This window comes from Passer montanus, unplaced genomic scaffold (genome assembly GCF_014805655.1).
Source record: "Passer montanus isolate IOZ18808 unplaced genomic scaffold, ASM1480565v1 scaffold45, whole genome shotgun sequence".
NCBI lineage: Eukaryota > Metazoa > Chordata > Aves > Passeriformes > Passeridae > Passer > Passer montanus.
The window spans coordinates 7,125,831-7,194,098 of record NW_024369373.1 but is presented as its reverse complement, the minus strand read 5'-3'; the positions used below and the strand labels follow the sequence as shown (position 1 = coordinate 7,194,098).

General features: G+C 40.0%; 1 protein-coding gene across 1 annotated transcript; it reads left to right on the top strand.

Annotated features, from left to right (window-relative positions):
- Positions 1-11,657: 11,657 nt before the first annotated feature.
- On the top strand, positions 11,658-65,963 carry SLC6A2 (solute carrier family 6 member 2). Its single transcript, XM_039721353.1, has 15 exons — positions 11,658-11,756; positions 13,834-14,134; positions 35,092-35,223; positions 38,914-39,151; positions 46,696-46,834; positions 47,560-47,694; positions 49,009-49,112; positions 49,815-49,939; positions 50,665-50,777; positions 53,308-53,436; positions 56,157-56,256; positions 59,591-59,691; positions 61,695-61,862; positions 63,562-63,633; positions 65,207-65,963. The coding sequence occupies exons 1-15, from the start codon at positions 11,727-11,729 to the stop codon at positions 65,228-65,230; spliced, it is 1,911 nt and encodes a 636-aa protein (XP_039577287.1). The 5' UTR covers positions 11,658-11,726; the 3' UTR covers positions 65,231-65,963.
- Positions 65,964-68,268: the final 2,305 nt, after the last annotated feature.

Sequence of the window (68,268 nt, the reverse complement as noted above, 5' to 3'; positions counted from 1 at the left end):
AGTGTGTCCCACCATCTCCTAAATGAGGAAATACAAAATAACTTCATGATATTGTTAGCCATCTACCATGCTCACCATGTTCTCCATAACAAATGATACTGATACTGCAAAACTGAACCCAATTTATTTTGGTGACACTTCCTAATTAAGAACAGCAGTACAGAAACCACCTTGGCAATTGTTTCAGATGCAACCTTAGCTATAAAAAAGCTAGGATTATAAGGTGCTCTTTAAAAGGGCATTTTGCAATCAGGTCACCCAAAATCTAAGGAATAAAACATACAAATATGGAGTCTTCAGTTAAAAGAACTTCATAGCTGTAGTCTTTACTGGTGTAGTAGACCATCAAAAGAAAATATTTACATTCGTCTTGGAAGTTTGTCATTACACAGGTGCCTGTAACCCACTGGTGCCATCCACTTTCAGACAGTGGGGAATGATTAAAAAAAATCAAGAGCTCTTCTTTATTTTTCAGAAGTAGCTACTTCAGAGAAAGTGTCTCAGATAGGTAAAAATTTACCTTGATCTCTAGATAAATGCTGTGTGGAAGTATTCAGAGACAGAAGGTCATTTTGTTTAAAGGGCAAAGGTGCCCCTGTGCCTAATGTACCATATTACAAAAGCTACCTACAGCTCAGAGGACCAAGTATCAATAAAATACATTTTCAGTCTGTTTCTTCAGAAAACACAGCCCAGGGCACAAAGATGATGTGATAAAAGAGAAGAAAATCCCTATTAAATCCATTTTAATTGTGAAAATAAGCTCTCTGGAGGACCTAAGCACAGGGCTGGTAAGAAAGCACAAACCTCTCTTCCTCCACTGCTTTCCTAGGGCAAACAAAGACTGATGAGAAGCCAGGCATCCTTCACAGCCCTGGTGGAAGAACAACTTCCATCCTGGTAATTAGGCAAGCAGAGGCACAGCAGAACAGCACAAGACAGACCTGTGGGCTCACAGGAGTAAGCCAGGGAGTTTCCAGGCTGCCCTGCAGTGGGGGCAATGCAAGGGGTTTGCCCCCAGTGCCAGGAGCCCTGAGCACCTTCTGTGCTGAGATCCTCGCCTCTGCTGGAGGAGCTCGTCTCATTTGTATGGCACAGTCCCACACTGAGCTGCATTTTGCTGCTGAGGGTCAGGGCTGGCTCACAAGGCTGTGTGTGTTGGCTCTTCTCCATCAATGGCAACTTCTGTTCATCCTTTCCTTATTCAGGTCTGGCTGAGGGAGCCACCGTGCCACTGCCACCGTGCCGGCTCTTCTCCATCAATGGCAACTTCTGTTCATCCTTTCCTTATTCAGGCCTGGCTGAGGGAGCACTGACACCGTGCTGTATTTTGCTGTGACCTCCTCTTGCTTCTACTGTAACTAGACAATGTTCATCACCACACTCATCTTCGGGTTCTCATTAATTAATAAATGCTTCAAAAGCCAGGGCTGCTGATCCCTGAATCCACTCATCACGAGAGAACATCTAATGAAGAACTTTAATGGAGCACGTTCAGCCCTGGGTTACACCACAGACTGTCTTCCACAGCTCAAGCCTTACTCACCAGTCTTGCCACATAGCTGCAATCACATATTGTTTCCCCTACTCTTTGACTGAATAAAAATACTTTTAAAGATCCCACACCTTCCCCCTCCAACCCAAAAAAAGAGGAAATACTAATCACTAACCTAAACCACAGCCTTCCAGGAAATATTAATGCTGTTCCAGCAATATTAATGCTAAAATCATGGTAACTTTTGTTGGATAATTATTTCACTCAATGTCTGACCACTAGCAATCTGAGGGTTTCTCAGAAACAGATGAAATAAGATCTCCTCACTACAGGGAAAGGTATCCCTCATTTGTTTGTTTTAGATATCATTCAACTCAAACTCAACTGCATCCCTTTAGAGAAAAGTTAAAGGTGATTTTTTGTACATATTACAGGCAAATGCTCACCATTACAAACATGTGGGTTTTTCCTAAGAAACTCTAAATAAAATCATACATTAATTATGTTATCAGGATCCTTTCCTTACTGCCATTCAATAAAGATAACATAGGAAATTTTAACAAATTCAGCAAACTGCAAGGAAGATTCAAAGAATGGCTGCTTCATTCCTGCAAAAGGAACAAATTAAAAACCCAGCACTAAAAGGAATTTTGAATGTATTGCTCTTGAATGAAACAATGTTTGAAGAAGGAAATGAATTTGTTTATGAGACACATTGTTGGCTTTGCTGAGTTTTACTACCACAGTTTTCCTCCAAGAGGAAATACATTATTAAACAAGAAAGAAGAAAGCCCCTATCAATCCCAGTAAAGCAGCCTAGTGCTAATGTCAGCAATGACATGGCAGGGTTCTACAGAGTTTTATTTGGTATTCTAAATTATAAATCCTCCAGAGCTTCCAAAATCAATTTTACATCCAAATTCCTGCCAAAAGGTTGGGATTTTGATGTGAGCTTATTGCATGTTCTTACCTGATTATTTTTTTAACTTGAATTCTTTATAGTTTGGACTGGCCTTTATTTTGGGCATTTTACAGACCCTATAACAACAGGGGCCAAACCCCACTAAAATACAAATATTAATTTATTCAGCACAGAAACCTGACCTTTTCATGTACATTTTTGGAAGCTGCATTATCAGGTAGATCTGCCAAGAAACAGAACCCAGAAAATAGGTCCTACAAACTGTATACCAGAATCAGAAAATTACATTGTATGATAATGAACTAGCACAGTTAAGGAAGCATCAGTACTGCTTTAGTGGTTCCTAAAAGTAAAAAAACTGAATTAGTGTGCCATCAGAGCTGTGCTGTTATACCACAGAAAGACAGCACAAAGCTTCCAGCACCCCTCTGTTCCTGGCCTCAGACTTGTTCCAGTAAGAAGACTGTGCCCTGCTGCTGCCTCTGTAGCTCTGACCCATTTTCTCCTTCTCCCTGTAGGGTCTGGAACAAAGTTTTGCTGAGATCAATGCAGAAGAGGGAAGAAAGAATGAGGATAAGAGAAAATAAGGAAAAGTATAAGATAAATACTGTAGGACTCATTGGTGGTCAATGTTAATTATTAATTGATTGAGAAAGAGAATACTGAAGTGCTGTCACTGCATTAAACCCTGTTTGTGCCTCCTTGCAGACACACAGATCAAGAGCTGCAGGGATGAAGCCCATAGGAAAGAGGAATGCTGAAGACAACTGCAGCAATTCTGTACCAAAAAAAACAAAGCAGACAACCTAGTTACTGACCTAGATGTTGTAAAATATGGATAGCTTGGCTTTCAGTAGCCCTCTCCCTGATGAAGTTTTGACTCACACCAACTTCCTTTGGTTCTATCTTATTTTTTCTCTTCTAGTCTTGCTAAATCAGCATATACTGGCATAATAACTATGTGAACAGTAGAGTTCACACAGTAGATGTTCTTCAATGTAGAGTTTTCCTTCCAATTTTGACCTAGGGTCTCCTAGAGCACAGCTCTGATGAAGAAAAAAAGTATGTAAGAAGAAGTTTGCAACTCTCAAACAACTCATCCTCCCATCCTCAAACTCCACCATGATCTTCTCCTGACTTGTTAAGTTATTGAAAGGGCTCCTGTGCTAACTGGAGCTCAGAGTCCAGCAAACACACCTTCTTCCAGACTAGATAAACAAGTCAGCTCTTAGCTGCCAGCACACAGTCCTAACAAGGCAGTGCCTACCCCTATCTTCTTTCTTTCCTTTTTTTACTCTCTGATGAAGAAAAACAAGACAAGAAAACAGGAGAAGCCATGTTTCCCAACTTCCTCTGGAAGTTTTGGGTCTAGCTCTGCTCACTTGCATCAGACTGCCTGAGCTCAGAGCCCCTCCTTCTGCAGTGTGTATGGAAGCTCAAGGCTGATCCTCACCCAAACTAATATTTAACAACAACCTGCCATTAATCTAAAAGCTTCTTTGAAGGATTAGGAGTGAGGATGTACAACTTACTGTTCTGTGATAATTTTGGACCTTGACCACAAGGAGTTATACATTTGGACACCAAGAGATTGCAGCATGAAAATCTTCAGAAAGTGAGAGATATTTTTCTATGTTGGCGTAAATCTGAATGTTCCATTTTTCCTTCAGAATATAATGTCTCACAAAGAATGTCTCAGGGTGATTAATCTTCTGGTATCACTACTATTTCAGAACATAAACTTAAGGTTTAGCTGGCCAAAGCAACATCATATTTTTAATTACATAATTTTATGTTTAGACATTTCTATGGTTATGGTTGCTGAGATGCAAGAAAATTACTTTGATTAAGAGCAGCTTGAAAACTAAATAATCACAGCAAGGAAGAATGACTGCATGTTTACCTGCTGGTTACATCTCAGCTCATTTATTTGAAAGGAAGTAAGAAAAAACTGATTCTTCTAATCTATGTCTAGCTTCAAAATCAAAATTTTCATTTCCCTTTCTTTTGCATCAAAGATTCCTCCCTACTGAGGACAAGACACAACCAGACAAAATTTCTTACTGGCTTCAGCAGATCTGCATGGATTTAGTAGGTCACTAAAGTTTTAGTTCCTGAAAGTGGCAGAGACAGAAGATGTCTGGTGTGCGAGAGGGTGGCTGTCAGAGCAATGTCACAGGCAGAAGCATGTTCTAATATCAGTTCTTCTATTAATTAGTGCCACAGCAAGTCTTAACTAAAACATTATCTCAACATTTCCTAAACTTTGACTGCTTGACTTTGCACCCAGAACTGACCTGTAGCATAGCTATCCACAGGTCTCAGCTATCTGCTTTAAATCAGCATATTTGCTGCACCATTAGGGAAGTTTGCTCTTCCTCATTTTCAAAGGTGGTGTCTTTAATTTCTGTGGGAATCGACTGAGCCTTTTCAGGGTCTGCAGTGCCTGCCTGAGCAGAGCCCAGCCCCGGCAGCAGCAGCTGGGCGCGGATCGCCCCGCTCCCTGCGGGCTGCAGGGAAGCACATCCAGCAGATGGAGCTTCAGGGCAGCCCAAAAGCCGCTCTCCGCCTCTCCTGCCGCGGATCCTCGGAGCGCTGCGCCCACCGCATCCATCCCCGCATCCATCCCCGCATCCATCCCCGCATCCACCCCCGCATCCATCTCCGCATCCATCCCCGCATCCATCCCCGCGGCAGCAGCCGGGCGGAGCGCTCCGAGCCCAGCGCGAGTTTCCCTTTCAGCAGCCCAGCAAAGCCGGTCTGGAGAAGCCCGAGCCCTGCCCAGGACTCTGCTCTGCTCCCCGGTGCCGCTGCCATGCGGGACACAGGGAACACACCCGGGTGCAGCCGGGGCCAAGCGGCCCCTGCCCGGCTGCAGGAGCCGTGCGAGCGCCCGCCCCATTTAATACACGCACACCCAAAGCTCCAGGCTGGAGAGCTTGAGCTCGCTTTGCTAGAGGGGCCCTGAAGCACTGATTCAATTTTTTAATGTATCTTTTTTCGTCCTTTGCAAAACAAGGTAAATTCCTAATGAAACTATTTGTGCATAGTCTGGAAATGGAGAAATGGAATTAGGAGTTGAGTAATAACAGGGAGATCCTGTCTTCTACTACCCTGCAGTATTTCCAGCTACATTAAATGCATACACAAGTTTGTTTGAAGTTGCTCGCAACTTGTAAAGTTTTCCTCTGACTTTTAAAAAAACACTTTTAACTAGAAAAGTATGTTGTTCTTCATTTCACAGCCTTCTCCAGTACCTCTGCATTTGCTAATGCTCAGGCACTGGGTGTCTCCAGAAGGAATTTACTGTCTCCTACATCACTGGCCAACATTTTGGGTTTCCCTGCTTCTTTTAACACACATGCACACACACACTGCACTCCAAAAACCTCATCTGCTCGTGAAATGTGGTTGTTACAATGCAGCCTTTCCTTTGAATCCTTGAGGTGAACAGCAGAGATAGATACAGGTACATGTGAGGCAGCCCTGTGGGTCACCTGTGGTTTTCAGTGATAAATTACTGTAGATGCACAAATTAACACAGAGGTGGCTAATTGTAATTTTCTGCTTCTCACATAGAAAATGCAACCCCTCCTTCACATCCCCCAACACCCCCCAGGGCTCTGCTGATTTGGAAATTCATAGCCACTGCACCTAAGGAAATCAAGTGTCCATAGTCCCTACCATATTTAGGACATAAAAGTTAACTTGTTTTACTTAGAGTTGCTTTTTTGCAAGTCCACCTTCCTTCAATTCAGCTTCTTGCTTCTAACCTTTCAGCTTATCAGCATTGATTTATTTAATATAAAGTAGTGAGGTTACCTTAGATCAATTATACCTTTTTTCTGTGCAATTTCCAATGCTTAATACATCTGTTACTGCTCAGCCGCAGGGACAACTTGTCCAGCTGGATCCTAAATTATTTCAATCCTTAATTCAATTGTATTTTTGCCACAGCCCAGCCAATGAGCATAATTCTTTTATGGCTAAGAAGCCTCTTTAGAAATAATCCAATAGCCCATATTAAAATATAGGTCATTGTGAAAACTGCCAAGTGCCCGACTTGTCATAACTTTGAGGATAGGCTCTGAGTCTCCTTTGGCATTGCTGATTCTTTCAGTGCTTGGAGGCTTAATTTTAAAACAATCAGCTCAACAAAAACAATTTACTTAGAACTGTCCAAACTACTCAATGTTAGCTGGAAAGCTAAATTGCTACTTGGTGTTGCACTTGGATAAATGCTACAACTAAGGGCAACTGGAGGTTTCCAAGTACTAAATCAGTTCACAGCTTGTGCCTGTTGCTATAGACCTGCAAAGGTTTTGGACATTAAAAGCAAGTAAAACCCACTCAAACCTATACAAGAGGTGAAGATACCTGTAAGATGAATGTGTAAACCTTCATAAGGCAAAACATACAAAAAGTTCTTAAGCTCTGGGGAGAAACTGTTTTTTGCTCTTCAGCTAATACCCATTATGACACTTGAATCCTTTCAAAAGTTTATATTTTAGAGATTCCTTTTCTCCTAAGAGAAATAAATAATTGGTCTTTTCAGTGTTTTAGAGGAGAGTATTTTTAATTAGCTACTGGATTTTTGTTTTTCTGTCTCAAAGACATAGAATCACAGTATCAAAAGGTTAAGGAAATCAGTTGCCTTAGGACCACTAACAGCCACAATGGTCTTTTTCTCAAGTAACAGCAATGGAAATCTCACTGCTTCTAGGCAGATTAGGTGAATCTAACTTTTTTTTGTCCTTGTGGATGTCCAGCACCCAACTGTCATGTGAACCTCTGCTTGCACACATTCTCTTAGTGAAAAATCAACTTTATTTAGCATAATTTGAATGTTTCTGAGCACTCTTAGGAAATGAGAATTCTCAAAAATGAGAAACAGAACTTAGGTAGGTGAGGCTTTTATTTCTACATATCATTCTCACTGACCACAGAGAGTTCTGTTTCTGTACCAAAGGAAGAAATTTGATCCCAAATATTTGGCCCAGTAGAAAGCACAAATGACTAATAATTTAAATGTTTTAACTCTTTCTTTGGACTTTATTGTTATCAGTGAAATCAGCTACTTTGCATTTGGAAAAAGAATTCATCCTATTGTGCCTTCAGATACAGGTGCATGATCCCTCTTAAGCTGAATGAGGCTACATAAAGATTGACTTTGAATGTTCAGTGATCAGGATAGTATACAATAAACTTAACATCAGTGGCCTGTATTAAGGTACTTATTTTTAGTTAAGCAAGATATCAAGCTCATTCTCAGTCTTTTTTTGCAGCCTGCACAATTGGACACATTTTATTTGCTGTACAAGCAGCGATATCAGCAAGAGACTGGCAGCAAAAGAAAGGACAGGTCCTCCCAGCAAGTAAGAACAGATTGCTCCTGGCTTTTTGTTTAGTCTTTTCAACAGGAGGAAAATAACACCCAGCACCTTGCCATCACCAGTGCAGTTAAAAATCACCTTAGAAACATACGAAATTCAGCAATATCATTGGATATTTTGAGTCTTCTTCCAGTCTAGCTTTGGACATCAAGCGATGGGTCTTGTTCAGGGTCTGCAGATGACAGAAATTATTAAGTATCTTAGAAAAACTTTGATTTAGGCAGATGCAAATAATGCTATGACCACATGGAGCTCCCAAGTTAAAACAATTTTCACAAATTCTACCCACAAGTGTATAAGCACAGAAAACTCCTACATGCAAAACCTGCTTCCCAAAGGAAGACAGATTAATCTGGTACCTTTTTCTCATAACTGCCTTTTATAAAAGCAAGGAAAATGGGGTAGATATTAATCTATCACGACTTTACAAAAGTAGCTGTTACAATGACATTTGTAATTGTTAGTCTGAGCAGAAGACATGGAGATAAATAGAATTGTTAAGACAGGAAAGGAACTGACTAAAGAGGATATAATACTATGTTGTACTGTAAGGATAATTACAGGCTTAGAGTGAGATTACCCATCTTGAAAGATCTGTTAGTGGGAATGATTTTATTAAATATTTGCATTAATAATATGCACCCAAAAGTTTGTGTTTGCTAATGAAATTTGGAGATGATGAAGTTGGCAGGCAACATTTAATCAGTGAAGAATGGGACTCACAGAGGGAAAAAAAGGAAACCTAGCATAACAGAGATGGGATGGAAGCAAACAGAATAAAATGGTAAACCTGGTCTTGAAGAATTAGGGAAGTGACAGAGGAGAGTGACTTGGGTGTTTATAGCCTGTTTGTGGACAGATGTGGAAAAGGCAAGTGAGGACTCCTTCTCATTAAAATCTTGGCTGATAATCTTGGGAATTATTACTATTTCACTAAAGGTTGGTAAGACTTCATCTAAAATCTAGGCCATTTTTGCTCAAGAAACGTTTATTCCAACCAGAAAAGAGAAAGATTACACTGATATATAACCTGGTGAACCCAGAGGAAGGACTGCAGCAGAGCCAACTGTACTGGTTCTCCGACAGTTCAAAGCAGAGATGAGGTCAGTGTGTGCCCTTGCTCCCTTTTGGACCCTTGCTCCCTTTTGGACCCTGGCACCCTTTGGACCCTGCACCCACTTCTCTTCTATTGCACAAGCCAAGATAAGGGAGGAGTGCTCCTCATGCACAGTCAGACTGAAACTGGGAGTGCTCCCAGTTCCACCCCACTTACATGCAGCTTTGCAAGTCTCTCTCATACAGCTATCTCTGAGAGAAAGCCTGGTGCTAGAGCAGCAGCAGGACCCAGTGATCCAAAACAGGTAGCAAGAAATAATATGCTGAAGCTGAAACTCAGCTACTGTGTGAAATGTTCCAAAGTAGATTTAAATCTTTAAAAGACACTAAGTGCTAGTAAACTGGAAAGGGGTCAAAGGGAAGTGAAAAAGTCATGCCTATAGAGAAGGGTGAGTGGTGTAATTATCAGGGTTAAAAACTGCTGGACTTCAGTGTCCTCCTCTCCACACACACGTATTCTATACATTAGAAAATTATAAAGATGCCATGGGACAGCTTCCTTGGGTGACACTGGTGGTCTCATGAAGGTCATCTGGCGCCAGAGGCAGCAGATCCCAGGTAAGAGGTAATTTGCAGGTATGTATTTGTGACAATCTCAAGCAATTGGATAGAGAAGTTACAAAAGCTATTATCCTGAGAAACAGGGAGAAGCTTTGCCTTCCCCTAGAAGTTGGCATTCTTGCATGAACAGAATACCAAAATACCATGAAGGTTTTCTGTAATATTTATTTTCAGTCTGAAGACAGTTTGTAACATGACAGACACTGTCAAAATGCAGGGTAGGACCAAACCAAACAAGCTCTTCTCAGTGCAGAGATGCATTTCTTTAGCTCTAGGGAAGAGATACTATGACAGCAGCCAGCTAACAATAAAACACGGAAGTTTTAAATACTAAATAAACATTACATTTGGAATGACATTGTGATTTTAGAGACACTGTGAAGCAAACCTGCCCAACCCACTCTTAGAAGTCCAGGAAGCTGGGGCTGATATATCTACTGTCATTAAAAGATTCCCAGCACAGTCCATGGCATGGCATCCATTACCTGCTAACCTAGAAAGATGGGCACCCCTGCCAATGCCATGTTCCTATCACTGTGAAATCCTTTTACCATTGATTTAGTCAGAAGGCTTTGTTCCCTGTTCCGGCAGCAACTGGCTATTCCTCAAGTTTCTTCTATTAGAGAATAACCAAACCTAACTTCTTTCAACTTATGCACTTTGTTTGAAAAACACTTAATCTTTTTAGTGCTGGTGAGCCTCAAAGCCAGAATGAGTTTCTGTGGATGTACCAGGACATGACATTAAATACTTGATGTATATGTCCATTGCCTCTTTTACTTTTTTCACTGTATCTTGGATTATAATCAGAAACTGATGCCCCAAGACTTCAAGTCCAAACCAACTTTGTCATTCAAACCTACTCATAAAAAAATATCCTAAACCCCAAGTCTTTAGTTCACATTGCATTCACTGATTTGATAGCTAGAACTCTTTTCATTTTCCCACTAAATTTATTGTGATTCCTTTGGTTTAAATAATGGTGGGGTTTTTTCTCAGTGACATTTACCTCAATTTACTTACAAAACAATTATATCCTCTCTCAGTTGCTGTTTTGCTTGGCTCAACTGCCAAGCTCTTGCACTGAGTGTATCAGGCGCTTCATGAAGCAAGACTCTTACAGATGCCCCACAGTAAAGTGCGAGTTCCAGCATATTTGAGCACTGTTTGTTTGGTACCACCCTTCTCAGAAGATGTTCCTTGGTTCATAGGAAGGGCTGTGGGCAGCTCCTGTAGTTCTGTAGGGTCAGTGGCAGAGGGCTGTGCTGCCAGCACTGGAGAATTCAAGCCCTGCTGCCAACGAGCACAGTGAGCCTTCACACCACCAGCAAATGGAGCTCTGAAAGCACATGCAGAATTTTTGTTCATTGGGGGTTTTTTTTTGTTGCTAGACACTAATGTGTGAGTGACAGCCTCAGTTTACTGTTACAGCACACAGTATATTCTCCCATACATGGCAAGGAATGACAGACAAGAATTTGAATAATTGATGACTAACCTAGCAATACCTGACTGTTTTCTGAAGTAAATTACAACCTGTTTCCCAGCCAACAGAGGCATATCACTAACACCCTGCCATCTTGCCTGGCCCCACTGAGGCTTCTAAATACAGAATTGGCTTCCCTGACTTCAACTCTACCCACTGTCAGGCTACATTAGGCATAACAAGATCCAGACAGATTCAAGATTAAGCAACTTTTTCATAAAATCCAATTGAGGACTTTCTTACCTTGAGGGTGCAGCGGATATTACATTAACCAGATTGTGCACACTTTCCATGCAAGAACTAAAGGCATATATATATATGTATATATATATGTGTGTGTGTCTGTGTGTGTGTATATATATATATATTTAAAAAAAAATATATAAGTGTATATATATATATGAAGAGTGACTTAATTCTCTTAGGAAATAAGCGGGGGCTTTCTAGATTCCTCCCACCACAGACATCATGATCAAGCTCAGCTAATTGAGACCTTGCGGGGAAAAGGGTGTTCCTTAGCAAGGCCCTATTTTTCCAGAAGCAATACAGGAGTGCTGCTGCCTAGCGTAGGAAGTCTGTGCAGATCATTAAGGCAGTAATAGTCACGTGGAGAGAGGGGAACCAGATTTTAAAAGCTCCTTAGTGGCTGGGATACTTCTTCAGCTCCCAGAGAGACTGCAGTCCCTGAGTGGTGGAACCAAGAAGGAGCAATCCCTCTTCAGTCATCTTCCCCCTCTCCATAGGTACCAGGGAATGGGACAGAGACACCCCCAGTGCTTTCTGGTGAGTTTGTCTACAAGATGCCTTCAGGGCTGTGCAGCTGAGAGCAGAGGCTGCCTTGATGTCTGAAACAGAGTGTGTCCTTTATTTGCGGTGGGAGAATGGGGGTGCAGACTCAAACTCAGGTGAGCTGGGCATATCTGGGGGAGGTGCATGGCACAGGGTCTGTATTTGGTGTGTTTGGTGCATGTGGTGGAGTGACTGATGGGTAGTGAAAAGAGGAGGTAGCTGCGCACGAGCTCGATCCCGTGGGCTGCACTGCACAGGAAAACAGCAACTGCTCAGAGGGCACCATGGGATAGCCATAAAGACTTACAGTACATATGGCATGGAGCACCAAAAAGCAGAGAAAAGTCTTGTGTGGTGTATTGGAAAGAGATGAGGACAGGAAATCACAGAGTAACCAAAAGAGAACGTATGAGCTGTGTGGTTTAAGCACCTAAGTGCCCTGGAACAGGATAGCCACTGCTCAAATACTTCACCCAAATGAAAGCTTTAGGATTCAAGCCAGAGTTTGGATGTTGGAGCTTGAACCAAGTCTTTTATGTGAAAGAATAAAATCTGTATATTGTAGCTGTCTTGCTAGCCTCTTTTTAGTCTGTGGCCTAAAGAGAATTGGGGAAGATGCCAATATGTGAACTTTAACTCTGAGGGGATATTCTTTTTCACATTCCAAGTTTGCAGACAAATCTGGTGTTCTTCATGAACTCTAACTAGCGCCTCTTTATGTATTACAATATATGTAATAGTGTTATATCAGCCCTAGCAGAATAAATAAGTGTGGTAGGCTGTTAACACCTTCGAGAATCCTCTGTGACTTGACCTGCTCTCACTGATGCCAGGCAGAAGGGAAACTATTTAATACTGGGGAGGGAAAGCTGGTTTCTGTCTTTTGTGGACAAATTTTATTCCCTTAACTGACATGGAATGTAGAGTTAGTATTCACAGCTGTAACAAGAAGAGTCCCTGAAAACCCCTTTCTGCAGCTGTATTTAGCCAACTTCTGGCACCAATCACTGTTCTGCCAGATAATTCTTTGTCCATTGTACATGCAAAAGACTCGGGTTCCATCTGGAATAGCAGCAAACAGCTAATGTCCCACAAATGCCTCAACCTGACAACTGAATTCTACCAGCCTCATACTTGCCATGAAAGAAGAAGCTGGGCATCCATCAGCCCTGGCACAGGAGCATTAGCAGTGTGCAGCTCTGCCATGCAGCCTGCATCCCACCGGGCTCTGATGTCAAAAGCCAAAAATTCTGTTGTTTAACTGAGGCCACACTAGCGGACAGGGGAGATCAACCGAGAAAGAAGGGAAGTGGGCAATACAAGCAGGCTCTACCTGTTGCCTGCTAACCGCAATTTCAGCTGCCTGGACTAGGGATGCGTGTTTTGCCTGGCGGGGAGCAGCAGCTCCGGGCGCGCCGTAGTCTGCGGCAGGACGGAGCCGACCTGAGCAACTCGGCGGGGAACCAGGGGCGGTGCGGGCTATGGGCAGTGCGGGCTCCGGGCAGTGTGGGCTCCGGGCAGTGCGGGCTCCGGGCAGTGCCGGGCACTTGTCGGTGCGGGCTATGGGCACTGCGGGGCTCCGGGCTGTGCGGGGCTCCGGGCAGCGCGGACTCCGGGCAGTGCGGGGCTCCGGGTTGTGCTCTGGGCAGTGCGGGCTCCGGGCAGTGTGGAGCTCCGGGCAGTGCCGGGCACTTGTCGGTGCGGGCTCCGGGCAGTGCGGGCTCCGGGCAGTGCGGGCTCCGGGCAGTGCGGAGCTCCGGGCAGTGCCGGGCACTTGTCGGTGCGGGCTCCGGGCGGTGCGGGCTCCGGGCGGTGCGGGGCGCGGGTCGGAGCCGGGCGGCCCCAGGTGCGGCCGCTCCCCGCGGAAGAAGGCGCGGGCAGCCCCGCTCCCCGGGGGCGCCCCGGTCCCCCCTCTCCCGCCTCATTTGCATGGCTCTTATTACGGCCGTGCCTCGCTCCCGCCGCGCTGACACCGCCGGGCTGAGCGCGGAGTCGCCTCCAGCGGGAAGCGCACTTCCGTTATCTGCGCGCCCGCGCCCCCTCCTCAGCTCGCTCTCTCTGGATGTTTAAGGCGAGGATGAACAAACAGGTCCAGCCCGAGCGCAAAGTGTCGGTGGTGGCCCCCTTGCCGGACCGCGCGGGGCCGCCGCCGCCGCCGAAGAAGGACGTGGAGCTGATCCTGGTGAAGGAGCACAACGGGGTGCAGTACACCAGCAGCAGCCTCCTGCCCGCCGCCCCCGCGCCGCGCTACGGCACCCAGGACAGGGAGACCTGGGGCAAGAAGATCGACTTCCTCCTCTCCGTCATCGGCTTCGCCGTGGACCTGGCCAACGTCTGGCGATTCCCATACCTCTGCTACAAAAATGGAGGGGGTAAGAGAACCGCTTGCGAGGTCTTTTTTCCCCGGCCCCACACGCCCCGAGCCGCACGGCCGCCAGAGCGGCATCCCGCTGGTGTTGGCGGAGTTTGTGGGAAAGCCGGGAGCCGCGGCTCGCCCCGGTGCCAAGGCAGGAGCGGCCGCAGCGCTCCCCAGCGCTCCCCGCTCCTCCCGGGCAGCGGGACCCGCCGCGGCCCCCGGGCACCGCTCAGCCCCTTCCCCGGAGCGACTGCTCGCACACTCCTCGAAGTTTAACTTAGTTTTTCAGTACAGGCGTATTTGCCTTCTGCTGCCACTCCAGGCTGCTTAACGCTTTTTTTTCGTTCGCAAAAAATAGCACCAAGAGGAGGGGGGGAAGAAAGGCCAAACCAAAAATGCTCGAGCAGAAAAACAGCATCTAGAAGAGTTAGCGCCAGACCACTGAAAGGTTTTGTGGGGGCAGTTTTAATGTAGGATTGTGATTTCTGCCCTTGGTTCTGCAGTGTGGGGGTTCTCCCCTCCTCCAAAGTAGGTAGGAGACTTGTTACAAACAAAACCTCACCTCCTGCACAGTTTGGCAATGAGAGAAACAAAAAATTACACACAGTAACTATAGCTGGCTCAGATTGTCTGGCATGTCTTCAGTGAGACCTTAACTCCATCATCCTCTTTCATCTCCCTGAAGTACACTGTGTGTTGTCAGCGATGACTCCAGACTGTGATGGAGTAACACCATCTGCAAGCCGGGCAGGTGCCTGGGGTGCTCTCAAATCACACACAGAAAGAACAGACCCTGCCTGGCAGATGGAGAACTGTGTGTGAACGGTGAGCCACACGGATAGAACCGACAGAGAGAAAGCACATTCTGAAAGATATTTATGTATGTATATAGTGATAGTGTGGTTGCCTGGTGATAAAGGCTAATAGGTCACACTTGTAGCATAAAAAAATTGCTTCCTGTGAAAACAGGAATGCAAAATGAATGGGAAAATTGCTATCAAATAACATGGAATTATACCTGTCCTTGGAACTTAATAGGATATTGGTGCTAATGAAACACTCGGTTGAGCTTGGTAGCTCCAAAACTTCTGAGAGGAGTCAGAAAATCTCTCTGCTCACCACCCAGACAGACTGAAGAAAGTAGTTAGTGCTGACAAATAACCTCCATCCTTATTTCGTTATGTCCAAAAATAGTCCTAGCCACTCACACTAGAGCAGCACAACGCACCAGGAGCCCAGCAGGCTCCTGCTGGGTCAGGTGCAGGTGGGGCAGCATCATTCACACCACTCAGAACAGATGCACCACTGCCACATCGCCACATCATCTGGCAATTTTCAGGAAAAGACATTATTCTCCTGTCTTACATTGCACAAGGTGACACCCAGAGTGCCTGAACTCTTTTCTGTTGTAATTTGGGTCACTTAATTTCCTAACCTGCTTCCTTCATAATTCACTGCCAGCTCAGGCACAGAAGGTAACAGTCTGCAACTCTTGCATTTTGTTTAGCCACCATGTATTATCTCATGTCAGTTCAGCTAGAAAAAACTGGGTCTTCATTAGCATCTTCTGATTCAAATATTTCCAAATGGCAGCAAAGGAAAAGCCAACAGCACAAGAGGCACATTTCAGTGAAAAGTTTGCAGTAATTCTTCCATATCATCAAAGGTAGAGAGGCCCTTTGCTACCAAAGTCTACAGAAGGGCCAAGAACTGTTTACTGATACAGAGACCAAACACTCTGGTGTCTTAAATTTTTTCCATACATTACCTCTTATGTTGGACATTCATATCAGTTTTAGTTAGTAGAAACCCATGTAAGAGTTTCAGGCTCTAGAAGTACTTTACTGAGTTTCAAGCCAAACTCAGTCCCTTCTTTCTTTCAAACTGTGTTTGGGAGATTGTTTGCTTTATGCATAAATTTTCCTACAGGACCAAAAAACATAAGGCAACAGGCAGAACTGTGGGATGTTGTTGGATTTTGTTGAGATCTTTCAAGTCATAATTCATGGATATTCTTAAATATCTCCCCCCTGCCCCCACTGCTATTTCATGGGAGAACCTTTCCAGCACTAATTTAACTTTTGCTGCCTCTAAAGGATAGCACAATGGGTTTCATATAGTTGCTGTGCATCCCCATGCAAAAGTTTGATATATGTGGATACAGACATGGGGAAAACTTAATTTCACTATTTTAGTAGTTTTTCTGGACTGCTGAGGAAATTAAAGGGACGAAATCAGAAGTTGTTTTATATACTTGACTAGACTTAACCTATAAAAAATTTACAGGATGCTCACACCAGGATTACAGTTTACCTTTTGATATTTATAAGGAACTACTAGGTAAAGAAGAAACCAACAGAACAGATTAAACTTGAATTGGATGGTATGCATAAAGTAAAGCAGTGGAAGGTAAAAGGTTTTCTTTCCTCTTCCTCCTGCAGTTTTTCTTTTATTCTGAAAGCCTTACCAATTACCCAGTGAGTAGAGCTCAACTAGAGCTGGCTTTGGTCGGTCAAAGGTGTGGGTTATGAACACATTATCAGACAATTGATACAAAATAATCAGTGAACAGAAGCACAAGCAGCTTCCAATGCCCTAAGTCCTGGCTCAGCATAGCTTGTGCCACCTAACAAAAAGAAATTCTGCTATCCTACCAGAAGGTACACCACAAAGGTTCTACAAATCTTCTTAGAATTTGAACAAAAACATCAAGGACATGGAAGTGGTAGAAAATGGCATCTTTCCTTACATTAAAAAAAAAAAAGTTAGCTGGTTGACATATGGACTATGTCCTAAAGCTAACTATGATTAATTCAAGATGCCTGCAGACAAACTAAGGGCCTTTACATGTTTGTAAAAGTAGGTGGCTCTCAAGAAAGCATGGAAACTTGCAAGAATTGAGAAGGAAAATATAAACACACACTGTATTCCCCCATTCAAAGCTGAATTTTACGAGGACATGGATGTATATACAACCCCTTCTTTTTACTAGCCAAGTCCTGCAGTTTCTTTCTTTGATAAACTCCAGGGAAATTTTCTAGAAAAAAAAAAAAAAAACAGACATGGAGGCTTTTGGGTTAGATCTGGAAGTTCCACTTATACAAAACTCTGATAGTTTACTTTAGTGAGTTTTACTTACACCACCAAGTGGCAGCTATACAAACTTTTTTTGTTAGGTGCACTGGTGGTGGTAACAAAAAGAAACATTTGTATTTTAACAAGCTCCCAGTAACAAAAAACTAGAGAGTAAGAAGCATCCAGCAGAACTAAAACACTGAATGAATAGCCAGAAACATCTGTGTTTTGGGAGTGGCCTGCTGAGAGACCCCAATGGGACTTCTGCACAAAGACAGATGGCAGAATGTAACCCTTCTGTAAACAACTGTAATTTTTGGAATCATTCTTCTGCTATTAAAAAAATCCCTGGTCTTTAGTAAGATCTAAAAATCTAGAGCATTTATTTTTCAATATCAGTTACCTACTTTCATAGGATTTGCCTGCCTTACAAGGGCAGAGACAGATCCAGTGGCTGTATTGTAATGAAATGTACCACAGAAAGCTTACAGGACAGTTTAGTATAACCAGACTGGGGGAGTTCTTGCCCTCACTGACTTCTTGGAAGCAGGATATGTCCACTGTGTGCTCTAAAGTATTTATCAGGTGATAGGGTAGACTCTGAACAGATGGGGGAAATCTGCAAGCTCCCACTAAGTAGATATGGCAACACTCCAAAAGGGGGAATTCTCAAACATCACCTTGTCAGTCCAGCTGATCAAAAAAGATCACAACTTACATGTGTTTGACTGCTGCTTGCAGCACAGAGGAAAAGCACTGTTTGCAGCAGATGGAATACTTTTTGTGCAGTGCATTTGTCAGAGCTGCAAAGGAGCAGGACTTGCCACTGGAGAAATGAACTATGGCCATTTCTACTGGTTAATCTTACAAGAGCTATATCCTCGTTATAACCTTTCTGGCAAGAGCACTTTTATAAAAAAATATTTTTAAGGAAAAGATTCCCTAGCTGTTTAATCTCCCTGTAAGTGATCAACATCATGTAGTCCAAAGAATTCTTTATAACACAACCATTTTAATTGCTCCCCAGGTCTACAAGAGGCTATGGTAAATTAAAGAAGAAGACTACTATTAAAATTATACTCTCATCAAATTAAGGAAAGATTTACCCTGATATTTGGATTACATCTGAAATTTTACTGATGCCAAATGAAGTTGAGTAATGCCTACTATGATTAACTGATGTGCTTACAGTGGGGGAGGATGATGCTCAGTCTTAGTTAACAAGCTATTGTAGTTTTTGTGCAAGACACTTTCAGTATTAACGTTCATTTTTGTTTCCTGTTCCCGCATAGTCATAGGCAGAATTAATATTTCCCACTGAAATTTGGAGAAAAGGAATTTACCAACATAAAGTACTTCTTTTGTGAGCCAAAGTATTTGCAAGGTCAGTCATGTTCAGACTACTCATTAGGAAGCATGTAATTGTCGGATTAGTCACTGGAGACTTACTGTATCATAAGAATCAGATTAAGTTTTTAATGAATTTAAGAATAGCCGCAGATAAATATTTTAACATTACTCTAGCCATCATCATGCACACTTTAATCTCCCCTGCAGCATTATTTTAAAGTGTTTTTAGACACAGTGTTTCCCGAAGAAATTGTTTGCTTCAACAAACAGTTTGCCAGCAATCAATACACTTCAGAAGTATCTTACAATTTATCCTATCCCTGTCCTAGTCAGAGTTCCATAAGCTGTAATGCAGGACTGAGCAATGCACAGCACAGGCACCAAAGGCAGCAGAAACCACATCCAAGTGTCCCTGAGCAGGCCCAGCACAAAGTCAGGAGCCCCGAGCTGTCACGGTGAAGCTGTCACCTCCCACAGAGCTGGGAGCCTGGCCACCACACACTCCACTGAGAGCAAACTCTGCTGCTGACAGCACCACCTTGTCTTTCTACTACACTCTGCCTCCTCAGTTTTGCAAAGCGTCTGCCACCAAATTTAATCACTATTTTGGGAAAGAATATAATCTGGCACTTTACAGTTCAAAGGTGGATGACCTTTGCCTTACAATATCAGAGTTAATACTTCAAAATAGCATTGATGATGATAATAATAAATCAACTTTGAAGTAATCTCACTGCAAAGCCTACGCCAAGAGTTTGACTCATCAGTCAATCAAAGCTCAGATGCAAATCCAGTGATTTTGGTTTCCTAAAAAGGGTTTTTCAACTCCCATTAGCACATCAAACCACTGACCCCAGATAGGTTAAACTGTTATGCTGATCTCTTCACTACGGCCATGAGCTCTGGGTTCTCAGCCATAGTGTGACATTAGGGACAATGCTCAGCTGTGTGGGGCGGCAGTACCTCCTTTCCCAGATCCAGAGTCAGTGTCCAGCTCACAGATGCTCTCTTCCCTTTCCCACTCCATCTATTTTCTTTCCCTTCCTTGTTCACCCACTAAACCTGGTGCATGCAGGGCATGGATTCACCCAGGCTCTTCAGCACTGGAGCTCACATGCCAGTTGCCAGCTGCTTCTCTGAAACTCCCTTCTCTGCTCTGCATATCTTGTTGGCTCCACTATATAAATCTTCAGAACAGGAATATCTGCAGGGTTACAAGGAATTTCTGCAGGGTTATGTGTAGCTTATACATCTACTACACATGAAGTATTAAGAATGGCTGAGAGAGAAGGACTGAATCTCTCATCCAAATCTTTAATCAATTGTAAACTACTTGTTTCTGACTCTGAGGTATGATACCATGAAATAGTGTATAATTGTCACACTACAGAGACTCATCTAAATGCTTACCTGTGCAGAGATGTTATTTGTTCCTGAACAATTCTAGAAACTCCTAGCTTGACAAACTTACAAAGGTCTAGAGATACACTAGCATAGAAAGATTCTAGATGAGATCCATGATGTTTAGCTTGATGTTACAGATTAAGAGGACCATCCTGTAGCTGATGCATGGCAAGTATTGAGAGCTGACCTAAAGGGTGCTCCAACCAATTACCAAAACTGATTTTCCAGCTTTACTGGCAATAAAAGAGCTGGTGTGGACCAGCTGACAAATGCAAAGATACATCTTTCCAGCTACAGTGGATGCACATTTTGATTACCACCTGAAGAAATTTATTCTAAACTAAGAGGCAGAAAAGTCTTCAAGAACTAAGCTTAGTTCTGTTTTTAAAAATTTAAAATCTCTGCTTAAGATCTTCCCATGCCCTGCCTCCCCCCCCAAGCCCTCTTCTTTCCTGTACACCCTTCTCAATTCTGCCAAGGAATGAAGTATTGAAATATCCCTAGTAAACCATTTCTGCACAAGGAAATTCTGCAAGGGAGCCTGCAAAGCTCATATTAACTCCTACTGAAACAAATACAGGATTTTCTTACAATTTGACATAAAGACCTGGGTTTGGATATTCATTCAAACTGAAATAGCAGGTATCTGAGCTGCTGAGTGTGTCTGCTTTCTCACTCACATCATCCTAACCTCTGGCAGTAATGGAAAAGAGAAAGGCCAGCTTAGGAGTGTAGCAGCCAACAACCCTTCTTTACTGAAGAAACCAAAATATCTCTACAGAAACTGAGACATGGTCTATATGGTTTGGGGGCAGAATTTCATTTTCATTTTAGGCAAAATACCACAAACCTGTCTGTCAGTTCAGTGAATATGTGAATGCAGCTCCAGCATACAAAGATATTCTTTCCAGGCAGATACTTCTTCCCCATGCTTAAACCAATATGAAACAGAATGTTAATACAACTACTTACACATAAGATCAGGAGGAACATACATCTTTAGTGAGAGTTTAGATATGCTGTGAGGAGAATGATGGATTAAAATCAGTCCATAAATTACTGAACCTCTTGCCATGTATTAAAACAGAAATGAATGGCTTAAAGAATTTTGAGAACTTCTGAGAAGCAACATCAAATAGCCCATGTCTTCATTTTTGCTATGTCTGATTGTAAGCACATTAGCAACTCCCAATTGTAAAGACTGTCCCAGTTTAACCAATTGATTAAACATTTAAGAACTGTAGTGTGGTCCTCAGATATCAGAGTGCACTGTAAACTCCATGGCATTTGCATACATTGCAGTTATTACATGTAGTTTTTAGACATTGTTTTGCCTAACTGCTCTTAATATTATTACACAATAGTAAACCACAACCAAATAATTCTACACTTGGAGATACAGTTATACTAAAGTATTAAAATTTAGAAATCAAGACACAAATTTAAATGATGCATCTTTGTAAAACAGTTCTGGATATTTCACTACTACCTTGCTCTTAGTATTTTCCATTTTCTTTGTACATGTAGAATCATAGAATTATTTGGGTTGGAAGGGACCTAAAGGATTTTCCAACCCTCCTGGAATCTTGCATCTGACTCTCAACTTCTTGACGGGAAATTTGGCAACAAGAAATAAAGCATTATTATTGTTGTTCCTATTATTATCATCATCATCATAATTATTAAAGTTGAAATAAATTATATTAAGGATAAATCCACTGTCCCAATCCATTTTCAGTGAAGAGTATGTAAGGAATCCAGGAATATCACACTGCTTATAAACCCTGAGTTTTCCTTCCTCAAGGCCTTTGGAAACAAAGAATTCATGTTAGCAGCCATGTCCTGACAACCTGGGATTTCCTCTTCCAACTACAGCTCCTTAATCACCTTGTTTCCTTCTCCTACCTTCATCTTGAACCTTTGATGGAAAGGTTTCAACCTAATTGTGCAGATCTTACATACTGGTGCCAGGTCAGAATAGTTTCAAATGCAAGTCTTTATTGACATTCAAAACTTGATTTCCTACAGATGGATATCGGAGTCCTTCAGGAAATCAGCACCAAGTGTCTAGATCCCCAGTACTGCTGAGTAATACCTGTTCTCATGGAAATTCTGGGTAACTGTGGTATAATTCAGCATCTTAATTTCTGTATAGATTCAATATACTTAATTTTAGCCACAGAGCTTTTGAAACCATTAATCCATAAAGAAGGGAAAAGGAGGTGAGAGGCATGGAAGGAAAACAGTTGATTTCCTTGCCTTGTGACATATTCTTCAACAAAACCATAGGAAAGAACCTCTAAACCACTTATGAAAACTATCCTTTGTTTTATTTTCATTCCTCCTTTCCCCTATTCTCTATTCAAACAAGTTTTGCAATCTTTCCTGAAGCATGACAAAGGTGACAGCACAGAGCAGCACTTTGGGAACCAGGGTTTACCATTCAGAAGCAGAAACTGTCAGCAGGGAGGTCTGGCTGTGTAAGCCACATCCTTCTCTACACTCATATTCATCTAAAGCACACTGCCAACTTTCCAGTGAGCAGAATTCTGTGATAACACATTACCAAGCAAAATTCAGGCAGGATTGGGCAGGCAGCTGTCTGTTGCCAGTCCATAAATGTTTTTTTTATGACGAACATTCTGACTGCTGGTATGTAGCAAGACAAGCTGCCCTTATTATACAATAAGTCTTTTTATAGAAGATGGTAATTTCTCCAGTGCTCCTACTCCTGAAGGCTTTATGAACACAACCACTCACTTCCAAAAGCACAAGTGATTGCAGAAGCTGTGTTTTTAGGTATTAACTGATTGCTACAGTTTGGCTGTTATAATTGTCTAAGAATATATGCTAGGTGTCCAAAATAGGATCCAACCCTCCCAGACTGGTGGTGTTAGACCACACAGACATAAAGTCTTCTTAGAATTGCTTTGTTATACGCTGCTTCCCTAGAACAAACCCAGCATCAGAAGAGCAGTACTGGTTTGATCCTGCCCCACTGAACTACACAGGAATTGTGATTTCAACAGCAATGAATATTACTCCTTTGCAGTCTTTATTTCAGAGCTGGAGAAAGTTAATGCATGATTTCCAAGCCCTGGGTGTCCTGTCTTGCTACAGCACTCTTGCTGAGAGTCTGAGAAACAGCTTTTGTGGCATTGATGTAGGGGAAGGATTGTGGCTGGGCCATTGCACAGCATCCATCTTTACTGGAGCCTGCAGGACTGTGGGAATGAGCTGATTTTCTGGCCCAACAGCAGCACTGGAGAATGAACCCTCTGCAACTCACTGACCATCCAAACCACTGTTTCCTTGGGCCCAGTGTATGTACTGAAAAAAGCATCTGAGTATTGTGCATCTTGGGTTTTGCCAGTTATTTTTAATTTATTATGCACCTCCTGACCTACGTGGGTATGTGTGTACAGCACGTTTCTCTTCACTGATATTTTGATTTCTATTTTTCTCTTCTGTAATGAAAGATCTCATGCAATGTCTATCCTGAAGCATGCCAAAGGTGACAGCACGTTACTTGCCCTTAAGATCCATGTCTCGAGGGAAAGTATGATACTGATTCCAGTCAAATTCCAGTTAAATAAAAAAGAGGAAGAGGCTGGACTTTTCCTGGCACAGCACTCTGTAGAGTAATAGGAAGCGTTTTTCAGACCACAAGGTGGAGCAGTAGATCCTTACAGGTCCTGGGAAATCCCAACCTGATAATTAATGTCACAACATTTATAGGAAAAAATAATTTCATGGTGGCTCATTACTTCTAAATACAGAGATGACCAGTAATAACAATCAGTGGACCATTCTTGGATTTCCCACTTTATTTTATTTATTAGGATATTATAGGAATGGCAACATTTAGTGGTGCCTAATTCACTGACCTCGTTTGTCAGCAGGGCCACAATAACAGTAAGGACACTATCCATTGATAACAAGAGGTTAGCCCTGAACACACCTTTTTTTAAGAGAGTGCAACAATAAAACAATTACAGTCTCTTTTCCCCAAGGATTGGTACAGGAGGAAACAATTTCTCAAATCCTATATTTAGAAGGTGCTCCAAATACCCTCAAAAGATTCGCCTTTGGGAAAAAAAAATAAGCTCCACACAGACTTTCACAGATACATTCTAAAACTGAAAGATTTCTTTTTTCTTCTTCAATGTTAATGTAACCCACATTTCAGGAGGTCTCAGCATCTTTCCTTCTTGGCAGCGGAATCCTTATTTCACAACACAGTAATTTCACAATTAAGTATATTGTACTTACTATGATATTAGAGAGTTCAAGGCCAAATGTTACCAAAACATCAAGTTACAGCTCAGAAGGCACTCTCAGAAGTGGCTTGACTCTTCATCAGCATGCAGGGCTGTATCTGCCTACTGATGTGCAGTAAGACTGATGCTTGAAGAAAGCTCCCAAGCTCCTGCCCTCTAACTGAGGGTGGATTAGAGCTGTACAAGGCAGCTTAGATCTACAATTTATCCCAAAACTAAGGAAGAGGTTGTGCTGTGCACTGCTTTGTCTCCTTTCAGAAGAGAAATTCAGACATGTAAATGAGATTATGAGGCAGGTGTTGGTGAGAACAACAGTCCAGGACTTTGTTTTGGGGAAGAGTTTGATCAACTTGCTTCTTTTCTACAGTTTGTTTCTCATGTATGTACGGCTGTACAGCCCTAGTTAAAATCAATAGATTCGTAAACCACATGGGAGGAATCCTGACCCGGCTGAAGTCAATGGGTGATTTTTTTCCATTGACGTCACCAGAGCCAGGATTTAAACCCAAATAACAGACGTCTCTCTCTTAAGGACTCCTAAGTAGACAGAATTTCCAGACTAAGAATTACATGAGAAGGAAAACACAGTAAAGTAATAAAAAACTCTTCAGACTAAACTGATACACAAGACTTCCACTGAGTAGTAACTGATCTTCACTCACTACAACAACTTGGTACTTTACCTAAAAAGCAAAGTGTCAGGATTACATAGATGATGGTGATTATTACACAAAATAGATTTACTCTGTGAGAGTTAGACTATGACCTCAGCATTCTCCTATGCTGGGCTCAAGCAATAAAAAAAGTTCTATTTTAAGAAGTGCCTTTTACTCTCACAGTTTCATAGGGACAAATGATTTAGGCAAGAATCTCTTTCTAGCTTTCAAGGCTGAAAGAAAAGTTGGGAAAGTACAAAGTAAATTCAAAACTAAAAGCAAGCAGGCAAATAAAAGGATTGTAGAAGAAGATAATGTTTTTTAAGTGTTCTGGGGCCTACTTAATGTTTTTTGAACTTTTGAAATTGGTGGCTATAAAAATAAAGTTACTCTGTGGCCTAAGTTACTGTCTTGACTCTACCCTAACAGAAAGAGCCAGAAACCAGCCACCAGGGTCTTCCCAAACAGCCAGTTAATCCTCCGCTGACTCATACAGAAGCTGATGACAAAATCACTGTGTTTGACCATAAATTATGAGATTTTGAGATCTTCAAGATCACCTATATGTTTCTTACTAAATACTGTTTTACAGTCGTGATGTATTACGTGTTTAAAGCTGCTTAGAAATACAAAAATAAAAAATCACTGTGTGACAAGTTGAAAACACCAGACTCAGCCACAATGATTTATCATAAGGTCTGAGTAATCAGTGAACAAAACTGCCCTGCAATCTGCCCAAGCAAAAGTTTGCACTGTGATGAAACAAGAAGGATTTTGCTTCAAACTGTTAAAAGGCCTCTGGTTCATCTCGGCAGAGAGCTATGATGGGCCCTGGGGTAATTTTCACATTCTTCCATGGCACATCAAGCTAGGAGGCCCTGTGCAGAATGGCAGTGACAAAGCATGTACTGGACAGCTTGGACTGAGGGGAAAATTACATTGCTTGAAGCCTGTTAGGAAAACAGCCCACTAAGAACAAACATAAGGCTCAAGCTGCAAACTTAAAGAAAAACTTTTGTCTTAATTAATTCCCACAGAAGAAGTTGAGTAGTCTAAATAAGACTCAGTTTACCCCTTCAAGCAAATTGATGTCAAGAGAATTTCTTACAGTCCTCCTGCTGCAGGAGGCATGACACTGAGAGGTTCCACTGTGTGTTCACAATGGCCAAATTCTCAGAGACTCCACCTAATGGCTGGCACGCAGAAAATTACCAGCACTACCCTGTGCCAAATTCAGATTTTTCCCAAAAGGAAAAGTTTTCTGTGAAGAACTTGGTGGCAGTTTTTATGAAATTCCTGTGTTCAGTGCTAACAAAATAAAGAAGCCACACCCACTTGGAAATTACCATTGCCCAGGCCTTCCAAAATATTAGCACAATCCAACAGTAACTATAATCTTTGATAAGAGTACAACATTTTCAATTTTACTAGGCAATTGTGCAAATAGTAGCCATGACTGTAATGGTAAATTTGCCAATGTCATTGTCAACAGCACCACACACAACCATTAAAGTTTGCAAATAAATTTAAATGGTGCAGCATTTGTCTCCTCCAAGAAAATATTCTTTATGGTTAGATAACATACAATTAGAAACACACTATTCATTTCAAATACATCTGATATATATACTTCATCATCCAGAAAACATGTCTAAGAAATATTGGAAAACTGCAGATAGTGGGTTTTAAGAAAACACAGAGAATGGCTTTATAGGGTATGTTACTTTTTGCCTTCTGCTTTAAAGCCCTGTTTAAGCCTGCATTATATGTAATTTACAATACAGTTACTCTGCTACCTTTAGTAGAGTCAGAAAGAACATTCATCCTGAAGGCTTCATTTCTAATGACTGAGAGCAAAAGTTAGATTTAGTGGAATTCTTATAGATAGGAGTGTTAACTGTCTCACACTTCTGTAGTGGAAATAATCCTTTACTGAGAGGAACAATTTAGGGGATTCTGTTAGGCAAGAGTTTGTAAAGATTAAGATAGTACAGAAAGTATAACACTAATAAAAATAAATCTCTAATGAAGACTGGAAGGAAAAGGAGTGTTTGGCTTTAGTCTTTGAGTCCAAACATTGAAGTTGCTGCTTAGAATTGGATTAATCACTAAATGGTGTAAGGCAGGTTTTTAAGAGTATCACAGACTGTTGTGCTCGATTCTTCTTCTGCAGAATGTCAAGGCATTTTCCTCCTATTGGGTTGTACATTAATCCTCTTGAAAGCTGCTTGGCACTTGTCTGGAGCTGATTTAAGATGTCTTGGGCATTTTGTTTTACCCTGGCACAGTTATGAATCTCATGCTGCCTAAAATGGGTACCGCATCCTCCCCAGAGGGTGCTTAACTTGGAGGCTGCTGGCTGGTTTTTATTTTGACAACGTGCAAAAGAAAAGCAGTCTTTAAGAGCAACACCCTCCATCCCAGATTGCTGAGAACCAGGAATTGCCCTGCTACATGCACAGCACAAAGCACATTTCACACAGGGGCAATCCTGAGAATGTTAGAGAGAGTAGAAAGCAAGGAGCAACCAATGCCTAAATGAGGGGCTCAACTTCAGAGGACTCATACCAGGCTCTTATTTATTAAGGTGGAAAAACATTTCAGGGATATAAATGTGGCATTCCTGATGCTGAGCTGTTAAAAGAACAGCTCAGAAAGCAGGTATCATAACTTAATGTAGGTACCAAAAGTGTCTGCACAGCTCTTCAACCTGCTAATGCATGAACACACTACACCAAAAAGTACCTGTGGGGTGGCAATTTCAGATAGAAAAGCAGATTTCACTATTGCACTGTAATTAATTAGTTTAGTTCACTCAGTCTCTGTCCATTATAAAAAGGCCAACACTTAAATTGAAACTGAAACACAAACAAACAAAAATCCCCAAAGCAAAACGATACTAAAAGAATGCCTCCAAAACAAAACAACCAAATAGCAAAGGATCTGTGTAGTATCTTCCAATCAGCTTTGTAGCTTTTTCTGTATGCAACTCTGGTCTATGCAGCAAGTTAGATCAAAGTATCTCACAAGCCATTCTGGCATCAAATTCGGATTAATCCACGAATTTTGAAGATATTCATTTTAGTTTACAGCTGACTGAGGAAAAGAAAACACAACACAAATGAACATGCAAGTTCTCTGAGAAGATGAGAAAGCTATGACTAACAGTCTATATCTGAACCAAAGTAGAACTGTAGTTGCCAAAATCTCCCTGGCACCAACTCTCCCTACATTTAAAAGACAGCTAAGCTGATGAAGTAGTATTTCCTTTTGTGTACATGATGATGTTCCACATATCACAGAATATATCTTTTCAGTACTTAACAGTTCAAGGAAAACTTATCACATGAGGTTATGGATCTAGTGTTGGAATCTAGGAAAAACTGCTTATCTTGATCCACAAGCTCACAGAAAATACCTTCTGATAACTTAATTCAAAGGTATTTTTAGCCATGGATGTTCTGCCACCAATAAATCAGGGTACATTTTGACAGGCAGCTTGCTCTGGTACATCTGAAGTACAGCCTACACCTCACCTGGGTGGTTTTGTTGATATGCAATTGCAGGTGAATATATCCTTTTGTGACCCCTAATAGCTGCAAGGTTGGAGAAAAAAGCACGAATAGAACATTTCTATTAATTAAGTGCTAGAATAGTATTTTTCACTGTTAATTTAATATCTCTTAAGTTTCCAGTCATGTCTGTTGTGTTCTCCAGGGAGGCATCTGCATCTGCATGCTGACCCAGTAGTACATCTCCCCTGACTTTTTGAAGAGTTTATGAACTATAAAGTGTGCTGGTTTGTTCCCAACAGTGTTATCTGTCCAGGAAAGGATACTTCCACTCCTACAATCGCTGTTTTATTGAGCATTAGCAATAGGGATGGCATAAATAACAGAAAAATCTACAAGCTGGCTCCACAGTCCAGCTCACTCTCTCATTTCTTGTTTAAGCCAGCCAGGTAGTTAAAAGACAAAAAGGCGCAAAATCAAGATGGTGGATTTGGGCAGGAATGTGAGTAGCTAGGCTTTCATGTTGTTACAAACTCCAAGTGTTTACTTACCAAACTACAGATAAAACTCACTTTATTGGCTTGATCTAGAAACAAAAGATCTAGCTCCAATAATACCTTTGCTATAGAGCCACAATGTTAAAAGCTATCATTGTAACCCATGAAGAAGATCTTTGGACTTTCTATGGTCACACTCATGGCAAATGATGGGAATTGCTCTTTTCCTAAGCCAGCCACAGTGAGTGTTGTGAAGGTCAGCAGCAGGAAGCCCCTGCAAATTTCTAGAGCTCCCACTGCCACATTGTCCAGCTTGGATCAACCTGATTTATATTCTCTCATACCCACCATGTCTCTTCATTGATTCCCTAATTTCCTACCAAAAAACACAGGGCAGAGTCCTGTTCTTGTATGTGCCTGCAATTATCTTTAAACTACGCATTGTTGTAAATGTGAACGTTTCATTAATTTATGTAAATAGGACCTTGGCCAATGACTTGGCTGTTATTTATGAATGAATCATGCTGCTCTGAGTGGCTGGATATATTTAGCTCTCATTAATTTGTTCAAAATAGCTACTAATGGGTTTCTTTAGCTCATGACTCTTGTAACAAAAGGCAAAAGGATGATTGGATTTGCGTGGGGAGGGCCTAGGTAACCCTTTCTGTTACTGATCAGTGACCACCTTCTAAATACGCTGCACTTCAAGTTACTTCAAGTGATTTTGAGGCAGTAGCAGGTTAACAGCTCAAGACAAAAAATGCAGGCTTCAGCTGGCCTCAGCCAACTGCAGTGAACCATTTCTGGAAACTATTTGTTTTCACTTTCTTTTGAGTGAAAGGAATGATGTTAAAATTGAAATTCGGAAAAAAATGAAGGCTCAGAGCCCAAATTGAGAGTAGCAATATAAATAAGCTCAAATCTAGCAAAAAATTTGTTAGAGGGAGTAGCTAAATGTAAAGGTTTCAAGAGAATCATGTCACTGACCATGGTATAGATCCACTTGTTTTATGATTTAGAAATACTTTCCATTTAAAAAGGTTGCATACTTGGAAGATTTTATTGTATACTTGGAGAATTTTACATGTGTAAAGTGCTACTGAGGTTTTTATGGTATGTCATGCGATCTGTTTTGCAGAAAGATGTTATTTTTTACAACTGGAATCTCTTGCTAGCTGCTGTCAACATCATCATACAGCTGCTGTTATCATCATGCTGTTGTCTTTGACCTGAGGTTCCCTCATGCTCCTTTGCAGCTCTGACATCTCTTTGCTGTACCACACAGACCCTCATTGCTTTTAATCTCAGGTCAGAAAGGTCTCAGTGTTCCAGCCCTTCTTCCCAGCTGTCAGCAGCAGGCTCCAGCTCCCTTCCTTCAGAGGTGCCCTTGGAGGCTGTGCAAGCTTGGTGGTCTGTCTGCTGAAGAGCCAGACAACATCCATGTACTGGAAACACCTGCTTTTCCAATTACCATTTCTACCCATGGTGATCTTGTACAATCTAGATTTCAAGAACTCTGCATCAGTGACTTTGTTCTTCATTCACAAGAGTATCCACAGACCAGAGTTTCCACTCATTTTCCTTGTTGTCCAAGCAAATGTGCTACATTCTATCAACTGCTTGTTGATATTGTTTGGGGTACTATTTATTCTGAATGAAAAAAAACCCCACCGGTGTTGATCAATGTTAATAGAGATATTAGCTTGTATTTCAGTTCACCATTTGGGAGATCTCTACTTTTAGACTTTTCCTGCACAAATACTGGAAACAATCCTATTGGAAAATATACTGCCATATTTGCTCAGAGTTTGTTGTTTTAGCAGACACCCCTGCCAGTATAACATTTTGACTAGAAATAACCATGGTAACAAATGCGGAAGGCTAACAAGCACAAGGAGTTCAAAATTGTTTCAACTACCCCTGTCCTGGCCTACTTCTTCTATGTGCATCAAAAATCCTTTTAGGATAACCACAGCTGTTTAAATTATCTTTTTTCAGCCATTAGTAAATTAATGCTTCTTCCTTTCTGGGATTTAAAAGTGAGATGAGACCTCCTGGTAGGAATGAGAAGAATATTTAGAGCTTTTGCTTCCCTCCCCTTAGGATGGTGGGAATGCTCATGAAGAGAAGAAACACTCCATGTGGATTCTGGTATACCAAAATTAAGAAGTTATTTTGGCACTGAATACAGGAATGCAAAGTCTGTCTTTTGTCCTTCATTAATTAAATGTGACAGTTTTTTTAAAAATATCTGTGTAAGTTTCCGCTTGAAGTTTCACATAGATGGTTCTTGTAGAAGCTGAGGTTTGAATACAGGAATGCAAAGTCTGTCTTTTGTCCTTCATTAATTAAATGTGATAGTTTTTTTAAAAAATATATGTGTAAGTTTCCACTTAAAGTTTCTTGTAGAAGCTGAGGTTGGACCTAACCTAGTTTTGCATTAGACATAGGCTGCCTTAACCCCCTATTTGCACTGGTGCCTTCAAGAGACATGTATGGATCCTGTGAAATCTGTCAGGAGAGAGATGTAGCAGTTCACAACAGTCTGAGGCCAGCCTGTGCCTTCCGAGCTGCATGTGACTCAGTAGAGTCAAGCATGGCTCTTGCACCAGAGCTGTATTGCAGATGTCAATGACTTCAGCTTTTTAACTGCAGAGGGAAATTAGGAACCATTAGGGATTGCTGAAACTAGTGCTGCCTTGTGGGATGCAGCTGTGTGCTCCCACCGAGGGGGAGTGGAATGCCCTGGAGCGCGAGCCGGGTGCTGCTGCCAAGGCAGCCATCGCACAGATTGCGCTCCCTCAGCTCGCCGAGGTGGGGAGGTCTTGGCAGGCTTCTCTGAAGTGTTAGCCAAGCTCTGCTTCCTAAGAGCTCAGCTGTCTGGCCCGTCCAAATGTGACACTGGATTCATGGAGTTGAAGCACTGCAGTTTCTGTGGCCGGTGGCACGGGCAGGAGTGACACACGGTGCCACCCCTCCTAACGCGCTCTGGCTTCCAGGCAGGGTAGGCATTAACAGCAAGTGCCCCTGCAGAGGAGGCTGGTGCTTCAATTCACACCAGTGGATCTAAAGCAAGAGGACCAGGCCTGCCTTGCCTCTGGCCCACATGATATTCATACAAACAGGACTGTAAAATTCTTCCAAACAGCACCTCTTGTCCATAGGATACTGCTCCTAAACAGCCCTGAGACAAACCCCCTGTGCAGGCCCAGAGCCACCCTGGTCAGCTCTCACACAGAGGCTGTTCACAGGCATTTGCAGACCATTCTATTCTATATCTGTTTCATGTGGAAATTTGAATGATATCTTGACCATCATTTATTTCTCCTTGAAGGGGCCTTGATCCCAGAAAGGGTTGAGCAAACATCATGAAAATTGATTCTGGATATTGGCAAGGAAAATAAAAGCAAATATAAAGATACTAACAAAAGTACCTGACTTTTTATTATTTTTTTACCTAACCAGAAGCTGCTAAACAAGAAGTTTCCAGAAGACTCCAAAACATTAAGTCAAACTAATATGACTAAGCACCCTTACTTTGGTATTTATCTCAATTTCAAAATACTTCAATCACGTAGCACCTGAAAAGTAACCCAGCTATGAAACCCTGCCATACTGTGTAACTGCTCTTTGATGAAAATTACACCACACCTTATTAATCCCTTGCGGGGGCAGGGCGGGGGAAGAAAAAAAAGAAAGAAACCTCCTATAACTAAAGCCTGGAATGACTCGCAGCCAAACAGATGACACTTAAGCAAGTGTGCCTAAGTGCAGTACACCTCACAGTTCATCTTGGGATTAGTCATACTCTTAAAAATGGTGTATTTTAAACTAGCATTTAATACGTATGTCCACTACACATCTCCAGGATTAATCTTCTCAAAGACAAATTTCCCTGAATAGGCATCATGTTTTCCACAGCCTCATGACATTAATCAAGCATCACTCCCTGCAAACTCCATACCTCCCAAATACAAGCCAGGTTTGTGAGTCAGCTCCACACACTGTAATATGATCAAAGCAAGACAAGTATGGCACTTCAAAAGCTCACTTGCAGGAAATCTGACAGTAAAACCACCTAAAATAATTTTTCCAGATAGTAGATATAGTGAAAGCAATATGTAGTATCCTTGACTGATTTTGCTGAGTATGTTTCAACACTGAACAGAGCTCAGAACTGCAGGGTATTAAGCATCTGTTGAATACAAATTTTTTTCTGCACAGTATTCAAACATGCAACAGTTAAACATGGCAAACATAGAAAACAGATTATAAACAACACTAAAATATTACCAAAACCATGTATCACTGATAGTAGTAGTTTATGCAAATGCAAGTTGTATTTACATTACATTCCATCATGAAGAAGATTCTTGCTCCCAAAGTGATATAACCAATATGTTTCAATTTTAATATGCATTCTCAAAGGTTTAAGCTATTTTTTCTTTCTGTTGATCTTGTCTGTTTCAATGCAAGGTTTCAACTTTCAAATGACTAAACTTGTGACTGAATGCTGAATATATTGTCCTTACCATTATGTTGCAGCACGTTACTTTTAGAAGTAGATTGGTGGTATGACTAAGAGAGCAGAGTTTGTTTTTCCATTCTCCAGTATATAGTGAAAATTCCCTTTCTGAGCAGTCATGCAAGGCAGCTTACACCAGTAATATCAGTGAAAAGCAAGATCAAAAGGTAAAGAAACAACTGTTCAGACTTTAAAAGCATAACAGTAATTTCAAACATACTTTTTAAACATGTAATTCATTCTGCTTACTGGCATGTTTTAAAAAGCTACAGTCATGCTTCCAGATTTTTACCTTCTCTAAGTGTATAAATTTAGGAACAATGCAAATTTACTTTCTTTTACAAAGGAAGTTTTCAAATTACTAAACCAATACAACAGATTTTAAAGGTTTGCAAAAGTTTGTTATACTTGCTATTAGGAGAAACAGTCAAGCTACCGCTGTTTTTTACTTTTGCTGAAAAATTGAACCATGATATTCACAATCTAGTTTCCTTTTCATAGGTAATTCCTAAGGACATTAGTCAGTTATTCAGTGTATGTAATTACTCTGTCAGCTCTCTAGTTAATAAAGCAATCTAATAACGTTTTTCATACAGGCAAGTTTAATATTAATTGAACTCTTCTTGACCAAGCAAGCTGTGCAATGTAATAAAAGCTACCCTTTTCTTGTACCACAAGGCAGAGATCTGTCAGAGCCCACAGTTATTAAACATGACACCAGCTATAATTGCTTTATAGTATCACATGTATCCATGCACTGGGATAATCTCTCTGTGAGCTGGATCATATGAAATAGCTAAGGAATTTTCAGGTAGTTTCTGCATTAAGTGATCCTTTTGTATTTCAGCTGGCAATACTTTTTATGCTACAGCAGCTCACACAGCAGGATTTTTCCAATGGTGACAGTTTCTCAGTGACAGTACAACTCACAGGAGAATGCTCAGCCCTGTGAAGGGCTCCAGGAAGGTGCCAGCAGCCCCAGGACTGTCCTGCTGCAATATCCAGATGCTGTGCTGGGGCTGGCAGGAGCCTCCACATCCTCCACAGAAATGGCCATGAGTATCACCAGGTTGGAAAGGGGTGTGGTGTCTAACCCATTTCATAAGAATAAGGAAATTTATTATAGCAAAATTCAAAATATGTCACAGAAGTCCAAATTCTATATAATTAGCCAGTAGTAATTAATTTTCAAGCCAGAGGTTCCTGCAGACACTTCACACAGTGGTTTAAGCTGCACTTACAGGATTGCACATTTTTCTTTTCTGTTGCTGGATCTGTGCTCCCTTCTGAAAATACTACACTAAAAATAAAACCTAAAAAAATGTTGCATAGTCCCTTTCCCTTTCAGCTATGCAAGTGTGTTCAGCTTTTTTTTCTTCTTCAGTTAGGGATTAATTTTCAGGGACACATATTTTTTGTCTTTAAAACCAAAAAGCAGAGGGGAAACATTAATAGGAAATAGGAGTGACAGCCTATGGCTTCTTTCAGGGATTCTGTCTCTGAGACCTTTAAAAATGCAGAAAATGGATAAGAGTACATGGGTTCTTCCTTCCTGATATTTCCTTTATATTTTCCGTAAGCAGGGGCTTTGTCTTTAGCTGGTAAAAGTAAGCAACAGAGAAAGAAAAATGCAATCAATACAAAGACTACGATGTCTCTTTCCTGTCTTTTCAGGTGCTTTTCTTATTCCCTACATCCTCTTCTTAATCATTGCTGGAATGCCCCTGTTCTATATGGAATTAGCTCTGGGACAGTATAACAGAGAAGGGGCTGCCACTGTTTGGAAAATCTGTCCAGTTTTCAAAGGTGAGTGTTCCTCTGCTCCCCTGAGGGTGCCACACATGTGTGATCACTAGCAACGTAAAGATCTCTCATCTTTCACAGACAAGGTGGTGTTTGACCCTTCCCCAACCCTTGAAGTCAGAAATCTATATTACCAAGGGTGAAGCACAAAATGGGAAAAGCCACAGAAATCATCTTCAGGGTGATTGCTGGCTGAGTGTAAGAGAGGGCAACGAGCAGGAGCAGCTCAGACCTGCCCTCCCTTTCCCCTGTGTACTGGGGATTGGGAGGAACTGGGAATCTCTAGGTGGTCCAAAGGTTGGAAATACCAAATCCCATCCAGGTTAGTTCAGCCCTGCCTTCCTCACTGACTAAAGTAACCACTACTCCACTCAGGGCATGGAGCTTTCTCTGCAGAAGCCAACATACCCCAGTGGCTACAACAGTAAAATGGAGTTGTGAAGTTTGTGGGTTTGGCCACTAGACTTATAACAGCACAGAAGTTTTCTGTGTTATCTCTGTACCTCAGTTTTCCTGCCTGTGAAGTGGGAGCAATCATTGTAAAGTGTCTTTCAGATTTAGCAATGAAAAGCACTTATTAAAATCTGAACATTATTACTACTGAGTGTTTACCACTAGGATTAACTCTCCTGAACATCACTGAACAAAAGGCTGTGGAGTGTTGTCTGTGCACAGCATCATTCTGCAAGGAAAAATAGGTTAGGTGCTTCAGGGTGTTTGGCTTTGATCAGGAAATGATCAACGTGTGACAGAAGCCATATGTATTCTGTACATGAAACAAGTTAAGGAACCTCAAGAATTTTTAAGCATTGCTTGCCAGCAAAAAATATAAGTTCTTTTGTATGTATACCAGACTGTATCTAAAATCTTATGCAAAAGCCTTTTCAACACAGACATATCTGAAATTAAACCAGACAAGCTCAGCTGACCTTAGAAACTTAAAATTCAGATCATGTTCACCCTGGGACTGACAAAAGCTGAGGAGCTTAACAATAGCAATCCAAACTTGATGGATCCGCTGCTTGGATATAGGTTACACTGAGTAAATGTTAGTCTTCTTTCTCAAAATACAGCTTTCCTCTTTAAGCAGTCTAGTGCCACACAATAAGAAAAGTGGAGGGGTTTTTTCCTACCAGTCAAACCCAAAACTCACAGCAAAATCGTTGATGTAACAAAAAATAAGTAAGCGAGCTAATAAAATAATGTGCATCAAAATTTTAAAATTAATTCATATAGATTTACCTAGCCTTTCTATAATCCTGTCATGGGAGATAAAATTCATCCCAGCACCCAGGAACCTGAATACCCTTGCTTAATAAAAATTCCTATTGGTATTATTTATATACCTTTGGATGACTATGAGGATTTTGAAAACCTAAATGCAAAAATTAGACCTTCAGGATCTCAAAGCATTTCAGCCAAATACCACTGTGCTCAGAGGTATTCTGTGTTGACTTCTGGATTGAAAAAGATTATGAGAAAGGAAAATAGAACTTATTTCATGTATATTCTTGTTGACATTCCAGCTGTGTTTTTAAGCTGACATTTTCAAGGTGGACTAAACATACATTACTGTTGATTTTTAAGTTCCTTATTACAAGAATATAGAATAGCTTAAGTTATTTGATTCTCAAATGTAATAAGCATTGAGGCATTTACAACTCGGTATAAACTCAGCACTTTTAAAGTTTTGACTACAACCTCTGATAACATGCAAACAGATTTTACTGCTAGCACTCTTTTGAGTGTTTCTGGGACAGCTCAAATCTCTCACTCAAAAGAAAAGTACACAGTCTACACAAATTCATAACAGCTTCTCTAAATGAACAGCACTATAGTTCTAATTTTAGATATGAATATTATTGCTATGAACTCTGAGCACTCTACCTCTAATGAGATGCTATCATAACACATGCAATTACAAATATACCCTGTAACCTTTGTAATACAGTCTGTTTTCATCTCTGCATTTTTTTTCAGGGTCTATTTTAGACTGTGGGTGGTGGCAGCATTACTTTTAAGAAAAGCTAGAAACATAAGAGCAAATTCATTCCTGAACATTCTTAAGATCACAGGGAAGAGCTATTTAAAACACATTTGATGCAGTATTTTTTAGTCTTGATATTAAACATCTCTTGTCTTCCTGGACTGGAGGAATTTCAGGAACACTTTTTTAAACAGCAATCATCTAATTTTAATATTTAATATATTATCCATAGTTAGTGTTTCAGCATTCACATTAATACTTAAGAATTATTCTTTTGGGGGATTGCTCCCTCGTCTCCATTCTATTGATCATGGTGTATCACTAGAGTTTGAGTGTTCAAGTACTAGATTCATTTAAGCACCAAGGATTTGAACATATTGTTTCATCTTTACTTTCACAATTATTTCCCCATTGTTAGGGATGAGCAAACTGGTTTGCAGATTAAAAGCCTCCTGCAGAGCAAAGAGTAACTTTTGTACATGCAGCACTCTTTGAACTGCCAACTCCTTCAGGGTCAGCATCTGTTCCTTATGCAAATTTTAAACCTGGATTAATACTCACAGCGTTTGCTACTTCCTTCCTTTATAAAGAAACAAGAAACCTTAATAATCTCCAACTGTTAGGCCTTCAAGGCAAAAAATTAAACTGAAGAAAGCTAGAAGTAAAGGCTTGCACCTAGTTGCTGTGGCAGTACTCACTGTGGCAGTGATGACATTCATAAAATAACTGTACTCCCTACCTTTCATATGCAGCACACAAAACTTTGAGGGAAGATTCAGAGAACAAAGCTGCACACACAGTAAGAATGATTGAAGCCAAGGTGAAGCAAGTTTCCTGAACAATTCTGCCAACCAACTTTTATTGGGGTCCAACATCTGTATGAAAGCTTCCTCCCAAACTGTTGGAAAATGTCCATTTTCATCAGGAGAATATGCACTTCCTGGAGTGCTCTTGCTAAAGAGACCCTCCAGCCACACTTCATGATATGCAAAAATACAAAGCAAATGTTCAAAGTCAAAAGAGAATGCTTACACTCTGAATTATGTAATCCTGGAGAGATAGTAAAAGGGGACACAGTTCAGCCCCAGCCTGACAGTCACCAAGTTTTACTGGTGTGCCCAAAACCACCTGGAGACCTCGGTGAACAGCACAGACCGTTTCATGCATGATTTGGAGCCACTTACATGCTGACGATGGAAGCCAATCTAGAGTAGTAATGGGAAAGAAACAAGAGAGGAATCAGTGTCTGTTCCAGACTAGTTCAGGGTGGGAACATGAGGCATAGGGAAACTTCATTCAAGTGTCGAGCTTTACTTTTCCAAGAGAAGTTGCCAAGGTCCCTGACGTCACAAAGATGAAGTGAATTTCACTCCTAACATGGGCTTGCAATCTTCTGCATTGGAAGCAAATCAGCAATGGAGTTGTACAAGGACAAATTTTGACATTGCACTGCTTAATTTCTTTTTCTGACAAACAACTGGATTTGATAAAAGCCAGTCATTTTCCAGAACCATTTCTGTAATTTTTTGTTTAGAGGTCAGGTACATTGTGTCCGCATATGTGTATGCAAATGTCAAAAATTCCTTTTTATTGGTGTGAAGACCTAAAATGAATTTGCAATCATGTATCATTGAGTTTAACTCCAGTGTTTTGTATACTGTTGCATGTCAAATGCAATGTATAATCGAGTTTTCCTTTGTCTTTAGGTGTAGGCTATGCAGTGATACTCATAGCTCTTTACGTGGGTTTCTACTACAACGTTATCATAGCTTGGTCTCTTTATTACCTATTCTCATCATTCACATTTGAGCTCCCCTGGACAAACTGCCACAACAGCTGGAACAGCCCAAACTGTACAGATCCAAAACTCTTCAATGCATCAGTGCTTGGCAATGGTACTAAATACTCCAAGTACAAGCTCACTCCTGCAGCTGAATTTTATGAGTAAGTGTTGATGTGACTTCGCTATTTATTCAAAAGTCTGTGTCTAAGGGAGTTTCCTCTTGAAGGTAAAATAGTTTTTATCCATCCTCTAGAGCAAACATCAGAAGACTAAGGTTAAAATGGAGCTGTAATGTTGGTCTGAATGCCTGGGTGGCTGACTTTTGCCTCTGTGGTCTTTGGTTTCTCCTGTACTAATGCAGTGCTTTCTACTGGGCAAAATGGAATTGGACCTGACACAAATGTTCTCTGCGTGCCACTTTTGCTTGCATCAGCTTTGCTAGGGCAAGGAAACACAGCAATATTCTGACAGAGGTGACTGTATGCCAAACTGAGATGAGTTTAAGGCTTTACAATAACCATTTGTACACAGATTTGGAGTGTTTCTCTACTCAAAAAATTTCAGAGCAAGAGCAGACCTCTGTTCCACTGCTTCAATGGTTCAATGAAGTGAGATAAAACACTGAGCAGGAGGAAAGAGCCAGGTTACAGAAAGACAGGCTTTTACCAATGCCTAAGCAAAAGAGTATTCTGCAACCTGGGCTGAGACAGACAAAGGCAGGATTAAATCAAACAGCTGTAATCAAACCCCAAAAGGTATATAAATTAACAACTTAACTATTAAACCAATCTCTGTATAAATATTTTCATTATGGACTTATAGGGGAAAATGGGATTTGATTAGGAGAAAAGGGATGAGCATCAAGCTATTGAATCAGCTGTTGAATTAATCTGAATAATGAATCAATTAATATTTCTGTGTTTGGAGAAGAAAGATATTAGGGCACACACCTGTCAAGCAGTTAGTCCAACCTTGTAGAAACAAAGGGAAAACACTGTTTCCATAAATAACTGGTAGGGATCTTGGGGTCTCTGTTTATAGCTCTTTAACATTTGTGGCCGTTGCTTCTTCTCTGAAGACAGCACAGTGAAAGATCAGTAGTGATACACAAACTGCTGGCAGGGGTTTGGGTAAACGAAACTCAGTGCTTTGAAAACAAGATGGGGGCTTGAGTTCAAAGGAGCTTACTGAAATGGCAAATAGTGACAGCTGTGAAATCTACTGCCCTTACAATAAAAAGCTTAAGTCTCAGTAAAGTAAAATGCAATTCCTACCTTCTTGCTTTGCCTTTTTATTATTTAAAATGGTTCTCAGCATCTTCTGCTATCACATCCTGCTTGGGTAATGATTTTGACTTTGTAGTGGGTGAGGCTGTGGTAGAATCAATTAATGATGTTTTGATTTAGTTCCACTGATCTAAGGAACAGCCCAATTAATGATTGTCTGTACACTGAAACTTGAAATAATATGGTCCTTTCCTCATCATGAGTAAGATTCAAGGTGCAGTGTTCAGAAGGTAAGAACAGAAAGAGAATTTGACATTTCATTATGCTTTAATCCCTGAATTTTGCAGCTGTAATTAGGTCACTAGGCCCGGTACTTATTAATGACTAGATTACATTGCAAAAATGAGAAGGGTAACCACTTTACTAAAACACTCTGTAACATCTGTGTTCCCAGCTGTAAAAACAGGGAATCACAAGGGGCATTATATTCACTTATCCAGTATTTGGATGAGCTCATCGGGTCCAGCTGTACAGCTCAGGTGTCGGCCCAAACTTGTACAAAGTCTCAGTGTACTCAGATCCAACCTATAAATGAAATCAGAAAACAGCTTCTTTCCTATATCAAATAACCCAATTCATGCTCATGGTGTTCTTACAACAAGGAGAGTTGAATCTTTTGATTATAAAGTTTCATATTTTGTGCCAGAGGAAGGAAAGGAAAGGGGGAGTGATACAGCTTAAACTTGGTTCTCTAGGTTGTATAGGTACATCAGAACACTCACACACAAAGTCTTGGCCTTGGTGGGCAGGCTGAGGGGGAGGCAGGGAGACCAGAAACACCAAACATTTATCTTGCAGTTGGAGAGTGACTGAAAAGAGGTACTGCCCAGACAGGAATCAAGCAGAGAGCTGGTATGATTATTCTGAAAAGACACAGACACTTCTTTTTGGGACATAATTCCTTCACACTAAGCTGGCCTGACCAAGAATTTAAGGCTGATTATTTCCTAAAGCCCGGTGGCTGCCAGAGCTGGAATATCAGCACAGGAATAAACTGTAGGAGGAAGTGGGAGTGCTGTGATGTGACAGTTCATCAAATATACAAGAAAGGTACCTCAAATTCAGCAGAAATATGCTGGTTGTCACTATTTATATTGAGTGAGAAAAGGGAAATCTTGCAATCTAGGCCAAATCTGTCAGCTGTCCAGTATCTGGCCAGGAGGAAAAGCAGAGAGAAACCTCTAAGTCTTAGACTTGGAAGAAATCATTCCAAGCTGCAAATTCCATGCCAAGGCAATGACAGGAGAACCTTGAAGAACATATTTGGCTTTTGTTTTCAAGCCTCAAGTGCTGGGCAGAACTTGAGGCTGTAGTGCTTCTACACTAAGGCCTTCTAGACTTTCATTTTACTAAGTCTGGTTTCAGTTGTAGAGGCTTAATTCAGGCCAAGGCACCACTGATGTCCTGGGGACAGCTTCTTACAACAGGAAGGAACAGGACCTCTACAATACTTCATTAGAGATGCTTAAAATCAACTATAAAGTATTTGTACACTGTAAACTTGGCAAACCAAGCTAAAATCCAATATCAGCTAGTGCCTTTCTGGTAAGTAATAGCCAGTAATATTCCAGTTAGGAATAAAATATCAACTCCACATTTCTTTAGGGATACACATTACTTTAATTCCTTCCCTCTTCAGAGGTTTGGAATGAAACACAGAAAATGGAAAGAACCTTCAATCCTTTCCACACATTAAAATAATTCAATTTTAACCTTTCTATTTTTTCGGAAGAACAGAAGTACATCACAAATAAAGTTCCCCTATCTAGTCCATATTGCTCCTATTTTAACACTTTATCTGAACCCAGGCATACTTTATATTTGTTGTCTCCATTCTTGTGTCCGCAAAAAGTCTGTTACCATCCTGCTTTCATTTATGTTGAAAATTAAAAATAACAGTTTGGAGGAACAAAAGCACTATTCTTCTCACAAGGTACTGTGCCTGCAAAAAAAATCACAATGTGTTGTAGGAAAAAATCTTGGCAATTTTTTTCAGAAAAAACAGTGAAAATGTCAACAAACATTGGGATTCTACCAGTACTTTTTCTCAGGGCTGTATATCCATTCTTTCTGCATGAGAAATTTTACAGGGAAATTTTCATGCCAGATTCAGTAAAGGAAATTCACAGAATTCACAAGTCTGTCCAGCTGTGAACAATTGCAAAAACCTACCTAAGAACAAGGAATAAAACCAAGATTCACTCACAGCAGTTTACATTTGTCATATTTATGAACACCCTGATTATGAAATTTATGAGAAGAGTGTGAACCATGCACACCCTGAGAAAAAACCCTCACCTTGTATAATAAATGTTACTTTTCTAGACCAGTAGTTTTGTGCTTTAGAGTACAAGTCTTCACTGGAAATGCCACCCCAGGCAAAGGCTCCAATGGCTCAGTATGGCAGCAAATGGAGTTATCAATGCTGTGGATCCCAATGATCCAGGAACCTGTCCCCATTAAACAATTGGGAACCAACTTCTCCCAAAAGAGAAAACACCACTCCAAAAGTTAGCACAAGCAATTCTGCCTATAAATGCATATAAAAACTTAATCAGGCAACAAGAACTAATGAGAGTGGATAGCCCTGTATTCTGCTAATCACATCTGGTCTTTCAGCTCTTCTGAAACTAAATTTTGGAGAGTTGTGAATGTGCTGAAGTGTGGCACAGTAGCAAAGGAGGTCAGAATTACTAGGTTAGTGCGAGAATAAAGTTTTCAGTGCATTGAGATAAACATTCTCTCTATTATCGTGATTCAGAAAGAAATTTCACCTGCCATGGGGCAACCCCAGATGTACAGACAGGCAGGGAATGAGATCCTGGAAAGCACTGCCAAGAAAAGGGTCCTGGTTCATGGCAAGTTGGACAGGAGTCAGCAGGGCCCTGGCAGCCAGAGGGAGATCCCTGTCCTGGGGGGCATCAGGACATCAGGAGGCCAGCTGGGGACAGAAGGGGACTGTCCTGCTGAGCTCTGCTCTGGGGTGGGCTCACCTCGAGTGCTGGGGGCAGTTTTGGTCACCACAATATAAAAAAGATATTAGGATGTTATACAGTGTCTAAAGGAAGGCTATTGAGATGATGAAGAGCCTTGAGGGGAAGCTGTGTGAGGAACAGCTGAGGTCACTTGGTCTGTCCAGCCTGGAGCAGAGGAGCCTGAGGGGAGACCTCAGTGCAGTTACAGCTTCCTTGAGAGGGGAAGAGGAGAGACAGGCACTGATCTCTCTTTGTGGTGACAGTGACAGGAGCCAAGGAAGTGGCCTGAAGTTGTGTCAGGGGAGGTTAATGTCAGATATCAGGAAAAGGTTCTTCACCCAGAGGGTGACTGGCCACTGGAACAGACTCCCCAAGGAACTGGTCACAACCCCAAACCTGACAGCGTTCAAGAAGTGTTTGGATAATGCTCTCAGGCATGGAAGATGTGGACAGTTCTTAGAGATGTCCTATGCAGATGTAACAGTTGTACTCAATCATCCTTGAGGGTCCCTTCCAACTTGGTCTATTCTGTGATTGTACAACTAATAACTTCTGATAAGCCAGCCAGGGTGCCACTGGTAAATCATTCCATTCCCAAAATCTAACTTGCAGTCCATGACACAGCTCCATTCTCCAACACAAGAGGGAGCTGAAATATCTAGAGAAAAACCCAGATGCTGCTGCATCCCCCTGGCATCCCCCTGGATTGTGCCCAGCACTCCAGGGTGGGGTGAGGCACACAGAACACGAGCACTGCCCCTCAGCTGGCTCAGCTGCTCTGTAGGACAGCACTGTCCCAGAGCCAGGACATCCTTCAGCATTGCAGCTGTGCCTACTCAGAGCTCTTTACAAAGCACCCAGAGACACCCAATCAGCCCAGACAGCAGCCCTGGGTAGGGTAGAGCTGCCCTGTGGCACTTCATGTGGAGCCACCCTGCTCTCTCTGCCCTGCACCCCCAGCCCAGAGCTGCAGGCACCCTGGTGCCCAGCCTGCATGCAGCCAGCTCAGCCCTACAGGTTTTGTACCACAAGCCCTGCCTCACCCTGCTGTGTGGACACAAACTGCCGTGAAAAACACAGCTGAATGTAAGCTGAATATAAGTGGTGCTATTCGTGAAATGAAAATACCTGGAGCCTGGCAAACTCTGCCAAAAGGCTTCTACCCACATCATGCAGATAGCCTAACCTTCCACAGGTAAAGGAAAACCACATTTCATGCTCTGAAGGAAACTGGCAGCAATGATGACTGAACTGGGCCTGCCCAAATATATAACACAGAAGATGGATGTAGAAGAGCTTTCTAATTGACCACAATTATCATGCTTCAAATTGCCTTCTAAATTGCATATGCAATTTAATTTCTATAGATTGCACATTGTATACACTGACAGTTCTTTCAGCCTCTTCAGTCTGCAATTTGCATTAAGTTTTAAATCATAAAAACATAGTCTAACTACCAGAATAGGGAATATAGCTTGGGACACCTGATCCATTTTGCTGATTCTTAGTTTATGCAAGGTGTTTGGGTTTGATCTCACAAATAAGACTACTAAATTTTAGAAGGACTTAGATGTTCCTAGAAATAATTAATATGTTAGCTAACAAATACTTTTATTAGTTAACATACTAATTTACTGACAAGTGATGACATTTTTGAATTCTGAATTAATCTGATGCAACACATCTAAAATTTAGATAAGTGACAGCCTTCTATTGACGACATCAAATTTAAGCAAGTAACTTTTACCTCCAATAAAAAGAGAAAGAATGAGCTTATAGAGCTGGGTAAACATATTTGGAGTGAAAATTAAAATAATGATGGATTTTGGGTTGAAAAAAAGAGGCCTACTCCAAGACCTTAAACTTGATCTATTTATGCAAAATTTTCCAAATTTCTAAAAGACAATCACATAAATCTGTCCAGGGATGAATCAAGCTCCCTAGAAAGTCTGACAAAAACATCCCAGAGAATTCTACACCTAAAACTCTTAAATCCTGTTTTCTGGCTATAGCTTAAAGGTGTTGGAGTGAAAATGATAGAGTAATTTTCAGATCACAACCCAAGGCATTTCTTTATTTCCTGGTTTGGTTCCCTGTTTATATGCAAATATTCACCACTTCCATAATAAATGTTCTGAATCGCTCAGAGTAGAGACAAAACACACATTTATAATAAACCTTATTTTGCAGATGGGAAAGCCAAGACACAGAGAAGAATTTATTGGTTCCAACATTTCTGTTATTAAAACTATGGCTGGGTCCTTCATTTACTGAGTCCTACTGAGCAGCTGCCCCCTACCTCTTCAATAATTTGTTTTTAGTAGGGTTTATGGGTGAGCACCAAGCAGCTGAGCTGCCTGTTGGCTGTTCAGGGTCTGATGCCAAATTTAAGGGGACCCAAGTGCTGCACAAAGACTAAACAGAGTCCGTGGTACTAACAAACGAATCGCTTTTTGCAGATTTCAGTGGAGGTGAATGAGTTCCCTTTAGCTGAATGCAGTGTGGAAGTAAGGCAGGAACTGTGCCAGAGTTCTTGGGTGACTAGGAGAATCTTCCCAGAAGAGAGCACAGGGAAGGAGAGAATGAGAAGGAATTTCCTTTGAGAGGAACCAAATGTCTGAATGCAGCTTCAAGCTGAGAGCCCTTCACATTCCTGCCCCTGCTGCAGATAGGTGGAGAGACTCTGGGAACCTGGATGTACCATCTCAAAGTCACTGCAAATGTAATTTACACTCCCTTACATGGGATGCAGTCTTAGGATAAACCAAGATCCTCTGCACAAATCCCTAATCCCTAGTGCATGTAGTTCGATTCTTGGTGCTGTTTTAATTAAATATTTCTAGAGCTTGGACTAGAATATCAGAAAGCTTAAACAATTTATTTGTTTCTGTTGCATTTTGTCCAGCCTAATAAAATAGATCCCTATTCTTCTGTCAGCTCCATCTGTTAATGTTTGCTCTCAGCCTTCTCCCCATAATACTAATTTCTCATTTTTGCATGTATTTCTCATCTAGTTTCATTCTTTCCTCAATAACAACAATCTGCAAGCAAAACACTAATTCTAGTTGTCTTACTACCAATGGTTTTTCCTTTCTTTTTGACTCATTTGAATTCTGAGAACTGAATTCTCAATTGAATTCTGAGAATCTTGTTAGCAGAATTGGACAAACATCACTCTATTTATGAAGCAAGGATTGCTTTCAGAGACTTTTACTTAAGACATGCTTTGGACATAGTTTGAAGGAATTGACAGAGAACAGAGGCTTCACAAAGCACCTCCACTGACTGCCAGTGATGCCACTTGGTCTTCTACTGCTGCCATCCCCATTCCTGCTGCCATTCCCATTCCTGCTGCCATTCCCATTCCTGCTGCCCACAGCATGAAAGGTGCAAAAGCCTTTTCCCCCAGTGACTTGACTTTCTTTCTGTATATCTGGCGTGTAGGCGAGGAGTTCTGCACCTGCACGAGAGCCGTGGAATCCATGACCTTGGCTTGCCTCGCTGGCAGCTCTCCCTCTGCCTCTTGGTGGTGGTAATCATTCTTTTCTTTAGTCTGTGGAAAGGCGTGAAGACTTCAGGAAAGGTAGAGCTAATATTCTCCTTCTGTCTTGACTACATTCTTTTTCTACTTTAAGTCTCCTAATTTTAGAAAGCAAGAAAATAAATCACAAATTTTGAGGCATCCTCAGGGACCAAGCTATCATATTTCTTGTGTGTTATTCCAACAGAAAATTTTATAAATGTATTATTTTCAATTCAACATTGGTGGTTTCATCCACAAAATATTTTTAAATAAACAAAATTGTCTTAAATATGCATCTTCTTCTTAGACAAATGTACTAATATTTCAATGGTATAAGAAGCTTTGGTTTTATTACATAAAATGCCATGTCAAAAGAAATATCTGATAAGTTATTTGAAATCACTCTTTGACATTCCTCACAAAATATCGCAACAGAAATTCTAGAGTTGGATATACTTGAGAGCTTTTTGTATATTTTCATGAAAGCATCACTTAACATCAGGCAATGACTGCACTTTTAGCAACTAACATAGAAATGAGGAGTAATCAGCAGCCTAACACACACTGACTCTCTCTTCTGTTTGTCAAAACTGTCTCCTACTGGTATCTGTAAACTTACATATGAAAAGATTCATGACAGGTAACAGCATTTGCCCTCACGTCCTAAAAAGAGCTTCTCCATTGAACTGAATGGACTAAACCAAGAAAATGCCAGCTGTACTTATTACATATTCTTAAATCTTCTATAACAGCTGATTAACCTTTGGGATCTCTGTTGTCTGCAGGTTGTTTGGATAACAGCCACTTTGCCTTATGTTGTATTATTTGTCTTATTAATACATGGAATAACCCTGCCTGGTGCATACAATGGAATAAATGCATATCTGCATATAGATTTCAGAAGATTAAAAGAAGCCACAGTAAGTGTATTCTTTTGTTCTCATTCCCTAATTAATAAACCTGTTACCCTTGTTATTGAAACTGAAAAAATTACAATTAACCTGAAAATAAGTAGCCATGCTTCTGCTTCTGCCTAAGCACTGGTGCCCTTTCTCTGACAGTTTAACTTTCCAACACTCCAAAACAGGACTATCTCACTCTGAACCCAAACAATTCAGATTACAAAACACCTCTGTGAAGGCACTTACAGGTGTGGCAGTCCTCTAAAAAAGTCCATGCTTTGACTGTTCACTCCCTTCCTTTCCACTAGGCCAAATATAAAAGTGTAGCACTAAACTCCCAATGCAGAGGGAGCTTATAAGCTGCTGAGATCTGTTAGAAAGTTGCTGCTGAATAGATATATTAGATCTGATTTTGTAGAGATCTGATTTGTAGAGAATGATGAAATCTGGTGCTTTTCATAGTTCTTTCAGAGATTTTAGCAAATTTAATCAAACTTTGAAGATCTCATTTTGAGAAATGTTGAGTATTATTCACACCACTGACTTCACTACTTCTGTTGAAGATTTTAATTTCAAATCTCTGTGTAACAACAGAGGAGGGTTAACCAAGGCTATTTTCAGGTTCTGGTTCAGAGAACCAGGACTGTGGCATTGCTCCTGACTGGATAAATGGATATTGGTAGGAGGGACACTTAAGAAAATATTACACTTTTAAAATGTTTTCCCTGGTGGACAATCCTTAAAATTATCAAGCTGCATCTAAACTGAAATTTAATGACTATCACAAAAATAACGTTTTATCCAACTAAGTGAGAAAGCTGAGAGATAAATCTGCATGGTTCTGTTCACAGCACATCAGTCACGCTTCAGCTCTTGAACCAAGAAAATATCATGTAGAGTGCAGTAACAGTCACACAAAGGAAGCTCTAGTATGGGAAAGAAAATGTCCTATAACTCTTGACCCATTAACTATTTTTAGATTTCTGGTTGTACATTCCAAAGTAACTTGGAACAAGAGCTGTTGGAAGTGTATTTCTGTCACTCGGGAGAAAAGCCCTGCAATAATTTCAGTGCTGGGTGACATCTCAGAAGTCCCTGTCCCTCTGCACAGCCCACCAGGGCAGCAGTGTGTGTGTGCTCTGAGGACTTCTCCCCTGCTCCTGCTCCCCCCTCCCCACCTCAGGTGAGGCCATTCCAGACCAGGGCCATGCTGATGTGACACACTCCCCTTGGCATGAATGCCAGTGGTTTTCCAAAAGCCCTTGCCTTGCTTTTCCCCCACTGTATCCTTGTGGCTGAACTGACCCTGGCACTGTTGGTGTTGTTGTGCAGGTGTGGATTGATGCAGCTACTCAGATATTTTACTCCTTAGGAGCTGGGTTTGGTGTTTTAATTGCATTTGCCAGTTACAATAAGTTTGACAACAACTGCTACAGGTAAGAGCCTATTCTTCCATTTCTGCTACAAAACTATTTTATTTTACTCTGACTGCGGATGAAAGAAGTTTTATCCTTTTATCTTCAGTCATATATTAATGATGGTGAGTTTTGTGTAGGCATAGTAACTAACCCAAATCTTGAAATACTGGCTTCCTGAGTGAAATTTTAGCAACAGGAACCTGCCAAGATATCTGCTGCTCTCCAAAGCAGAATGGGATTAGGTTTGGACTTTAGACAGCTGTGTAAACTGTGCTGGTGTTTGCCTTTCAAAAGTACCATTAAGTGCAACAGTGAACACAGGATGAAATCTTATTGGTGCAGGAACAAAAAGCAGAAAGATTCCAGCTTCCAGAAGTGTTTCTGTGCTTTGGGATTATATTTCTGATATTTTACATTGCACTCCAGTTTAGGAATGCATTTTAAATCAAGTCAGTTTTTAAGTGTTTTGCTGAATCACCACCATGGAAATTCAACCAGAATCACTCTGCACCTTCTGAGAAATTCCAACATTTAGATGTTTTGTTAACACTAAATTTTGGAATAAAAACAAGCATCACTTTTCCAATGAAATATAAATTCAGAAAGTATATATATTATAAATGCTTTGTGAACTGAAGGATGGGGGAAAAATGTTGAAGAAAATCCCTATCTAGTTCTTGAAGTTTTTTCTCACTGGGCTGTTCTTCTCTCCATGTTTAGGGATGCTTTGTTGACTAGCACCATTAACTGTGTCACAAGCTTCATCTCAGGATTTGCAATTTTCTCCATATTGGGCTACATGGCTCATGAGCACAAAGTCAAAATTGAGGATGTAGCTACTGAAGGTAGGAAGTTAATTCTATATTCATTTTAACCCTTCTCCCCCACCATTTCTCTGCAAATGTGTTTATATTTGTTTGCAACAAGTGTATAAAAACCTCATGGAAGTAAACTGAATTAACTTACTTGGAACTAGAACTCTGTGTTTAAATCTGTTGTTGAAATGTGAACTCTAAATGGTATTGATTCACCTCACCTCTGCTGAATTGAAGTTCCCCAGATCTTGCCTCCACAGGTTTTTTTCCATTCAAGAAACAGGTGTTAACCACTGGACAGACTCTTACAAAAATATTGCTGTTCAGTGCCCCAGGTGACTGGCTATGATGGTTCTGCTAAGCTCAGCTCAGTAATCCTTTCCCTGGCAACAGGTCACCCACAGTCTCAGCTCCTGCTCCTCTCACCACATCCACGAGTTCTCTTGCCATCATTCCTTCTCCACTTCATAGCTGAAAAATAACTAGTAAGATTGCAAATCCAATAAAATATTATTCAAAGTGGAAAACAATGGGATAAGAGGGTTTTTTTTCATACCAAACTGTCATGAGTAAATAAATAAAGCATTTTAGATATATTTTGGTATAATGCAAATTTTGTTTTAACAATACTCAGAGTTTGACAAGGACTGAAACGAAAGTCAACTTAGTCATGATTTATTTTATTAAAATCAGCACTTTTGTGGAGATAAGAAACATAATAAAGTGACACCTCTTTTTTCCCTTTTCTCTTCCAGGAGCTGGTTTAGTTTTCATCCTGTACCCAGAGGCAATTTCAACTCTTTCAGGATCTACATTTTGGGCTGTGGTGTTCTTCATCATGCTCCTTACACTTGGCATCGACAGTTCTGTGAGTATTTTTCCTTCTAGCCTTGACATTGTTCTTTTCCTGTCATATTTTGTAACTAAAGAGGCATTTGCGTTTAGCAGGAGGTTACATTTCAAGCAAACATTCTGTACATTTCCTAAATCTGTTTCCACAGTCATAGACAACATAGCAATACTTGCTGTATTATAAAGACTCTCTCCATCATTAAGAGGTTTAGGAAAAGATTAAATCTTTGACAAGTCAGTAAATATTTACTCCCTGCTACTTTTTTATGACTTTACAGAGGGGCTGTTCAGTTATTACTATTTAAAGCTCCAACAACACTACTATGAACTATTACTGCTATGAACCTGCAAAAAGGTTCTGGAGCCCTGCTTGCAAAACACAAGTAAGACTTTGAGTAGAGTGGTTTCTAGAAGCGATTATTTTATGTGCTGAAATCCACTGATCTGCTCTAGACATACAATGCCTGAAGGTACTCCCATTGTTTTTCTACAAGCCATGATACAGAGTTTCCTGTAAATTTAATCACAATTTTAAAGTCATGCCGGAATATTTCCATAGTGGTTTCATTTTCCTATAATCTTACTGTAAAATGTCTGGTCTAACAAGTGTATTTGCTCTTTAATAAGTTTTACAGCGTGATATTCAGGATCACAGAAACTTCATCCCAGAAAATATTCCAAATCCCAGACAACTTTTGTACTGTTTTTTTCTACCAAACAGGTCTCAAGACATCCTGTTATATTTAGCTTAAAGGTTGATAAATTTCTGGAGAACCAAATAAGGTCTTTAAGGAATACTGAATCATGGACAAACTTTCATCCTCTTTTGTAGGGTAGGGGTTTCTTACTATTCCAAAGCATGGAATTCTCTTTTGAAGTTCAGAATGTATGAAGATCCAGGAATTTCTTGCTGGAAATGGTAAAGCACTGTTTCCATTGCTTACAACTTCAGGAAAATTCAATCATTTTCAAGGACAAGAAAAGGAAAGAATGACTTGACATGGAAAAGAGCAAACATGAAAAAGAACAAAAAAAAGGGGTTGCAGCAGGAAGCTTTGATAATCATTGGCAAATATCTGAATGAGATCTTGTGGAGTGAGGGCTGAAGTGTAAAGGTCAGATTCAGGTCTAAGTATTTCCAAAGTGTTTGGATTTTTGGATTCCAGCTGAGCTCCAATGAAGTTTGTCTATATAGAATAAGATCTGCATCCTTAAACAAAAGTTTGAGGGAAGATTAGATCTGGGAATATAGCTTGGCGATTTTTCAACTGTAAACAAATATAAAGGAATGAAGTGAAGGGTTTAACACAATGAAAAGACATGAATGATCAGTAGGAAAGGGACAGAATGAAGTGGAAGAAAATTTATGCTCAGAAGTGTCTAGATTCTAAACAGTTAATTTTGCAAGAGCAGTAAATGTAGGGCAATGTAAAGAAACATGGAAGTGACAAAGACACTTCAGATTACAGAACATACTTTTCCTACAAATAGAGGAAAGTTTTTCTGCTGGAGCTAATTAAAATACAGTGAACTAGTGAACTGTGCCCAAGTTTAGTTCTTTCCTTCTAAAAGGGGAAGGATTTACTGGTTCAAGATTTATCATGATTTCCCAAAGAAAATTCAAGTCCTGCAGTACTTTTTATATTGGTAATTCTCTGTTACTGATTTTAACCAGGAATATTTTAATCAAAGGCATGGAAAGGGACAGGCTGTGCCAGCACCTGCTAACTGCTATTGTATTGCACCAGGCACTTCAGGTCTTGCCATGGTCTTTTAGCATCACAAAAAAATCATAGAATTAAGCCTCTCCAAAATATTAAATAAATTTGTTTACTACAATAAATGATTGAAATTAATTTTCATAGCTTTTTGTTGGAGTTTGGGGGCAGAATACTTTCATTAATGGAAAGAAATTAAAAGTCATAACCACATACATAATCTAGCAATTTAAATGAAAATTTGGGAAGCACCTTTCCTGTATTGCAAAACAATAGCTAATGTTTCTCATTAACTTCTAGAAAGCAAAGTAAAATTCTTTCATGTTGTGAACAAAAAAATTACATCAGGCTTCCTTTGTAGTAATTCTTCCATGTCTGTAAAGATTTTTGTCAAAATGGACTTTGTTAATCAATGGCTAATGTGAATCTTTGTTCAGTATATTTCCTTTAGGTGCTTGTTGTGCCTGTCTTTATTTAAGAAATATCTTGAAGAGCTTAACTACTTAAGCTAGCAGCTTTTCGCCCAGAGTATATTCAAATATTTTTTTTTTCCCTAAAATACTGTCTACTTATGGTTCTGTTGAGTCAGCTAAGAGTCCTCAGAAGATACAGCTATGGAGGTGACAACCTCCCCTCTCGATGTCCAATTCCCTGACCCAGTCCTTTGCCAGAAGAAAATAAATCTGCATATCACCAGTGACTTACAGCTGAAATATCAGAAACCACAGAGTGCTTGGGTATTAATTACACAATCTGCTTTGCATTCCTCAGTCTGTATTTCCGACAGCCACTAGAGTTTAACCAGAGTTTTTGCCTTCCCCTTCTCAGATGGGTGGGATGGAAGCTGTCATCACTGGCCTGGCAGATGATTTCCACCTTCTGAAGCAGCACAGAAAGCTCTTCACCTTTGGTGTTTCTTTTGGCACTTTCCTACTTGCTCTTTTTTGCATTACCAATGTAAGTACAACAAAAGTTTCCATCAAAAAATTACCTAAAAAACGCCATTAACCTTGTCAGATGAAATATGGATAGGTCCAGATGACTATTTTATTATAGATTTTTGTTCTTCTGTTCAGAACATCACTTTTAATCTAACATATATGAAGCTTCTCTGGCTTTTGGCACTAGATTATTTGCTATCATCAACCAAGCCTATAAGTCTTTGTTCCAAACAACTGTCTGTGCTACTGCTGGGTTTATTTGGTTCTGTGTGCTTTCTTTTTGCATTTGTTTGGGTTTTTTTTGTTTGTTTGGTTTGGATTTGGATTTTTTAGTCATATTAATGGAATTCTGCAGAGTGATTATACCTCTGTGAGGAATTAAGAATTTCAAGTGACCAGACCATCTGGCTGATCTCTTCTTGATGCAGTAAAAGGCACTCACCTCTTATGGAGGGAGTGTAGAGTAATGACCTCCTCTCCCCACCTTGTTTCTTCGTGTTCCTTCATGTACATGTACAGATCTTGACATCTTTCACTGTTAACACCACATAAAGCACAAAGAAAACTTATCCTGAATATTTAGTAGCCTGTATTTATCACTACAATCAGACTGAATGTTTTGCCTCATCTGGCTTTTTACAACTAATTAAGGAATGAAAATCACTGTGTTCTAGGCAGGAGATAATTTTCTCTTTTTTTGACCATAAAAAAGACAAAGAGAGACCTGTTAATAAAGATGCCAAAACTGTCAGAAAACAACTGAAACTTTAAGAAGCCACCATGAAAGCAGATGTGCTGAACCTCTCTCCATCCCTAGAAAAGGTTTCCATGTCTATTATTAAGATTATTGAAATGGCATAAGTTTACAAATAGCAAAGTTCTTTTTACATTAAAATACCCCAATATTTTTGCTTCAGCTTCCTCAAACTGAGAAATATTTGAGACTCTAAAAATAGATGTATCATTTTAAATATCTATCCTTTTAATACCATACTAATTCTATCAATACCTAAAAACTGAACATGCTCCTGTTTATTTGAAGTTGCAACTGGAATAAAATCTCCTGAAGTGCAATATCAGAAGAAATTCAGCATTAAGAACCAGAACAGGTGCTAGTGGGTGCAATTCCAATGCCTCCAAGTGAGCTAAAGCTATTCAAGATAATGACCTAACTCCAGCTTTTAAATAATGGCAACTGTTTAGGCTTAAGTTCACCCCTCCCACTGGAATTCACAAGCTGTCCAGAATAGCCCAAATGTATTGGTTCACATAACTAAAGAACAACATTTCTAATGTATAAGGAATAAAAAGGAAAACCCTTGTGAGAACATCACCTGAAATTGTTTGATTTTTCCCCCTGAATATTTAAGGCTTTATTTTCAAAAGTAGTGATTCTGAAAAAAACATATTTCTTACAAAATCATATTGGTAATTCACTTTGCTAAGTTTGATTGCAAATGCATTTATTTGGAGCAGGTGTAGAGCAAAAACAAGAGGTCAAATTCAAATGTCATTCAATAAGCAACATTTTCTAACACAACAACCAAACTTCATTCCATTTCCGGACAAGTCCCCACAGAATTAAAAACCTACAGGAGGCCTGAGTACTGCTCTCCCTATTTTTGTAAATATGCACAGCTGTTTCAGGAAAAACATCTTTAAAAAAAATAAAAGGCAACTGATTATGGAGACTAAAATCACCTACAGATTTAAACAAGTGCTGTTTACCATTGGTGGTAAAAACACAGAAAATAATTCCTTTTTTCCTCCCTTTCTGAACAGGCATAATCAGATTAAGTTTGGTTGTAAAAAGATATTTTAACAAAAATCTACTGCAACTGCAAACATTTCAGTTGTTTATGTGTGACAAAGAGTTTCCTGACACACTTTATCCAGGTTCATTTTGAAACAAATCTGCATTTCACGGTTTTCCATTCCTCTTTAGCTGAAACTCAGTAAAATGAGCAGTAATTTACACAAATACACACCACATTGTAAAACATGGCAAAAAGTGAAATTCCAGCTAAAAGAAAAAAAAAATCAGTCAAACAAGCCTTCAGTAAATGCATTTCCAGTTCTCAGTCGTGAACCACTGAAGCACAAAATGTGCTGTTGTGAAGGAAGACAAGGTTTGCTGTCTCCACTGAGCAAAGGTTTGCAAATACCACAGCCCAGAGACTGAACAGGGCTCAGCAGCTTCTTGCTGTGCTGGTGACAGAATTAACATCATCCTCTGCCTTAGGAGGAGCAGTGGGAGGAGAGATGCAGGCAGTCATGGAAAAGGGAAATCAGACCAACACTGCAGACTCAAATGGCATTAGGAATAAACTGACTGATAAGGCCTATGGAAACTCTTGGAGTGCTCCATTCCTGCCATTAATTTAGGAAGTTCTTCATTTACTGCTGCAGACAGGTCCTGCCCTACAAGCTGCTGATCATTCCCCCCAACATCCACTGAACAGGAGTGCCAAGAGAACTCATTAATCTAAGCTGAGGTTTCTGTTTCCCAGTGAAGTGAGGACATGGGTGAGAAAAAGCCTCTTTAGAAGACTTGCAAGTCAGATTCCACTATTTTGCATGCAAATATGAACCTGTGTCTGATGCATCAGATCCATGCTAAAACACTTGAGTTAAGATAATGCTTCAAGTAAAGCACATTTCTGTTAAGTGGATACTAAACTGAGATTATTCTATTTGTAACTTCATGTCCTTGCATCTTTTAACTCCCTGTTGCAGGGTGGAATTTATGTGCTCACACTTCTGGACACATTTGCAGCTGGGACTTCAATATTGTTTGCTGTTCTAATGGAGGCAATTGGAGTTTCCTGGTTTTATGGTAAGCTCCTCCTTTTGCTTGTCCAAAAACTTTCCTGAAATTCCAAGTGCTCATGACAGGCTTAAACATCATTTTAAGGGAAAACACCATAGCCTTTATACACAAAACCATGACAAGTCAGATTTCATAGAGTGATTTTCACCTGATTTATGAGCAGTGACAGGAATGCAGACATTCAGTGGGCCAAGCTTTGAGACTCTGCACGGCCTTGTGAAAGGGACTGTGATGGGATAGAAGACTTACTCCTTTTACCAGTATTCTACAACCTTTAGTAATCCTGATGACTTGCAGTAGCAGATTTAGACTTGGTACTTTCAAAGCAAGATTAGCCCAAATACAGACTCACCTGTTTTCACTTTTCATTAGTCCCCCAGGGCCAATCTCAAGCACTCTCCACACAACACAAATAAAGGTGGTGTTTAGAGAGTTGTAATAATTCCTACATCAATCCCTTTTGTTTGAGATAATATTCTACTTCATTGTAAAACACTTGGAGTTTATTTATTTTATTTCATAGAATGGGATAAAATACCCAACATACCAGATACCAGAAATTCTGTTTCTTGTATTTGATACTAATTTATGCCACAAAAAGGGAGTAGTGATTTACTTAACCCAAATACAACAAGCCTTATTTGCATTTAGTTGACCTCTGGCACCAGACTGGAATCACTCTATGCCAATCAGAGTGCAGTGATGTGCTAGAGCCACCTAAAAAATATGGTCTCTTCTTTTCCTTCCTAATCTCCTCTTTGTTCTTACACTTTAGTTCCTGGCTGATCACAACTCTTTTCACTGTTACCAATGTCATAGCATCCTGCAAATCTTCTTCCCTTTGAGTCTGTATTGAATGAGTTTCCCTGATTCCCAATAAGATTTTTCTTGCTTTGAATGACCTCTTCATTTTTATTCAGACGTAGTGTTTATAGCTAATGTATGATTCAGAGGGTTCTTAGACATTATGATTCTCATTGCTATTTACCTCACTCAGCCACTTATTTATCCATCCATTCTGCCTTACCACGTTCTTCTAACCAAACAAACTTCATCTTGCAGTTAAAAAACTGTTGAAGAGTGAAGTGAAAGAATGGCATCCATGCACAAAGCTGTTCAATCTATCAAATGAATAGTTTCTAGTTTTAATGCACTAATTCTGTCACCCAACATCAGCATGGAGCAAGCAGCACATAGGCTGTTGTCTCTCAAAACAATGGAGGCACTTCATTTCACAGACAGCTGTCTTTAATCCCTCTAAAAGAGCTCAGTGTGAATGAGTGATCACAGTTTAGCTTGGAAGCAGAGGCTTCTTCAGTTTCTATAGGAAAGTTACTTTCTGCTACTATTGAAACAGTATTTCCTGCACTTTACAGTAGCTAAGCTTTGTAGGTGGTTCACAAACCAGGCCAAAGTTAGTCAAATTTTGGTTTACACCCTCTGTCTTTATAATTTTTTCCTTTCTTCCTGCAGCCTCCCCATAACTGGGAAAATATCTATTCATTTTTCTTGAGCAGCTGACAGATGTTTCTACTGACACAGCATGACCTGTTGCTTTATAAAGAACTTATTACAGCCCCAGGTGCTATTTAAACTTATTAAATCTGGCATGATCTTGTCTGCCTCTTTTTTTCTGATAGACCCCTCTTGCCTTAATGACCTAGCTGAATATTAAGCCAGCCTAAAGGCAAGCATTGACATTTTGGCACAGACTAAAACCACAGAAATTTAGTTCAAATTGCATCTATGACCATTTACTGTGAAGTTTCTTCTTGCAAAGGCCAACTGTGTGTGTAAGAGAAGGGAGAGCTAGTTTGCTTTACTGTGCAGATGTACCTTAGTCATGATTGCTAAGATGTCACCAATTTTCCTCATGTGCAACACTGATATCATCTTCCTGGTGAATATTCTATTTCTGGGTATTTAACCAGCTCCTGATAATAAATCTGAAGTATCTCTGAAACCAAACCCTACAGGTACCATTATCTATAGCTATGGCTCTGTTCTGCTTGAAGGTTGATCTTAGAACAATTATTTGAAAAATCAAATTGTGGAAAAGTGCAGCCTCAGAGCATGGCCTACTCATCCCCCACTTTCAGCTGAAACTGAGCACCAAGCACTGTCTGACCTACAAGTCTGGAAACATATGAATAAAATTCTGATATACAAAGACCTTGTCTTTGACCTTCTCCACAATGATAAATTTCAGTCAGTGTTCTTAGCAGTTAAAATTCAGTCACTTTAAAGTTCACAGAAAGCACTGCAAATAGAATCAGATTAAGTTTAAAGAGCATTTGCAGATCCTTCTTGGTTATTTTTCTTCACCTGGACATAATATTGGGGGCTGAAAATTATTTTGAGACATTTACACTCAAGTGTCCTGAAAATATTTTGCATCCTATTATGTACAATGGACTAATTCAAACTGTCCCAATTATTTACATGAAATAAATTACAAAAATTGTGCTGAAATGATCCACATAAAGAGAAATAATCTTTATGGAAAACTATACATGCTCTCTAATAAACAAATATTCATAGAAAAAAGCTGCATTTCTGCTGTTCACATAATGGGTTCATGATTATAAGTAAACTTTCTGAACATATTGAGCAAAATAAATTATAAACAAATAGTCTGACTTGACAGAATGCACAGAGCCAATGTCTCTAAGGTGTAAAGTCAGAGATTGTTTTCTTTTTACAGAAAACAGAGAAGGATACTTTTTTCCCTATTTTGTATCAGTGTTAATCATCCCATTCTAAAGTGGTGTAGTTTTGTACATATTTACAATAAACAGAACAAGAATTGCCTGAGTTTTCTGGAAAATTCATAAATATGAAATTATATTTGTAAAAAAGAACATTCTGTGGTGTTCAATGTAACCCTGAAAAGTATGTCTTTAAGTGAAACAAAGAAATCTCCTTTGATGAATTAAGAATCATATGAATCTCCCTCATTATCAGCAAGCAGTTTGTGTAAGTAAGGGTTTATATTTTCAGTGCAGTGTACTCATAATAATAGAGGAATTAAGTTACAATAATCCATAACTATTTTAAAAATTGTGTCCTATTTACAACTTAAATTCTAGACATTTGTGAAATGCCTCTTTTCAGTGGTAATGCTGCTGTCTGCAACAGGCCTTAAGTGGTCACAGGCATTTAAGACAGATATAGTGATGTCAAAGATGCATCTAGACATTGAAAGGAGATTAATGTTGTTATTTCTTATGTCTTCTGATTTGAAAGTCATTCATGTCTGGTTTCTGAAAAAGGTGTTTTGGATATGCCAGCATCTCATCAGTTTAGGCTGAAGCCAGTCTCATGCTTGCATCCATTCCAGGTGTGGACAGGTTCAGTGAAGACATCCAACAAATGATGGGCTTCAAACCAGGCCTCTACTGGAGACTCTGCTGGAAGTTTGTCAGTCCTGCTTTTTTATTGGTAAGTGTTGATAATTATTCCATCATGAAAAGAGTACCAGTGCATTGCTTCCCAAAATATACAATAGATACCAAGAGCAGGATACCTATTGCTGTGCCAGAAACTGTTTGGATTAATAGAAGACATTCCAATTTAATTCTTTTTTTCTCCCTGAAATTATATGCTGGTTATATTTTGTATAATACATTTCAGTTGTGGGAGAGAAGCTGATGGTGGTTGTGGTGTTCTTCTGTTCCTTCATTTTAGCATGATTTTAAGAAGGCAGCTTATCTTAGGGAACACTTAGGCAGTGCCCTCCCTGTCCCTGCAGCACCCCTGCATATTAAACACAAACATCCCCTTGGGAAAACAAGCTAGCCTGGGACAAGAGATTGTGTTAGCAGAAATTTATTTTTGATTGGAGAATACCAGGATCCCCAGTTTGTGAAATGACACCATAGAAAAATTACTATACACCAACACCTGTAATTAGCTGTATGAAACACTGAAGAATCATATAAAATACACCTTGTAAGCTGTCTGTTGGAAAAAACAAGTGGTCCATTGCATTAGAGAAAAAAAATCCCAAACTGTGAGTTTGGTTGCTTTGTGTAAAGGTTAGATTCAGTACTAACCTCGAGTTTTATATTGGAATCCCTTCCTATGCATATTTGTAAATCAAAAGGTCAGGATAATAATACAGAAATTTGACCTCATTATGATTTTAGGAGACAATTACTTGCATTAAAGCTGTGCAATCTTAAAGCATTACTGGTATTGCAAATATACACTGCGTGGGCTTTTAGAACAGGTCCACATTTTTTTAAATATAAAAGCTATGACTCTAATTAATCCATAAGCGCCTACCAAACCTGTATTAATTATCCTTTTAGACACAGTTCTATAAAGGAACTTGTATGGAACTATATCCTGCAGCACTTCAAGCAGGCTGACTCAAGCAGAATGGGAAAATGCTGGAGCAAGCATCCTTTGATTTTGCAAACAAGGAGACATTTGAAAATTTGCATTTTATCATGACTGTTGTAACAATCTGGAGAGCCCAGCAGTTTAACCTTCAGGTAGTTTAAGATGTCTTGGTGAAAGAGCCTCAATACCTTCCTAGAAAAGCCTGAAAACATAAGGGTCAGAATAAACCTGTAAATAACACATCTCTCAGCCATCACAAAGCACACTTCTTTTTTTCTATCTGGAAGTTCTTGAAGATCTTTCTCTATATTTTCTGCAGTTATGAACAAAATCCCAAGCAAAATCACAAAATAGAATTAGTATTTTTCTAACTAGATTCTACACTATGATCTTCCTTTAACCCGCACTATTCTGGGGTAGTCTTTGAAACCCTAGGCTCAAAATATTTTAATTTGAAATTGAAATATAGAGCAGAACATACAGCCCCAAAAACCAAATCAAGGATAGCTGCATGTTTTACAACCCACATGGATTTAACAGGATAGAAGTAGGGTGGTACACCACTCTTTCCTTCTTGCATCTAGCACAGGACAGGGAAACACAGGAACAAAAAAACAACTTTGTTTTCCAGACTATAAGGCTGCTCTACCTTTCCTCAGTACATGTATCATACTACAGTTTGCATTATGCCTCTCATTGAAAAATGGGTACAAATCTTCTAAAGGAAGTCTAATATTCCTGGAAAACGAAGAAAGTAAAAACAATAGATCCTGCAGTTTTTTCTTGACTACAGAATCCCTTTTCTACATCTGAAACACTGGTTTAAATGAGGCAGTATTGGACAATCACCTATCTACCCTTCAAAATTTCAAATAATCTGTGTCCACAGCAGCTAAAATGAGCTGTTAATACTAGTAAACACATTAAGAACTTCAACAGCTTAAGCAGTAAGAAGCACAAAGTAAACAGGCTGAATGTAAATCATAAAGCTGGTTTGAAATACTCTTTAGGGTGGCTGCCTAAAAGAACACCTGGAATCAGTTTCAGTAAGGTTCTTCATCTTAAAACTGTGGTTCATTTTACACTTCCTTCTCCAGTTTGTCGTGATAGTCAGCATAATAAATTTCAAGCCTCTGACCTATGATGACTACACCTTCCCTCTGTGGGCAAACCGCATTGGCTGGGGAATAGCATTATCCTCCATGATCCTGGTGCCTGCCTATATCATCTATAAATTTATGAATGTGCGTGGGACCTTTAAAGAAGTAAGTGGAACACTAATCAAATGTCATGAAATGCTGCTGTGAAATGAAATGGCTGGGTCTAAGTTGGCAGTTTATTTCTCTCCCAAAACTTATTACTTATGAGTGACCTTTTGAATCCATCTGTCAGGTGGATCAGTGGTTTGAGGTAGGATTACTGCATTCTGTTTGAATCTCTAGACAGAAATTAGCTTTCCAGACAGCACCACAATAATAGTGAAAAAAATATTTTTATGCATGTAATTGATCAGATTAGATTTTTGTTTATGAACAAAGAATGTACAAACTATGCTACCTTCATATTCAGCTATGAGGTATGGTCTTCAAACTGTTCTGTACTTTTATTTATCAGTTCAAAATGGCACATAATTAAGATTCACTAGCCATATCATTATTACCATCATATCAACTTTACCATCACTGTCTATATACCCTCACTATTATGTGTAGTCTTAAAACCTCTAACAGTGCTCAGAAGCCTCCTCACCATTACACAGCACTGAGTTTTTTCCCATCACATCACAGTTTTATATCCTTATCTAGACCCACTGACTTACACCTAGTTCTGCTGCTCTGCTTTCCTACAGCTACACTCACACAATGGTGTAGCAAGATTTTGATGCTCTTAGGCAAATGACTAAACCAAACAGCACACACAGAATTAAGCAGAAAGTAGGATCTCAACCTTTACATAGAGAGGTCACATCCCCCTCACACTGACCCAGCAAACCCAAAGGAACAAATTGTTTCTGAAACATTACAGCAATCACATGTAATGTTCACCTCAGAAATGTGCCCCAAAGCTGGAACTCCTCACTGCCCTGTTTTCATCAGCACTACCATCTCACTATTGTGCACAATTTCTAGATCTCATTTCCTGCAATTCTGTAAACCCTCTGTTTTCCCCATCCTGGGTACAGTTACAAACACATTTTCTAGGAGCATTTGAGTCTCAAAGAATAATTTGTACTGGCCCATCAGTCTTTTGCCCTCTTGCTCAAGTTTACTGATGGGGGATGCAGAAGCCTTTGGTCAAAATCACATTCCCTCACTCATCTGTACTGTTAGCAAGTTCTGGTTTGTCTGTTAGAGCTCCTGCAAAGAGAAGCTCCCCAGTTTCCCCACGAGTGTTATGGAAAAAGGATAACACATGACATCCAAGTCACTAGCTCCAATATGATGCCCCAAACTGAGGGGAAAGGTATGAACCTAATCTAATTGTAACTCCTTAAGTTGGTTGAAAGTTCCTAATAAACCAAAATCTACATGTGATCTCAAAGGGCACCATAATGGGGTAGACAAGGGAGATGAGCTGGGAAATACCAGTCCTTCCTTCCTCTCCCACTCTGGGACTGGCCAATTCTCTCACAGCACTAACAGAAAAGCATGAATTTAGGGGATCTGAGGCCTGTGATACCAACTGTTCCTGATATTCTTTTCTATATGCACTTGCTAAATATTTGGACTTAGTATTTGCATAAACTTTCTACTGTTGCTTCTTATATTAAAGGCTAACACCCAAGGGCTTATAATAGGCTTATTCTCTCAGTGACTGAGCAAAGGCACATGATGCAGTGATATTAAAGATTTAAGTTACCATTTTAAATAAAGTTCATGCTCCTTCCCCACTATAGATTGGGGATTACAAACATAATCCCATTTCATATGGCTGACTTTTTCCTCTTCTTCCTGTCTGGTTTAGAGACTAGCTTACTGCATCACACCTGAAAACGAGCACCAACTTGTGGCCCAAGGAAATGTCAGGCAGTTTAAGGTTAGTACAACTTTCACATACTTCTTCTCCTGATACCAACCCTGTCTTTAACAACAGCTACAGCTTTGCACCAATCTCCTCATGCTGGATGCTTTAGCAGGTCTGTAGTTCTTTATTTCTGCCAGCATGACAAGACATAGGAGGCTCAGTCACATACATCAACCATTTTGGAAAGCTTTTGGGACCTTCCTTCTTTGACTAAGAAGAGCCCTTAATTTTGCAGATCACTTGAATCTGGTATTTTAGTTTGTGTTTGAATGCAGTGAGATTTCACCAATAAACAAAGGTATTTACAAACTATCATGTGCATTTGAAGAGGTCATGGCCTGTCACTCAGTTACTACACAGTAAGCTGAAGTCATGTTTCTGAAACTGCAATTATGTCCCACAGCACATGGTAAACATCAAAGAAATATCCAGTGTCAGAGCTTACCTATAATGTCATGAAATTATGTACCAGGTTATGTGGAATTGGCTTTCCCCACAGGACTAGAGTTGATTGAAAACACTGCTGGAGACTTCATAAGCCATGGAAAATATGCTATAGGTTTCCAAACACTGATTTCCTTTTAGCAAATAAAATGAGCTTATTGAAATAAACTCCTTTATGTAAAAGATTAAAAGGATGCAAATGTGAAGCTTGTTACACTTATCAGCATTCATGCTGGACCACTTTCTGTCTTCAAAGTTGAAAGCAACTGGAATTATGCACACCTCCACAAAATGTGACCCAGATTTTATAGTGGTGGTTTGTATGTTGATACTGAAAAAATAAATCTGGCTTTTGCTTATTCTGAAAGATATTGTTTGAAGATATTTTGGCTTTTAAAGGAAATCATCTGTGTAGATTTATGGGATGCAGAATGAAAGCACAAATAGGCTTCCTGTGTCATAACCATCATTTATTTGATGTGGCCAAGAATATAAAATAGCACAACACCTCTTCCTGCCTTCTCTTTCTTCTGTTTCTACCCTCAGTTGTCAGATAATTTACTGTTCCTGCTGTTACTCAGTGTTTCCAGGGCAGATGTTCCTGTGTGAAAGGGCTATAAACAGCCACTCCACAGTGCTGGTCTTCTGATATGACCAAAACATAGCAAATTAATTTCACAAATTAGTAAAGGTTGTCCTCAGAAGTAAACTACAAAAGTTACCTCAAACCATGCTAAATATGAGAGCATTTAAATTTGCTGCCACCTTCAATGAACAGGTAGGGATGGCTTTGTTAATGCTAAAGCAGATTTAGTGATTTGTTCACAGTGTTTAAGATTGTAAACAAAACACTGCCTACTTTAAAGATTGTAAACAAAACATTGCCAAACAAATACAAATATTTTATTCCCATATATGTCTGGCAGTTCTGAATTCTAAAACTGAATTGAGATCTGACAGAGTAGCCTTTACATTCAGCACATTTCTCATTGCAAACTGAACTGCATAGAAATTTAGTTACAGAGTGGATAATCTATCCATTATTTTGAAACTTCTTTGTAACTCCAGATTTGTCAAAAAATGTCTGTCAGCATCATAATTTGAATCAATGATGTAATTTAACACTTCTGTTCCCTTACAGCTTCAACACTGGCTAACAATATGACAACCAACAGGTCAAGGAAAAAGCCCACGTTCAGCTAAACTGAGAATACAGAAAAGTCAAGTTCAAAGCTCCCTCACTTATGCTTGGACCAGGCTGGCCCAGAGCTTATCTACTGACTCTGTGAGGGAAGACATCTGCTCTCTGTTGTCAATGCCTCCCTTCTATTACTTGGCTTCAAATGATCTTTAAAGACTCCATTTAAGTTTTCTTGCATCCTTTGGTGCCATGAGATCCCTACATGACCAAAACTTGTGAGTTTTGCTATAGGCAGAAGTGGAGGAGGGGGGAGCAGAGGAAAAGAACAATCAGCATAAGTTAAGTGCTTTTTTATTGTGAAGAAGTGAATTAAACTTTTCTGACAGTAATAACTTCTTCAGATATTCATGCCACAACCTGTTTTAAACCAACAACACCTGAGCACTCTTAGATCTAAGGAAAGAGTACACCTCAGTTATGACAAAAGAGCAATTTTAACCTTGTCCTCATGCCATTAGCTATCTTGCCATACTGTCCTTTGGGATGTGAGTTTGCATCCTTCTGAAGTGAAGACTCAGCGCTTCATTTTCATTTAGTTCCTTCTCTTGGTGAAGAACATTGTCTTTGCTGTACATGTTCATGTCATTTTCTGACCAGTTTAATTACACTGAAGAGCAGCAGGAAGAAAATTCCTGTTCAGTTACTAGTGCAGAACACAGCTTAATATCACAGTGTACTTCATGAAAGAGATATTCCCTTATATAATTCCTGTTCAGTTACTAGTGCAGAACACAGCTTAATATCACAGTGTACTGCATGAAAGAGATATTCCCAATCCAACAATTGGAATGGAATCATACGATCCACACTCTGCAGACTTTTCCAGCTAAGCATGAAAGTTACATCCAAACAGACAGACTTTAATATTTTTGTTGTATTTTGTTCCAAATGAAGAATGTAAATACATTAGAAGGCATAATTTTAAAATTATATAATTACCAAGTGGCACAAAAAACCAATCTGGCTTTACTCCCCCACTGTGAACATTATAATTTAATCAGGATTCACCTACCAAAACATAGTAAGATTTTGTTAAATAAATTAAAAGTATACTTTAGCTCTCTAAACCTATTCCAGCTCTGTTCTCTAGTAGTATTATGCAAAGTAGAAGATACAGAACAAACTCTGCATTTGGGTGCTGTTCTTATTCTGTGGTCACTTGTTACTGTAGTACCTTTCAAGTGATCACTACATTCAGTAGCTCTGAGTTAGTTCTTGTAATTATTTATCACTAGGTCTACAGTAATTTTCAGAGGCAGTAGCTTCTCTGCTGGATCCAACCCAGAGTTTACCTCTGGACATTACCTCTGATTTTTTTTTTCTCTATACATTCAGTTGAGCTTGTCTTTTAAATGTATGTAGTGCTTCCTCTTTTTTTAAAAAAGACCTTTTAAATGGATGGGCCTTTTTTATTTATAAAACAAGTTTTGTTGCGTTGTTTTCTTTTTTAAAATAGCCAAGTTCTAAAGTGCCAAGTGCTTTTGGGCTTTTTCTATTTAACATTTATTTCGGTTCAAAATAATGAAAGGAAAATTTCTCTCCTTATTCATTCTCTTCCTCCAACATATTCAATACTTCAGAATGAATCAAATGTTGTCCTTCTCTTGAAGAGTCTCTGTGACAAACAGTTTTATTTAAATAGGGATTTAAACCCAAAGAATACTTTCTTCTAATTATAAAGGAAGTCTTATTTTCTGGCTCAACTGATGGCCAATATCTGCTTAAACCCTGTTATTAAATATATTTCAATAATAAAGGAATTCCAAATGTTGCAGTTCTCATGCTGTAATTACACAAGAGGCTAAATAGTGAAAATATGTTGAAGGCTTCAAAAAAGTAATCCCACCAACTTCTCAGTTAATCTCATTTTTATTGTTTGCCAAACTTCATGAGAATCCATTGTTTTAAAGCCTATTTTTCAACAATATAGCTGCTTCAGTCACTGTCCTGGTATGGCTCAAAAGCTTCTTAGCATAGATGTAATTATCAAGTTTAGAAACTTCTAGGGGCTGTTTAATGTGGAGCTTTAATAGGTTGTCACTTTACATATTGGTTGGTTGGTTCATTATTGGAAATGCTAAAAACCTCCACCAACGTTCAGTTGTGACACAATCCCTCAGCACCATCCCATGCAGGAAAAGTTACATTTCCTCACCACTCTGCTCTGACACAGGAGCAAAGCTACCATACAGGGGAATAAATCAGCTTTAGCCAGTGTCTTTGGGTTTGATTGTATTTTAAATACGTTCTCCCAAGGCAATTACCTACTGCATTATTTTTATTTCTTTTACTATATAACTTCTTGGGTTTAGTGTAGTATTTATAGCTCAGGACTACATTGCACTATTGCCACCTTTTTCTGAGGTTTTCTAGGTAAAGAACTTGCAATCTATACAGAAGACAAACGTCTTACCAAAGGAAGTAAGGGTCTTATTACCAGAATTAACCTGAATGAAAAAAACAATACATAGTGCATGACTGCATAGGTAGACTTTAAATTCAAGATGTTGCCCAAAGAAAGTCTCCCCTCAAATAATATGACTTCTGTCCTAGAGACAAATGTCTTCAATTCTCCACAGAATAAGATGATGAACTACCTCATGCCTCTTGGATGATGAATGATGCCATTAGACACAAACTAGCACCTATATAAATGACAAATACTTCTGCAAAGACCAGGTTATGTTCATTTCCTCCACTCAGTGATATGGTACAGACAGTCCAATAAGAAGCCATAGCATGGGCACCCACCTCCTCTTACACACCTGCTTTGGGCCCCCGAGTACATTTTCAATATGGAAAATACCAAATGCCACAAAGAAACCCATCTCCCTTCAGTTAAAATATTTGTAGTTAAAAAACAAAGGACCAAAGCCTCCAGTCAGGTCTTTATCACTCGTGTCACTTAACTGCAAGTCTAACTCTATCTTGGCTTTTCAGCCCAGCAGCTCACCCTTTTCCTCAGCTGCACCTGTTTCAAAGACCAGACCCCCTCTGGGGAA

Coding starts and splice junctions, on each gene's coding strand:
- SLC6A2 (XM_039721353.1), top strand. CDS start 11,727: ATGGGACAGAGACACCCCCAGTGCTTTCTG. Junction 11,757..13,833: donor GACACCCCCAGTGCTTTCTG/GTGAGTTTGTCT, acceptor TGGATGTTTAAG/GCGAGGATGAACAAACAGGT. Junction 47,695..49,008: donor GAAGATTAAAAGAAGCCACA/GTAAGTGTATTC, acceptor GTTGTTGTGCAG/GTGTGGATTGATGCAGCTAC.